The 72,089-nt window shown below is 41.2% G+C and overlaps 1 protein-coding gene across 7 annotated transcripts; it reads left to right on the top strand.

The window, feature by feature from the left end:
• The first annotated feature begins 12,621 nt into the window (after positions 1–12,621).
• On the top strand, positions 12,622–64,689 carry SEMA6D (semaphorin 6D). 7 transcript variants are annotated; one of them, XM_069460390.1, is made up of 18 exons: positions 12,622–13,007; positions 50,167–50,329; positions 50,731–50,842; positions 51,399–51,459; positions 51,573–51,635; positions 51,744–51,845; positions 52,074–52,164; positions 52,618–52,737; positions 53,430–53,518; positions 54,244–54,461; positions 54,570–54,701; positions 55,042–55,197; positions 55,290–55,463; positions 56,306–56,446; positions 56,542–56,619; positions 57,053–57,114; positions 59,052–59,086; positions 60,955–64,689. In XM_069460390.1, exons 2-18 carry the CDS (start codon positions 50,221–50,223, stop codon positions 61,003–61,005), a joined length of 1,794 nt encoding a protein of 597 aa, XP_069316491.1. In that variant the 5' UTR covers positions 12,622–13,007; positions 50,167–50,220; the 3' UTR covers positions 61,006–64,689. The 7 variants fall into 7 exon arrangements, with proteins under 7 accessions (XP_069316491.1, XP_069316454.1, XP_069316445.1 ...); XM_069460353.1 differs by lacking the exon at positions 12,622–13,007 and adding an exon at positions 57,483–57,539 and having other exon boundaries at positions 50,221–50,329; positions 59,052–59,219; positions 60,955–63,294; XM_069460344.1 differs by lacking the exon at positions 12,622–13,007 and adding an exon at positions 57,483–57,539 and having other exon boundaries at positions 50,221–50,329; positions 57,014–57,114; positions 59,052–59,219; positions 60,955–63,294.
• Positions 64,690–72,089: the final 7,400 nt, after the last annotated feature.

Here is a 72,089-nt window from a genome sequence, read left to right as displayed (position 1 = left end):
GAGTCAAAACCTTCCCTAAATAACTGCACTCCCGTGGTCTCTAACCAAGAACGAGCCACTTTCTCCAGAATGGGGAAGGCCTTGGTCCCAGAGTCCTTTTCCTAATCTACCTTAGTTACAGAGCACGCATAAGAGACTGTTTTGGGCAAAGGATGTTGTATTTTTTCTGCCACTTTACAACGTAAGGAATATGAAAGGAAGAAAAATGGTAGGGGGAACCCAGGAGGCCAGATTGGAAATTCAATCTCTGCTGAAAACTGCCCCAGATCTCACTGCTAAAGTGGAACATTGAGAGCTCTCTGACATATTAAATATTCATCAAAAGCCAAACACTACTTTTTCAACATTTGACTGAATAATAAAAGTGTAGATTTGTCCCATCTCTACTCTTGGATTGCTCAGCTATACATGGCACTAAATTAAAGTTCTAATGAAGTCAGTTTAAAAGATGAGGGAAGAATCCTTTGTAGTTTATCCTTCCCTTTCATTTCCTCTTAATTTAATCATAAACTAAACAGATTCATAAAATGTTTATAGAGGGTAATAAAGTGATGTTTTTAATACAAAGGTTGCTTATGTAATTATGCATACATTCTATGACATGCTGTGTAATTTGAAATGGTTTGCATGAAATTAACAAATACTTATGTCTATTTTATTTCTCCCTCCATTAATGACAAATCATAAAACAAAAAGAAAAAAAAGGAAGTTCCTGCCAATGTAACTACCTACAATTCGGAAATTGAAACTGCAGATGCTGCTAAAAGACTTTATCTTTTTCTTGGAAATGTTCCATTAAATCTAATTAGATTTCTCATTTGCTTTCCTTCTCTCTCTCTCTCTGACTCTCTCTCCCCCTCACCCTCTCTCTCCTCTAGATTTAGGGGAACACTATATAAGTTGTTTTAAAATGACCTGCATAATATAAATGAAGAAACTAATCACCATAAGAAAAAAAAGTGGATATTTTTGTAATCCTTTCAATATGACATCACAAATTGTCTTGAATGTACACTGCTACTTCAAAGTCCCCTGACTTTTAAATAATATCATTATGCACACAATACTCATACTCACTTTTCATAACCATTTTCTAAATAAAATGGAAAATTCTGCTTAAAGAATTAGAATCCTGTCCTATTTTTTTTTCAGAATTTTTTTTTTTTTTTTTTTTTGAGACAGAGTCTCACTCTGTTGCCCGGGCTAGAGTGAGTGCCGTGGCGTCAGTCTAGCTCACAGCAACCTCAGACTCCTGGGCTTAAGCGATCCTACTGCCTCAGCCTCCCAAGTAGCTGGGACTACAGACATGCGCCACCATGCCCGGCTAATTTTTTGTATATATATATTTTAGCTGTCCATACAATTTCTTTCTATTTTTAGTAGAGACGGGGTCTCACTCTTGCTCAGGCTGGTCTCGAACTCCTGACCTCGAGCGATCCACCCGCCTCGGCCTCCCAGAGTGCTAGGATTACAGGCGTGAGCCACCGCGCCCGGCCTAGAATTTTTTGTAAAGAGAAATGGAAGTGATCTAATCTTTATTGTTAGAGCATTTTATCATCCAACTGTCAAGATGTGATTTCTTACTCTGAAATGATCCACTCTGTATTATATTTCATGTTACCATTTCAAATCAAGTAAAACGGCATGTTCATATTGTCCAAATCCATTGAGAGAAGCCACTGATTTGTATTTCCCCAAGTTCATTTAGACTTTAGCAGCAAATATTGATGATCAGAGCCCAAGGATGCTAAATTTTTCATGGGGTGGTAATGGTTAAGTAAATTAATTTGAACACATTATTTTCTTATCTACACCACACTAAGAAAGACTAAAGTTTCCTTTGCATTCCTAAAATAATGATTTTGAGTAGTTTCATAAACAGTCTTAAAAGTATCCATCAGCATTTTCTGTAAAAGTGTCAGGCTGAAAAGATATCACCAACCAGTCAGCTCAAAAAGATACCTGTATTTGTAAGCCATGAGTAAGGAACGAGAATAACTCCATAATTCTCCCCTGTACGGTTTCTGTGTTGGAGGACAGAGTCCGGTGGCATGTGGGATGAAAGGTTTCCCGCCCAGGCATTCCTCAACACAGGACACTTCAGAAGGCAGAGAGGTCAACCTGGTTAATTAGATTTAAACTGGATTTCCTCTTACTTTCCCTTATGTATCTGGCTCATTTCGATTTTGGCCTTTCTCTGGAAGATGTAAGTTTCCTCTGTCTACTAACTGTAATTACAGCAATAATTTCCACTTTTCTGCTGGGCATCCCCTCATGGACACCGTGCCAGCACTTTAAGCTCCATTTACTCAAAACCAATTATCCCCCCTACAAACCCCTTCCACCTCCTGTGTCTCCATCTCTTACAATAATTCAACTTTTCTTAAATTCAACCAGACTAAGAAACTTGGAAAAATCTCCCACATCCTTCTCCTTGACACTCAACTCAAACCTCCGCCAACTCCGCTGTGTCTTCTGGTGCACAGTCCTACTTTTCTCTTGACTCCACCTCCACTCAAGTCATCTTCTGTCCTGACTTCTATGCTGGCATCCTTACTTCTAAAACCTCTTGCTTCTCCAAACTCTTCCTTCCCCTGGCTTGAGAGCTGTCTCTCTCTCTCTCTCTCTCTCTCTCAAAAGCATTATGATCACCTTTTCCTAAAAAATCGATGTTTTCTAAACACCCCAGAAAAACGTTCACACTCCAGTACATGCCAATTAAGGAACCCCAGACAGTGATCCCATCCTGTCTTTCCGGTCACATCTCCTGCCCCTTGCCTCCAAGAGTACCTGTCGTGCCCAAATACACCAGGCCCTGCCGCCCTCCCCTGCCTCTGCTGTGACCCTAGACCATAATACATCTGTTAGAGTCTCTCCCTGTGGACTCTTGTCTTTCATTGTGTTTGACTCAGCTCATGGGACCCATGTCATGAAGCCTATTATTCATTGCTCCTTGTCCTATGCAGCCAGAGCACTTTTCCTCTACCCCTGGATTTAGTATGCACAGCATTCTGCTGTGTGTGACATCAACTCCTTGCACATGTGCCTCTTCAGTTAGGTGGCTCACTCTCTCACTCATCACTCTGCCCATCAAGAGTCTCCTCCAGGGTTCCTGTCCCAGCCATTATTCTAGACAGTAATGATGCAAAGACCTAGTTCCCCCTCTCAAAGAGCTCAGTCCAGTAAGTGATAAAACATGTGAATAAAGTTACACGGTGAGATAAGTGTACTAAGAAAGTCCAAAGGACAGAGAAGAGGGAGACAGTGTGCTAAGTACCAAACTTGAATTCAGAAGGCCCAGGTTCAAGGTCTGGTTCTGCTACGTAACTGGGTTATAATTGGCACATTTTCTGGTTTCAGTTTTCTCATTTGCACGAGGAGGATCCCTTCTATATAGTGTTTTGTAAGGACGAAAATAAAATTAACTAGTGGATTTCCATTTGCTCCACCAGATCCACTCTTAACCCTTTTTCTCCCTGCTCCCCTAGAGGGTGACCTCTATGGGCCTCCTTGCCCTTTGGGTTTCAGTGATGTTGAACCCATGAGGAGCCAGCAGGGGATTAGAGAGAAGAAAGACAATGGCTTGTGATATTTATTTCCTCAGCCCCCTCTCTGCATGTCACCTCAGGACAGCAGAGTCCTTTGGCTGAAGGTCACAAGTCCTGCAAGGGAGTCCTCCGCACATAATCTCTGTGTCTCCAGGTTCTACTGGAGCAATTAGCTCTCCCCTCTGGCTCCTTAAGACCTGGGAGTAGTAAGGCCCCAGGGTAACTGGCCCTTATGGTCTCCCTGCACCCTACCCACACCTTAATAAACAGTTCCTTTAGTAAGGGCTCCTCAAATTACCCGAGATGAGTGTGCCATCTGTTCCCTGCCAGGACTCTGAATGATAAAACTGCTTTTGAAATTCTAAGTTGCTGTCTAGATGCAAGGTATTTCTCATTTATCTCTGCACAGTGCTCTACACAAAGCAGATTGCTGCTATTAATAACAAATGGTGAAATGAATGTATGCAAGAAGGGATGAGTGTGAACGATCCTGCCCCCTTCCACTTTAGTTACAGTCTTATCCTGGGGATATATCCTTGTCACCTTGATTGGTTTTGTAATGCCCTGATTTGATTTGGGAGGTCCCCTTTTCCCTTGGAACTCACTGTCTCTTAGACTATCTGCAGAAATCTCAGCCCTTGTTTGTTTCTACAGGTTCAACTAGCAAGGGCTAACTTTGTTTCTAATTTCTGGAAATATCCCCCTTTTTTGGCTACACACTTGCCTGATATCAAAAATGGATTTGGCTATTTATATTTTTTGCTCTTCAACATAAAAGCTGGCAAAAAAAAAAAAAAAAATGTCAAAAGCAAGCAAACTGATTGTTTCCGTACTACATGGGAACCAAGAACATATTTATGGAATCAGTAGCCCAGACTGGAGTATTTTTTTTCAAAGCACAGTAAATAAATGTTGGGCAAATGAGTTTCTCTGCTGCTCCCTTTTATAGGCAAAAGCCTAGCCAAGAATGGACAATTGGATAGCCTAGCAAATGATCTGAACAAAAATAAACCGGAGAATTCAGCAGCTTAATATTTATGATAAGCTGAAATCATGGCTGATTAGCCTTTAATACTAAGTTTATTTATTTTCATCAATTATAAACTATCCTTATCTCCTGAATCCCCCTCTATCTCAAAGATACAGGAGGTAAGCATTTTCCTCTTATTTTAATATGACAATTACTGAGGTTGATGGCTTACAAATGAGAAACTGACCCATGGAAACTATCTTTGGAAAACATATTTTTGAGTAAACATATTTAGTAGTATGCCTTGGTACTGAGTAGATATTATTCATTAGCAAATAATTGCATAACTGGAATTCTTAATTAAAATTTGTGATGAAAAATGAATCTGTTCATTTTGTAATTATGACCCAGAAATTTAGAACATATTGGGGTAGTTTATGAGCACAATTCCAAAGATTTTAATGTCACAAAAGAACTCATAAAGCCTTTAAACAAGAACTTTTGGAGGAAAAATACACACACAATATGTGCATGGATACTGACGCAATAAGATTTGAAAAGTCACCCACTGAATACAACTATAACATGGAAACATTCCAATTTAATGGATGTGTGATCGTGTTAAAAACCTCTAACCAGTCCTTCTGAATCTTTCTGGATTTTCCAGAAAGACTCTCATCCAAACAGTTTTTTATTTTAGCTTTGTAACTGAAACACAAATTCAGACAATGGCAAATTCTGTTAGCCTCCTGTTTTAGGTTTTCCTTAAAAATGTAAGTTTGAAGTGATCTTGTCAGCATACATCAAAATTCAAGTTTCTAGAAGACAGCCACCAAGGAGCTCATCTTGGCTGACAGTAAAATCAATCGGATAATGTGTAAATCTAACTTGGTTGCCGGGGCCAACCTAGTAAGAAAGTTTGTTACGAAAATTTATAGCCCAAATTGTTTTTCCTTGCTGACTGGCAACTGACGATAGGTTCAAAGGCCAGAGGGATTTAGGGATGAGAAGAACTTGGGAAGAGCACTTTGTGGAACCAAACAAAGGCTCCTTCTACAACATAAATGAAACCTCTGTAACTGGGACTGGCAGAGAGATCATACCTGCTGTCACCTCATTTGTGTCCTTCCTGACTTGGTGACATCATATCAGAGACCCAGATTTAAACACTTGTTAGCCAAATGTACCTCCCTGTGTATACCTGGGTTTTGCTGCTTCATCACAGTTTAACAGGGCATTTGGGATTTTAGAAAACTCTTACTGTTACAGCTGAACCTTAATAGTGTTTGCTCTTGATTTTTATGCCAGGACATCAGCTGCTTCTTGTCCCCACCAAAAAAATATTCCCTTCACTCTCTTGCATATTAGCAATGTAATTTTTAATAACTCAATATAGTCAATGTCAATAAAATGTCCATAATAGTAAACATGCTATCTGAGAAGGCAAACCAGAAATAAAAGATTATATCTATTGAGTGACTTTATTGGGCAAGATGGGAATTACCCAGTATCCTATTCTGTTTTTATTAACTAGTAGGTGGCACTAGTGGTTTCTGGTGATGAGTCCACTCTCTGTACTTGTAATGCACAAAAGTGTAGAGCATTCAATGATTAAAATTTTGGGGAGGGTGAGGAAGAGTATGGGCCCTAACCATTAACTTGAAACATTTGCAGCTTAACCAATCAGGTTTATTTTAATACAAATTTGCATGGTGTTAAATAGGTCTTTTTTTTCTTAACTATTTGCAAGTGATTCAGAGCAGTTATATCGATAATAGAATGCATATAATGCACAGAGATTTAAACTATGCTATAAATCCCATCACAGAGATCCTGATGCTAGTTTTTATGTGAAAAGTAAAAACTACCAAAAAAATTAGAAATTGAAGCACACATTTGTAGTCTACCTTTGAATATCTAATTGTGAGTTTTTAAATGCTTTTATATCCTGTGTTATCCAAGACATATTGTTTAAACCTGTGCTCTTTTTGGTTTTCATAGAGTGATATACTAGAAAGAAAAATAGGCTTGCGAGCCAAACAGACCTAGATTAGAATCCAGGCTCCACTACCTAGTAGGACTGAACCCTGGCAAGGTAGTTAAACCTAACCAAGCCTGTGTTCTTTGTTCATAAATGATGTCTGTCTCAAGGAGCTATGGTGAGAATTAAGGGACACTCTTGTATCTGGCCAGTACCTGGGATGGAATAGGTATCCAGTTAGTTCTTTCTCCCTTTGTTGGTTTGAGTTTTAATGTTGGCTAAAGCAAAAAAATAAGATTGGGTAGAGAGGTTTGGTTTTAAAAAACAATTTTAAAGCATATTTTTTAAAACTAAACTGTTTTCATTCTCACTCTTGATTGTTTTCATTATCTTTCTCCACTAAGACATTCTAACATTTATTAGATACTATTCAGCCCCAAATCCTCAAGGTCAGAAGCTTGGTTACTATAAATTGGTAGAGAGAAGTCTGTCAGGAATTTAGACAGTCAGCTGCCTTTTTGCTGGATGTAAGATAGCATTCTGGTATCTCAAGAGTATTCCTTTCTAAGGTACATCTAAGTACAATTAAGTGACTGAGTTGCTAGCTTTTTTTATGACCCTCCCTTCAAAAAGTTTATTTTGCCTCTCTCTGTTTGTTCAGAAGATCTTTGATAAAATGGTGATAGCCTTCATATCTCTTGTCTGTTTGCAAAAGAGCTAGTATTATTAAAGGCTGTTTGCTGTTCATCTTTCTATATATGGAAATAACCATATATGTTTTTTAAAAGCCTGATTCTTTTTATTTGGCTTGAACCCTCAGTGTCCTTCCACACAGTGGCACCTGCGGAGTCATTAGCAAAATTAGATAAGTAACTGATTTATTAGTTCCATAAATGCACTGTGCATTCCCTTTACTCAGAGTGCACACCAAAAATTATTCATACTGAGGTAGAGTAATCACAATGACTTTAAAAAGCACATTTTTATCCTTCCAAACATAAGCATAGCTATGGTAATATACTATCATAGTACATAATAATAGAAATGAATTATGTCAGTAAAATCTTGAGGTTTAAGATTTACCATGATAAATATTTTTCATTAAAGTGAAATATCTTGGCAGAGTCACTTTCATATGCAGACTGTTGACACAAGGAGGCCAGCTGTGCCTATGCAGATGCTGAGATTTGGGTCTATATTATTAATGATTTATCATGTCGTGGAGAGCTTAGATTAGTTTTGAAAGCAATCCCTTGCCACAAAAGCACTTTCTATAATGCGCAAACGCAAGGAATACTATATGTGCTTTCCAAATTAAAGTAATCACAGAAGCTGCAACTACCTTCGAAATTTCAATGCCTCTATCTTTTTATTTTGAAACATAAAATTCTACATCCTAAAGTCTATTATTCATTAAAATTCTTAAAAATGTTATTTCATATCAACTGGATCGTGAGTAGTGTGTGTATCTGAAGTAACAGACATCTACACTGATAATGGAATGAAAAAGATGGAACAGAACAAAAATTTATTACAAACCTATTGTGTACCACATACTTTTGCCCTATATCTCACGTGTGAGGTTAGATTAAGTCTCTAATCCAATTCTGCATGATTCCAAGATTGCACCGCCTTCAGGGCATCTATAAAAACGTTGTCTAATATTTATTCAATGCTTGCTTTGTTCCAGGTAAGATGCTAAACACTTTACATGCATTAGCTCATTCAGTCTTCAAAAACCCATTTGAAGTATTATCATCATCCTTGTTTAACAGATGAGAAGATTGAAGCACAGTGTGGTTAAGTAAATTATCCCAAGTCCCAAGTTTAGTCAGAGGGAGAGCCTGGATGTGAATCCATACTAATATTTCAGAGACTTCACTGTTAACTACTGCTTTTAACTGTGACCTCACTATGAACTACTATTTCAACTAAGTAAGAGGCAGGATTCAGATCCTACTTAGTTACTATTTCTGTGACACTAGGCAACTCACTTAAATTCTCTAAGCCTCAATTTCCTCATCTATAAGATGATGATAGTAACAAAACTTGCCTTATAGCATTGTTGCAAATTAATTTTGTAAAATGCTTAGAACAGAGTTTGGGTACCTATTAAGCACTAATGTTTTGTTTAATAACTGTAATAGTTAAGGGGTTGTACTTCCTGATGATTAAAGAACTTTTACTGATAATCACACACACAGATTTTCTATAATTTTCAGATTGCTTTTATGCTTAAAATAGATTATAAATGAAGTTACTGGTTATCACCAATGGGAAATATATGCAGGTAACATTAAAGCATAATCACTAACCATGTAAAGAGCTGAGCCTTTTGAATTCTCTTTCTGGGTGTGAAAACAGCCAAATATCTCCATTCGTTCATTCATTCATTCATTTAACAAACAAACATTCCTATGCCAGTCCTATGCTGAGCCCTGGAGATACAGGGTAAATAACTGAAAGAACATTTATTCTAGAGTAACTGTACTCTCTGGTTTAGCACAGAAGAGAGTGTGAGAAAGTTGTAGCTTCCATTATCAGATCTGTTTAACACGTATTCAGTGAGTGTCCATTAAGTGCCAGGCACTGTGCTAGGCACTGGGGCTGGCCAGGTAAATGAGATAAGATCCTTGCCGTTAAGAAGTGATCAATGGGGAAGACATCCTAAATAGATCTTTTTCCTTCAGTTTGGTAAATTACATAAATGAGCACAGAAGAGAAGCACTTAAACCCATTGTAGGGGCTAGTGGGATGAGGGGAGTTTTGACACTTTAACAAATTTTTTGTTAAAAGTCAAGAAAAGCAGAAATTAAGCTGTGGGCCAACAGGAGGAAGGAGTGCCCAGAAAGCAGAGACACCATGGAACGGTGTGGCACGCTGGAGAACTGCAGGTATCCGGGCTATGCTGGTGCCTAAAACATAAGGTAGGGAGAAGGGGGAGTTGGAGAAGTAAACAAGGGTAAAAGGTTAAAAGCATGTAAAATCAACTAATAAAACCAAATGTTAATAAACCACAACTGTGGTAACTGCATGGAAAGTGAGCAATTTCCCTGGACTTTTTTCCACTAAAATCCAAATAGGGTGTTATTTTCTTGACTATCAAGATTCTTGGAACCAGGGAAATGATAAATCATTAAGAGTGGTATTTTGATCTTGACCAAAGGTAAAGGATATCATTCTTTCCATGCCAAGGAATTGTCTACCTCTCTCTCTCTTCCCCCAGCAGACCAAATATAGGGATTGACTCTGAGGTCTTAACAGGTAATTTATACTGAAAACATGTCTAATCCATGGCTTGAAATGACCTATCAGCATAGCCTTCAGCAACCTAAAAGTTTTTTATTCCTGGCCTTAAGAACTCAGTATAGGTTAAAACCGTACTCTCCCAGAGGCACTCTGAAAGTTGGCCATTGTGGAACTTTAGCAAAAAGTTTAAGAATCCAGAGAAATGAACTTTTTCCCCTTTTGCTGCTACTGCAGACACATGACAACTCATAAGCTGTGTCTCCAGGTGGGTGGCCATTTGGTTCTTAATCAAGCCAATGATCACCCCCTTGCAATCTTCATGCAGGGCACAGTGTCTTCTGTCTGCAGCAGGGCTTGCTCCCTTGATGGGGAAAATACGAATAGCTGGACGCCAGGAAACAGGCACAGCTTTCTGGGTCAGAAGTTGGCTGGAGAAGGGGCCTGCCTGCCAAGTAACTTGCAATGATGTCAGAGCCCAGCACAACCAGAAAACACCAGCTAGCTCCACAACAAAAGACTTAAAACAACAGAAAAAAATCACAGAGCTGTGTTGCTAAAGCTGTTCTTTCCGCCCCCTACTCTTTTCTTGTAATAGGAAGAACAGCAGGAAGGGAGTTTATATTTTAAAAGACTCACCCCTCCTCTTCTCCCCGTCTTCCTTTTGGTTACAAAGTGTTAACTAGTGAGGAAACAGTTCTCCGGATGAGTCCTGCAGCAGTTCCTTGGGGTGTCTTTCTTAGAGTTTCTTTTCAAGGCTGTCAGTGGAAGTTTCAGAAACAAGGAGAAACAGAGTATTTTTCGTAAATGTAAACATATAACTTTGTGTTTGGAAGAAAGCGGGGACCATTGAGGAAAGGAAATTCTTTCTGCGCCCTGCTCTTCTCTCTTTCACGGTAATTAACCATACTCAAATGAAAATTAAAAGTTTGGCGAAAAAGCTCTCTTCTTTCTTCTTCTTTAAACAGGGGGCATCATGGTTCATTCTAGCCATTTAGAGCCCTCAGTGATTCATAATTCAACTGGAAATTAATAAAACACAGCCCGTTCTTGGAAATGAAGTTTGGATTAAAATCCTCTTGTTTTGCAACAGATGACGTTTTTCCTTTTTCATTTGTGACAGTCAATTTTAAATGATGTCACTTCAAGGACATTTTCATTTCTCCCACAACATATTACACGAAACACTTGCCTGTAAAACTGGCTCATTAGCCTGCAAAATTATACTGTACAGAATGGCTTTCATTCAAAGTAGAAATGGGATTTTTAGTAGGCAATTTCTGTATTTTATAAAGATAAAGCAATGTTTGATTGCTTCTTCCCAGCTGTTTTGCTTAGTGGTTATAAAGAGAAATTGGGGGGGGGGAGGTAACGTGGGGGCGGGTTTGTAAGGATGTGCTTAAAAAATAAATCTCAGGCTAGAAAACTAAGGCAGAACTTCACGGCACAACCGCGCCCGCAGCTCTCCTGGGCTGCAATGATTTGTCTTCGGGATGTCTGGAGGAAAGCTCCGGACGAAGCGAGGGAATGAGAAAAAGAGGAAAAGAGGGAGGGAAGCGAAAAGGCTGCTTCTCCGACCTCAGCACCCACAGCGAGCTGGATGACTGAAGCGCCAGAAGTTGCTGGAAGGAGCAGCTTCTCGGAGGTGGGGAGGGAGAAGGGTGCAAAGCAGAGCGCCGGCGAGGAGGGACGCGGAGGCCACCGCGGGGTCAGCGGGGCTGCGGCGCCAGGGTGGGGGCCTCCAGGCGGCGCTGGCCACCGCGCACCGGCGAGGGTGAGCGCGCCCTGCCGTCCGCGCCCGGGGGTGGGACCCGCGCCGGGAGCTGCTGAGTGCGTGGAGGGAGCCAGGCTCCGGCTCGCCTGATGGATTGACTTGGAGATGGATCGAATTACACCATTTGCCGTGCAGCGGTTTGTTTTGCTTCTGCTCTGTCCCGCTGCCGCCGCCGCCGCCGCCGCTGCTGCAAGGGCTAGTGGTGGCCAGTTTCGGGATTATGTAGAGGAAACCAAGACCTAAGGAGACAGAGGAATACCTATTTTTTTAAATTTTGTCTTTATTTTCTTTTTTCCTTGTGCGTGACAAGCTTTTTTTTTTACCAACCACCCCTCATGAGGTAAGACCGTCTTTTAAAAATTTGCTAATGCTCTGTGCGCCCAGTGGGGGTCGGACCCAGATCCCGAGAGCCTGTATCGGGGTGTGTGTGTGCGTGTGTGTGTGTGTGTGTGTCTGTGTGTGTGTAGTGTCACTGTAGAGTTGATTTCTTTTCCAAGCAGCTCTTTCCGCCTGCCGTGCAAAGGACGCGCAAAGGGCTGGAGAGGTTTGGCGGACCCGTCAAAACTGCCAAGGCTGGCGGCTTAGGGGGAGGGGCACATGGACTTGGAGGCCCTCCTCCACCGTGTAACCGCCCCCCCCCCGAAAAAAATTGGAGGTGGGGAGCAAGTAAAAGTTTCTTACGAGGCAGGGCCAGCTCGGCGGTCCCCCGCACATTGTCTGGGGGAACCGGGGCTGCTTCGGTGCACGCACGGCGGCTCCAGCCAGCGGGAGAGAGCCGAGGCACGACCGAAGGAGCCGGCTGCGGGCTCGGCCGCCGCCTCCCGCCCGCCAGCCCCGGAGCGGACGCGAGGACAGCCGGGTCGGGCAGTGCTGGGCCCGGCTGGGAGCGGGCGGGTGAGCATTCGCCTGCGCTCGGGAGAAGAGGCGCAGCGCCGCCACCAAAGCCAGAGCAGCCCCCCGCGGGTGCTGGCTACCTTGTCAGTGCGCCCCCGGTTGCACGACCCAGGTGTAGCGCCTGCCGGTGAGGGGCGGGGGCTCGGGTGACTTAGCCGCCTCCCCCGCCCGCGCCCCCCGGGCTCCAGCACCAGCTCCTGACCCGAGGGCGGCCACTTCTCACCCTCCTTCTCCCTCTGCTGGCTGAGCGCGCCGCGGGCGGGCTGCGGAGCCCGGAGCTGCCCACCGCCCACCCCACCTCCCACCCCACCTCCCACCCGGCGCCCGGTTTCTCCTCCCGGCCACTCTCCCCGGCAACTTTCCGGGCTTTGTTCTCCGGCTGGAAATGCTTTACGGAAGCGTCTTGGACAGGGTCTCCGCCAGGCGGCAAGAGCTCGGCGCTGAGATGTGTTACGTTCTCATCTCCCCATCAATTATGGATGGAAACAAATAAGGAAGAGTCAGTTTTGCATGAGCCCCTTCTCCGGCGGCGAGAGGCATCCTGCAGCCGGGAGGGAGCTGGCAGCCGCTGGCAGGGGCATGGTGAGGAGGAAGGTAGGGAAACTTTCATTTCCCGTCTTGACAGCCGTGATGTTTGTCCCCGGTCTGCAGAAACTGATACAGAAGCCCGCCTTGGGTAATTTGCAAGGGCTTAAAGCTTCCTCTGTCGTGTGTAATTCTTGGATTGAAATGAAAGGTCATAAAGGACTTGGAGGTGTGGATGAGAACTGGGTTTGAAAAATTTCTGCTCAATCGACTCGTGGGACCATTGCTGTCAGGTGATTGTTTAAATCCTGAACTTGTAAAAAGCGAAATGTCATGGAGCTAGCGGGGAATTGAAGTGCCGGTATGAATTACAGCGTTGGAAGAACTCAGGGCAGTACTTTGTGTTCTGAGGTGACCAGTCAGTAACCCGTGTTTCAGCGTCCCAACCCCATCTGAGCATCCATCCCAACCCCTCGCTGCTCCCAGCTGTGTGATTTTCACACAGAAGGGACAGCACATCGTTATTATAGAGCTGTAGACTTCGTAAACAGTAATTGGACCTTACGTTCACTACAATGAGGGCTGCTTTCCCTTAAAAATAACCACAGTGTTTTCTATTATTTTAGGGGGGAGAGAGAAATGATTAGGGCAATTTCCCCCCAAAACTTCTGGCTGCTAAGAATTTTAAGTCTGCAGTAAAAAGTATGGGTGCTTTTTAAGGTTGCCCTTCCCCGCTACTTGATGTTTGGGGCAATAATGTGGATTCTTTTGTTTATTTCAAGGCTGAAGTCCTAGGGAAAGGTTTAACACTTTTCTAAACTGGTTTGATCCATATCCCTCGGAATAGGAGAAATACTTGTTTGAAGAAATTTTTCAAGGTTTCTGGGACTATTGAGAAATTTCATCTCAGATCGCTCGGGGGGAGGATTTTACTATCCTTTTAGTGCTTCAAAACAATAGGTTTTGATGCTGGTTTATTCATGCTGTTAAAAAATAAATCCCCTCACTCTCTTAGGTGTCTAACTCAGGAAATTAAGTTGTGTGTAGTTATGTTTAATGTAGTGAGTGACAGGCATTTTCTGTCAAGCTGGCAGATATTACACAAACATTTATTCTGGCTTAGATATGTAGAAATTGCCAGATAAGCTCTGAGATTTGGATCTATATTACCATGAACCTAAACATCTTAAAATAAACAAACCATAGCTCAGCCATAGCTGAGTTTTGTTTTTTATAGTTTAGTGTATGTGCTTTGGTTTAGGTCTCTAGAATGTGCTCCCAGAAAGACAGTTAAATAGATAACCCTAAGGTTTCCAAAACGTGTTGTTGAGCAGACCATTTTCTTCCATTGGCACATTTAGTCAGATTAACAATGAGCTGCGATTTCTTACTGGATCCTGCAGAGTATACTACCTGGTCTCATTTCTACTAAAGATGCTTATAGATAACCTTTCTCTGAAGCACATTTCTGTGATGCAGGAGAGTCTGCCAGAAATATTGTGACTTCTTCATCACCAGCAGCTGGTTAACTTGAGTTTGATTTAGATTGTGGGCATTCTGCCCTCCTCCTCCTCCTCCTCTTCTTCTTCTTCTCCTTCTCCTTCTTCTTCTTCTCCTTCTCTTCTTCCCCTCTAATAGCACCATCTGGCCATGTCTTCTCTGGTTTGATGGCTTGATGGATTTGAAAGATGGCTGTGATGTAAACCTATTAGTCCTTAGGGTGAAGGCAACTTAGAAATCCAGAGGACTTCAGTTCACTGGCTTGCTGCACAAGCAGGCTCTGCCCAGTACCTGTGATGGGGGTAAGTGGGCCCCTGCATCATAAGTGGTGGTTCTATCATTTCAAAGGCCACAGGCAAGTAAATAGGAATGACAGACTTGTTTCACAAAGATGACCATGATTGCTAAAGACTTATTGAAACTGCAGAAGTTCTTCACTTCTTACTGCTCCATCCTAATAAACCCTGGTAATTAGCTTAGTCATTGTTCTTGCATGTGAGTTTCACTAAGATACAAAGAGTGAAAAATGCATCTGAAATAGGGTAATTTTTCACCCTTCTGATGTGTTTTATGCAGAGTTAAGAGCCTGGATAAATGCCTAACCATTATTAGTGCAACCATAGGAGGTGAACTCCTTTGTTAGCATATGGCAGGATAAAATATTATCTTTTATTTCAGTTAATAGACTTTAAGCCTGCACATTCTAGATTCATTTCTAGAGGAAGCAAATGGCAGCTGTGGTATGTCAACCAATCAGTATTTATTGAGTACCTGTCATTTTCAAAGAGATATGCTAGCCAGTGTTCCAGTACCAGGTGGACCAGACATGCTTCTATATGTTCAACTTGAGTAAGAATAAAAAGAAATAAAGGATGTCAAAACGAATGGATCTTTGGACAAAACGTGCAAATATTTTCTTTTTAAGCATATTATTTTATCCAAGAGATTTTAAAGCAAGATTGTCCACACCAAATATTTACAGTGGTCCAGCCTACCTGCCTTTAACACTAATGAATGATTCAGTGTATTGTTAGTGTAATTCACACATTAAATCTGTCCTTAGAATAGGAGATCTCACTTTCTGTGGCTCATGTGAATGAAGACTTAGTGTTAAAATCTACCAAAGCCATTGTTGCCATTTACTTTGTGAACAGCTGCCAACTTCCATTGGGGAAAAAGGTGTGTTTTTATTTATTCTCACGACACATGGAGAGAATGAAAATCGCATACCTTTATTAAGCATACCACAACACTTTTCAGTTGAGGTGGCTATTGTTGGGCTGTGTCCTCCTCAGACAGTGATGACAGTGGCAGTTCAGCTAATAATTGAAGCCTCTTCCATTTCTCCCTACAGGAAAACTCCTAAACCTTCTTACTTTGAAAAACAACCATTTATGTAACCAAGGGCTATCAAATCAGTGGTCCACACTGATATCACATGAGGTATACTTATTTCTCAAACTTTTCTTTCCTATTAAGCTTTTGTTAACTCACTCAAATTAGCATTTTAACAACCCTGAAGTGAACTTCTGCCATTCTCTCTACTTGGACACAGTATGTAGATCATCCATCATCCTGTCCTTGGCTACAACAGGCTGCTGGCTCCATCACCATTTGGAGCTACACGGAATCCATCCGACTGTGAACAGCACAGCTGGCTACAGCAATTTTTTCTTCCACACCACTAGCAGCATTGTCTGGCTGTGGTAACTAAAGTTAACACCCAGAACGGGAAGTTTTCATTGTTTGGCAACTTGTCCCAGGCCCCTCATTCAGTTCTGGGGGCACGCCTGCCGAAAGGTCCTGCCAGCTTGCAGTGGTGTGCTCCACTGAAGAGGGGGCTTGTCCCAACCTTACACGACCACAGGTGTGACTCTTGAGCCTTGATAAGATTAAACCACCAGATTTACAGAATTGGAAGGAGCCATCAGACTCCACTCAGCCTGCACCTTCAGAATTTAGTCTGTTTGAGAAGAGGCAAAAAGGAATGCAGTAGCCTTGAGTCTGCGATCCCAAATGACTGAAGACAGAAAAAGACCTGTCTAGTTCCTTGGTGAACTGAGCATGTTATTGCTGCATCCCTTTTTGCAAAGAACATGTGAAGTGCCTAAACATGGGGCCCATGTCTAATAGTACCCAATGCTATAATATTTTTTGTTTGCTTTTGTTCTTACTCAAGAAGCTATCTGTTACAGGAGCCATTGCTTGTTAAAGCAAGAATAACAAATTAGGTGGATTCATTTGTTAGGTTATGTTGCCAGGCTTTTTTGTTGGCATGTTTAAACTTTTATAATTGGAAAAACTACTTTTGGAGTTTGAGGTGCAAAGGGAAAACTGCCTCATGTTTTGGTGTGAGTTAGCATGTATGCTCTCTCCTCTCCCTAACATTTACTAATGAAATCAGCCACGAAACAGTTGGGAGGAGGAGGAAGATGATAGTGATGATGATGGAGGAACAAGAGGAGCAAACAGCAGCAACCACAAGACCTACGACTTAATGTTAGTTGGCTTACTGAAGTCTAGACACCATATTAAGATCTTTATATTGAATGTATCATGTAACCCCCAAGCAACTGCCTGAGGTGTATTCTGTTATTATCACTGTTTTACCTAAGAAGAAGCTGAGGTACTGAGAAGTTAAGTCATTTTCCTAAGGTTACTGGATGGGAAGGAGGTAGGGTCAGCCTTTGAACTCAGGCCACTTTTTCATCACTGCACTGTATTGCTTCGAGAAACATCCATTATCCTGCAATTTTCTGACTCTCTGATATTTCTAACATTTGTTTTTAAATAAAAGAGTCATGTTTGGGGGGAGGAATTTTTATACTGATTGAAATGATATGTCCAGTATGGGTATGCTCTTAAATCACAAGTTTTTCTAAATTAAATCATATTGTCATACCTTACCTTCATTTTGTATTCCTATTGGCCAAATAATTTTTACACGCTCTTCTCTGTGAGTGTCCTAGAACAGTATCATCTTCCACCATTTTTATCCATGTTAGGCTTTTCTGTCCAAGACTAAAGTGGCATAGAACAAATGACAATATTCATCACTCTCCACCAAAAAGCGCTTCTGCGTCTGGGTGTGATTGACATTCATTTCCCTGATCTTGGCAGGTGAAGATCCATTACGTATCTTTGTCCCATTTCCCAGGAGTATTTATGGGCCCCATCAGCAAAGACAGCAAGAGCTGCAGCTGTTGAGGCATTAGTTGCACCAGGATGGAAAGTGTATTACTGGAGTTTGACTATGTATTTCACTGTACTATACATCTTTCTTAGTTATGATTGCGGGAGAATCTTTTAACCTATATGAGTAATCAGACACATTGTTGAGAAACTGTCACCCAGGAATCAGCATTTTCTATTGTTGTTGCTCTTTATTCAGGATTCCTATGAGAGAAAAAAAAAAGAAAGAAAGAAATACACATTACCACTACACATAATTCTGAAATTTACGGTTTTCAACATATATTTACAGAGAGGAAATATAGGTTTTAAAAGCCCGATATGTTGGTACATGTATAATAAGGCCTCAGGATGATGTGCAATTACTTAGCCTATTATTGGAGTCTATACTTAAAAATAACGTCAGGAGTTTCTACTTTGCTGAGGAACTGGCACATAAGAACCAGAGCAGACGAAGCTCTTTGAGAAAATAACACTTGCGTTCCCCAGGAGTAGGCTGTCAGCAAACCAGGGACTTAGATTCCCCACTACATTGGCCTGCGTCTGGCTTGTTATTATAAGGGTCTTTGGAAGCTTTTTTTGGTCTGCAAAATTGTCTCCATTTATCAGTAAGTGCTCAGACCTCCCCTGGGTAATTGGTGGATCAAATGAAGATATTTTTAAAAGCTACAGAAAGAGAAGGGGAGGCAGAAGAAGGAATAAAGAATGTTGCAGTTGTTCTTGCCATTGCTGGCCAGGACATTTGTTCATTCAGCCAACTTTTACCCTGTGTCTACTCTGTACGAATAGGTGCCGAGGCGGAGAGGGTTCAAAGAGGAACGTGACACGGTCTCAGAGCTCAAGGATCTTACTGAGTGATGTAGGAAAGACGAGGTGAACAAATAGCTGGAATTGTGTGTGTTTTAAGTGCCAGACTTATGGAAATTGAGAAGAGTGAGAGGTTATTTCTGGCTAGGGTGGTCAGGGAAGGCTTTATGGAGCCACTGATATTTGAGCTGGTCCTTGAACTAACTAGGTGGGATTTGGACAGGTGGACAGTGAGGGATGACGGGGGAGGTGTTGAGAGGGAGGCCATTCCAGGCATAGAGAACAGCTTAGGCAAAGGCCCTGGGGTGGGTTGGGTGGGGGTGGACTCTAGATCAGTTGTCCACGTTTGAGTCTTTACCTATGACAGACTTGCGTTTCAGGTGTGAAGAGGCAGTTTGCCATGCAATCCACACTATTTATTGAGCGTCTCTGGTCTACTGTACTTAGCCATTCAGCAGATGGCCCCGCAGCTTAAGCCATCAGAATGAATGGGATCAATCTTGCGGCAATTCAGTAGATTGCTCCGTGATCAGAACTAAAACCCACACATCAGCTGCCAACTGGTTCAGTGGTACACGTGAACATTGCAAGGGATAACGTGGTTTGCCTCCAATTCCTCAGCACAGGGCTGCCCTCCTGGGGTTGTTTAGCAAAACCAAACTAGAAAGTTGTTGCTTCATCAGCTTTGTCTTCTTTTCAAACTTTAAAAGCCTCTATGGTGAAGAATAAATTGTGTATGTGTATGGTGGGTTTTGGAGGGGAGAAAAGGGGATATGAAGACAGGAAGTGGAAGAGAGGATAGAAACATACTGAAACCTTGACAATATGAGTTCACTCCAGGTGCTGCTTAGACTGAAGGCCATTTGCGGCTTTAATTCCTGCTCACCAGCGTAGGTTAGCTGAGGGAGTGACACGTAGTAGATAAACAGCAAATGTTTTAATAAATGTGCTAATTGAGTTTAACTTTTTATTACATTGCAGATAGAGCCTGTCATGGCTGGTAAACTGTGCAAGGAATGGGGCTGGAGCGCTGACAGCCTTTTCCTAATAGAGAGAGGGAAGACGACTTGGAACATTTTTAATATTTCTTTTGGAAAACTCCATTTTTAAGGTCCCCCAGGGAAATTCGCACCCCTTTCTGGGTCTGAGCTTTCAGGATAAACTCACCTGCCAGCAGCAGTTCCCCATGTCTTCGGTCTTCCCCAACCGCCTCCCACCCTCCACTAGACTGTCTGGACACGGGGATTCCCAAGCCAACATCAACCCCTTGGTTGACATAAATTATAAGCAGCCCACAGTTAAGTTTAATAGTGATGCTAATAAGCTTCATGGGAGGAAAGACCGGAAGTTCTGTGTGGTATAATTATTCTTATTAGAACACATAGTAAAGGAAAAATAAAATGAAAACAGTTACATTAGGGAATGATCAAATCAATTGTTTTGCCAGGAATTGCTCCAGTGGTTCAATTTTCCATGGTGTATTTAAGTCTTTTACAAGTTAATAGTTACATGACAGACGGTCTTAGAGAAGAATCTTAAGTCTGAAGAATCACTGCCAACGAAAGATCAATCTGAAATTGTAAAATAGTTCAATAGGGAAGAAGGATTAAGTGTATACAGATTCAGTACTGGGAACTTTTCAGGAATATTCTGGTGACATAAAGCAGAGAACCTGTTCAGTCTAGTAATTGGCCTGGCTCCCACCCAGCCGCTTGTTGAAGTGAAGGGCAGGCTGCCTCCCCCTGCATGGAGCACAGTTGCCTCCAGACAGGATCTAAAATGAACTGGGCTGGCTCAACGAGACTAATAATAACAGCTAGCACTTACTGTGTGCTTACCGTGTGCCGTGGCACTGCGCCTAGCTCTTTAAATATGTTATCTAATTTAATCCTCACACTACCCCTGAGAGGATAGGGCTAATAATAGCTAACTAAGAGCTAACATGTATGTGCCTGATACTCTTTCAAGAACATGTATATTAAATCATTTGATCAACATTCTTTGAGATGAGTACTATTATTAAATCACATACTCATTTTACAGAGGAAGAAACTGAGGCATGGGAGATTGAGTCATTTTCCCAGGGTCAAAAACAACTGGTGAGTAGTGGAAGCAGGAACTTGGATCCAATGAGAGTTAGTGTGGTTAAGAAAACGAACTCCTGGAGCCAGCCTGTTGAGGGTGCGAATCCTGGCGGCATGACTGATAAGCTTTGTGATCTTGAGCAAAGTACTTAACCTCTCTGAGTCTCATTTTCACCTTATAAAAGGTGGATGATGATGGTAGTACCCACCTCTTGGGGTTGTTGTGAGACCCAGATGAATTAATATTTGAACAGCACTTATATTAGTGCTTGGCAAGTAGTGATTGCTATAAATATATCAGTGCCTGTTAAATAAAAATAAATGCAGTCTGGCTCCAGAGCCTGTGCTTTGAGCCCTTATGCTATCTTTTCACATGTGATTTTATGATATCTCTTTGACTGATATATATACACCTTGAAGCCAGTTCCACAATAGCTACTCTCCACTCCCACCCACTACACTTGTCACAGATTCAGTCCTACTGGAAAGGGGAATTGAGCAGGAGGCATCCAGTGTCCTGGAGATTTTCCCCAGACCTTGATGCCTAGTTGAAGATCCCTAACCCAGATGTCAGCCATTTCAGAATCTTGATATCAAAAATCTAGCTTCCACTGTTGGTTGTGTTGGTGGACGAAATGTAGATATAATTAGCATGTACTCTCTGCTGGTGGCCCCTGGACTGATAAAAGCCTGAATAGTGCCATGAAATTTAGGCACATTCCAAGACCATCCCTGCCATCACCCACATGATGATCTCTACTGGTGGTCTTCAAATTTTAAAATTCATCAGAATCACTTAGGGTTAAAATGCAGATTCCCAGAGCCCTGACAACATTAGGTCTGTTTTTCTGGGTCTGGAATGCAGGCCAGGTGTCTGCATTTTTAAGAAACACCCAGGTAACTTGAGCCCATTATCGCTTCCCCACACTTTGAGAGCTGGCGGTGCTCTAGTGTAATCAGAGTGGCTATGTCAGTGTGCCTGCAGATTGCCTGGCATCATGTTAAAATGCAGATTCCCATCCAAGCAAGGTGCTAGACTTCAAGGCTAATGCTGGCAGGCCACTAGGTGGTGGATCTAAGACCTCTTGCCTACAGCAGAGAGAGAATGATTATGAGCCAGCTAGCTCATGAAAGAGTGCAGAAAGTAATAAAATCTGCTCAAAGCTAAAGAGGCTTTTTTTTTCCAGTTTTCAAAAGATCTTCATAGTGCACAGAAATTATGAAAGAAAAAGGGCACTCACTTATTTCTGCTGACTGGCCTATATCATTTCATAAATGGAGTCCTGGGCCAGTATTCATAGCAACAGTTTTTGATTTAATGATAAACTGAGATAAGGGTAATCAAACTTCATGCTTCAGGGCATAAGGTGATTGCCTGCTGCGGTCAGGATGGAATTTTTTCCCTTGTGCTTTGCACAATTGACTAGATGCATTAGAGAGAGTGCTCGGGCTGTGCTTGGAAGAGCGGGGTGGGGGCCTGGCAGAAAGCTCCGCTGGCTGAGATCATATGGGAAATGATTCGGGTTGCCATGAACAACCCCATCATTGTTTGGCTCTATCATTTTTATTTCATATTAAGATTCTGCGTACTGTATGTATGTATTTCTATAAGCTGCACAATGAGGCTGGGAGCATACTGTATTAGCAAGCAGATACCCTGCACTCCAGCCAGTCTTTTGGCTGAGCCTCAGAGTGACCTAGGAAAAGCACTCTCTGCTTCACTCTGTGCTTAGAGGCTCAGTTTCCCCATCCGTGGGTGTCCTGCTGTCCCTGAACAATTATAATGGCATCAGATAAGACAATATGGATGAAAGTACTTGGTGAAAACCAAATAGGTGCTGCTCAAATGGAAGGTATTGTTATGATACGATGAAATATAATTTTGGGTATCACTGTTCATTATAATCAGCAATATATAAATTCATACTCTGTGTGATATCATATGCATAATGACAGCAAACATGTATTAAGTGCTTAATCTGTGCCAAGCACTGAAGTGTTTTATTTACATTCTTTCACAGGATGCTCATATGAGCCCTCATACCAGCATATACTTTTTTAATTCCCATTTTATAGATGAGGACACAGAAGCTCCAGGAGCATCAGTTTGTTGCCCACTGCTGTGATAACAATTTTCACAAGCTCAGTGTCCGAAAACAACATAGACTTATTACTTTAATCTTGGAGGTCAGAAGCCTAAACTGGGTTTCACTGGGCTACAATCAAGATGCTGGCCCTGGGGGAGACTCTGTGTTCTTGCCTTTCCCAGCTTCTCGAGGCTGTCTTCATTTCTTCCCTGCTGGCCCTTTCCTCCATCTACAAAGCCAGCGGTCCCATGACGCTGACTTCTGCTTCCATTATCACTTCTCCTTCTCTGACTCTTCTGCCTCCCTCTCCCATCTTTTAAGGACCCTTGTGATTACAGTGGGGATGCCCAGATAATTCAGGATAATCTCACTTATTTGAAGATCCTTTACTTAATCACATATGCAAAGCACCATGTACAGTAGCGTACTCACGAGTTCTGGGGAAGCGAGCATGGACGTCTTTGAGGGGTGTGGACGTTATTCTGCCCCCCACAGTGAAGTAACTTGCTAGGAGAACACAGTGGCCCAGTCAGAATTCACAGCCACGTCGATCTGACTTTAAAGCTCGTGATCTCAACCACTCAGTGTAAACCCCCTCAATTTAATCAGTGGAGGAAACAATAAAATTATAGAACATAAGTGATGAGGAGAGCCTGGTTGCTTTTAGAATAATCAATTGGAGGCTTTTAAATATCATCAGCAGAGTAGTAACAACACAAACATTAACCTTACTGATATTGCCCCACTTTGTACTGAGCATACTACACATAGTCATTCATTCATTTCTTCTGAGGGTGAATATTATTTATCCAATTAACTTAATTTGCAGGGCTCCCTAAATCCATTTGTCTTTCACTGGGCGACTGAATGAACAAGGAGCATTTTGGGGCCCAGGGAACCATTTTGGAGATCTGTAGGAAAGTGTTTCAATGGGGCTGTCCATTCAGCAAAGGACAATTGAAGAAAGATAACATGGGCAATTGTTTGCTAGCTCTGTCACTGTCCCTTGGCCAGTTAGATGGAGTTCCTCAGGTAGGACTGCCCCACCCCAACCACTGATGGTCATGACCATCTCCAAAGATCGTAAATGCCCAAGAACTGTAGAAAGTTGTCAGAAATCTCTCTTTCCCTTTCTCCTGCCCTTTACCACACACTCAGCTACTATCTCTAAGGTTTAATGTAATTTTAAAGTTAGAAATGTGTGCCCATCCCTGAAAAGGCTCTCAGGGCAATTTGGAAAAGGAGTAAGCACAGAGCTGGGAGTCTGGAAACCTAGCCTAGCTCAACTGTTAGCCAGACAGGTATCTATGGACAAGGCACTGGTCTCGCCAGCCTTAATTTTCTCATTAGAACAAAATGAGGTGGGGACATGACCTCCAGGGTTCTTTCCAGTAGTACGATTTCTTGATGCTATGTTTATCTTCCTATTTTAATTATCTAGGTAGTAGGATCAAATAAAATGATGATTTTAGAAATTATGAATCCACTTCATGAGTGTGTCTATAGCTCTCCGAAAAAAGAGACAGACATATGGATAGTCCAACTTCTCAAATTTATTATTGCCATTTCCATTTTACAACACTTTGCCCTTTTCTTTGGGGATCGCTTAAACTTCATTGCTGCTAATATCGTTTTTAGACTCAATTTTCAGAAATACATAGATAATATTTTCAGTAGCAATAATTGCTCTTCATTCAGCTCTCAGGGGTTGATAACGTTACCGTTGCACAATTTCCCTGTAATTTTCAGTTATATCCCTGAAGAGCCATCCCCCACCGAACACGTAGAACTGAGAGGGCAAATGAGTTTCCAAGTAGCCAGCCAAACCTGACCTGTTGGTAGTGGTCACTGCAGCTGGTGTTACAGAAGTTTGTAGGACTGCATCCAAGGTCAGGGAGAAAAAGAACGCCTTTATAGATTGGCAAAGTCTTCTGTGAAAAACAGAATGTGTGTGGTAGTCCCTATGCAGCCAGTTTGCCATCTTTGATTCAGGATTTTCTTTAGAGACACGTATCTCCCTTAAAACACTCACTCTCATTAAGCGTGGTCTTTGTACAGGTTGGTCAGTATTTAATGTGGATGTCATTTGAAGTGTTATTCAGCTAGCTGCAAGAACAGAACTTGAATCATCTGACCCATGAGAAGGAAGATAAGCAACTCCCAATGCATAAGGAAACTTGGTAATGATTACCCAGTTCTTGCCATTTGATTTATTTTGTTGCATATTCCCTCCATTATTCCCACTATGTTTAATATTTTATCAAAGACCCCAAAAATGTGATAAATGATTATGCTACTATGGATACCACCTGCACTATACATACAGGTATGTGTATAAGTATGTATACACAACTGCACTACATATAGGTGTATTTAAATGTACACATATTAAAAAACATAACACTACCACACATACACACACCTATATACAGATTTTCAATGACAGCCTTCAAAGTCAGACAGATTTAAGTTGGAAAGCTGTCCTATCTGCTTAACAGATGTGAGAAGGTGGGCATATCACTAGTTTCTCTGAGTCTTACTTTCCTTTTCTGTAAAATGAAGAAAATAATTTTTAAAGAGAGGGGAAATCAATTAGAGATAATGCATGGAAATTGGCCATCACAGTTCTCGTAACACAATTAGGTGCTTAGTCATGTTGGATTTTTCGTCATCTGTATACTTGGAGCTGCAAAACAGAAAACCCAATTCAAGATTGCTTAAACAATCAGGACCTTATTAAGTCACATATTAAGTCCTGAGATGGGGTGGCTCCAGTGTTGATTAATTCTTTGGCAAAACAAAGTCATCAAAGACTCAGGTGCTTTCCATGTTTCTTCTCTGCCATTCTCAGCCTGTTGGCCTTCTCCTTAGCTAGCTCTTTCCATGTTCCTGGGAAGACTGGTGCATTCCAGTGAGAGTCCAACAGATAAGAAACCAACTCTTCCCAGAAAACTTTTTCTAGTAACAGACTTCGCCTCGGTCTCCTTGTATAGAATCATTTCACTTGCTCATGTCTGAAGCCTAAAGCAGTCTTGGGCAGGGGAATGGGACCACCACAATTGACTCAAGTGGGCAAGATTGGCTTACCAGTGAATACATGAACAAAATCAGCATTTTGTTACAAAGTTTTTGTAACAAAATGTTGTTGTGTGTGCATGTTACCTAAACCCAGTGTACATTACATAAACACATTTGTGAGTTCATGTAAACTATAAAAGTTTGGCATTTGGCCAGAAATATTTTTCTGCCATTATTTGAAAATTTTGCTTACCTAGAATAGAATTTATATCTAATTAGGCAATTAAAAACATAAAAGCTATGACATTGGAGGAAAATGCTACAAAAAAGTGGACAGAATTATAAAATGAGTTTGCTTTCAAAACTATGCTTCCATATTTCTTTTTTCTGTAGCTTGTTTTAAATTAGAAATAAGATACCCCTGCCAGATTAACACTTTGAAACATCGCAGTAAACACAAGCCATAATTATGAAGGCACTTGTATCTCTTGAGAGGTGGAGACAGAAACGCTAGCTTGATTCTCTTCAACTCTGTAAGACATTTCATGATTATGAATTCACATTTTCTTATAGTTCCTACTTCAAAAAAAAACCATTAACCCTTGAAGCTCTAAAGTTAAAGTTTCATGTGTTTCTGTTACATATGATAAATCCCGGATCTACTAAGGAAAAGTTACCCACACTTTTATCTTCCTTGTCAGTTAATGAAATATATTACAGGCTACTGGAGTGGAAATCTTGGCCTGGCTTTGAGCCTTCCTTCACCCTGTGCTACTTCTTTTCCTGGCACAGTAATAACAATAAATCAGTTCTAAGGCATCATAAAATGTGAATGAGGAGGCTCCTCCTTTACCTCTCTTTGTACAGCTGATGTGCCTTTGCATGAAGCTATAAAAATTAACCATCTAGATTTTCAATATCTGAAATTTCTACTTTTAGTGTTTTATAGTTGCATTTTTGTTCACCAAGGTAAAACTTCACTTGGGCTCTATCAAATAAAAGTCTCTTTCCTTAAAGGAAGGTGAGAGCCCTTGCTTTGCTGTTCTCTGTACATTGAGCCTACACTGTTTTCCTTCCCAACTGTTGGTCCCCATGAATCCTAATGGTCCTGAGTTCAAAGAGCCTTGTTAGCCTCACTGGAAAGTTAGGATAATATTTTTACTTCATAGGAATGTTATAAAGTCTTCAGGAGGAAATATATGCAAGACACTTAGCATGGTATCTGACATTAATAAACTCAATAAATTATAGTAGTTTTATTGTTATTATCATTGTTTTCAACTCAAGGATGTTTGGCAATATGTGAAACATTCCAATATGAAAGGCTTGTGGATTTTGTACATAGATTGCTTCCCCAAAATGTATTTAAATGGCTACCTCTAAATGCATAAAGAGATAAAAAAAAATTTACAAGAATAATTCTAATAAGAGCTTGGCATTTTTTAGCACAGTAGCACTACCACATGTACACATTGCCACTCACTCATTGCACATGATTCTAGAACTTGTTTGTGGTAGCACTGGGAAGGTTTATCATGTTGCTGTGGTATTTTCAGATTATGAGTTTTAATGCTTAAGTAATGGACTGAGTATTCATGGAGACTTACTGGATTAGCTCACCCTGACCCTAAGTCTTAGTAGGAATTTTCTAGATGCTTCTAGGTTCTTCACTCATTCACTTACCATGCAAGGGTTAAGCTTAGAGCATTTTCAGTGTTCAAAGTGCCTTCCTTCCCCTGTGCCTTCAAAGTGTCAAAGTTGAGTAAATAGTGGAATAACTGCATGTAGGGTCAGTTTCATGGGTGTGTGACCTGCGCATCAGCACTTGTCCCCAGTGCTTGGACTGCTCTGTGGTCGCCATCTTGGAATTCTTAATACTTTTTGAACAAGGAGCCCCAGATTTTCATTTTGCATTGGGTCCTGCAAATCATGTGGCTGGTCCTAACTGCTCCTTTTCACTGGTGGGGTTGGTTTCCATTGAGCAGGCTGGGTCCGAGTTCCCTGTGCCACGTACTCAGGCAGCAGCCTGTCCCTGGGCCTTGGTGTTCTCAGTTGTAAACTAAGGCAGAATAGACAAGGTCTCCAGGGACACAGCTGGTATTCTTCACACCTCAACAGAATAAGACTTAAATAAAATGATGTCATGCCTGTGTTTGGATTCTAACTGTGGTGACTATACTTTCAAAACTAGAAATTAGGTCATAGGGATTATGTGACCAAAAGAAAAAAATTGAAATTAGGACTCTTGCTGAGAAAGTTGAGCTGTGTAGCTGAAACCTTTGACTTCTACCCTCGGCCTACATGCTGTTTGGCAGTTTACAGCATAAAATCAAACTGATTGAGCACTGGCATTATTTTGCTCATTTCATTTGGATTTGTCCTTTCCTTTCTGTAGATTTTATGCTAATTTCCCAGAGGAGACTTACTCCTGTACTTTTGCCACACTTTAAAAAAATCTATATCCAAGATCTTAAAACTCTAGTATACAAATATTAGCATCCCTGAGAGCTTTCTAATTTTCAGCCCAAGAAGTTTTGTGTCTTGGGAGGTGATAAAAATATTTAGCCAGCCCTCTGGCGTGGGCACTGACCAATCAAAATAGACCCCGTGACGTGGTGCCAAGTGAGTGGTAGCTCTGGGTATATTCCCCGTAGTCTTACACTTCAACGTCAACTTTTAGAAAAGGTACTACAGGGTAATCATGGTGGCCCAAATATCTATTCTACAGAGACCCAGATCCTCCAAGCTGCAAGAAAGAAGCACCACCAGCACTGAGTCTGTATTTATTTATTGTGAGAACCGAGATAGATCGCTCCTGGCTCAGTCGTTCCGGCACCTCTGCAAGCACTGGTACAAATTCCATATTAAAACTCACGGCTGTTCAGTGACAGACACAGACTTCAGATACACTTGTTTTTCATCAACTTAAGGTCACTGGCAAATTGCAATGGTAAAAGACATTTCAAAGCAAACAAACAACTCTAAATTAACTGAGATTCAGTAATCATCGTTTTTAGATACATCTTCAGTTCTGCCCAAAGCCACCTTTCACTTGAGCAAATTTGAGATCACAAGAGAATCGGATGCTCAAAGTGTCTCTAATTACCCTCCTGAACACGTGTACGGACGGTTAAGTCGGCCTCTCTGCCTCACAAGCGTGCTGTCCACCTGTAGAGATGAGCAGTTTTCCTGTGTTAAAAACCCACAGACAACTCCAGTGTAAGTCACAGGATCAGAAGCCAATTAAGATCAAAGCTATGATGCTTAATTCTATGAATTTCATCACTTAACTATTAAGCAATTTTTACTTTGATATTGATGGAGAAGTGCTAATGCAGACTCTCTTAAAAAACTCAAATAATTTAGGGTGTGGGGGGTGATAATCTTTGTTTTTATTTTCTAGGGTTATAAGAATCATGTCTTTGGGCTTCCTAAAAGTTAGTCAATTTGTGGGATTTATTTACTTATTTTATTTTTATTTTATTTTATTTTATTTTGGTAAATACCTAGAATTCTGCCTGTTTTATTGTGTAGGAGTTGGATGCTTAGATTAGAAGTCTTGGAACCAAATGAGAGTTTACATTTTAACTCCCAAGATATTTCTTGAGCTCCTAATGGTTGGCTAACTGTTGTGTTTACATTTGTGTTAGCATTGAGTGGGCTAATGTGAAAAGGGCCACAGAGAAAGTTGAAGTCTGATTCCTCCTTGCTCTAACAACTAGAGGTAAAATTACAGAATCGCTCTTATCTGCTATAGTATTTATTTTATGACTGAGAAAAATGGCTCCATGTGACTAAATTCTGAAATAGATTCAGTGTTCCCAACAGCCGTTTATCTTCAAAGTAAAATATAAACAATTCAGCTGTAGAAATTAGTTTATGAAAACATAATTTGCTGTTTTGCTACACATTCAAATAGAAATTTACTTAATGCTTAGATTGTCACTTACTTGTATCATGGAGATGTAGGGTGATGACTCCAGCACTCAGCAAGAAGGCTGGCAGAGGAAGAGTCCTTATTTCCTGCCACCATACTCACAGGACTGTAAGAGGGAGTTTGGAATTTGAATGAGCCAGGTCTTCATTCTACATTTCCCTGTGCATGTTTTTAGAATAGAGAAAGGAGATCTTAATGCCAATATTTGAACAACTGGGGTACAAATGTTTTCTGCTTTAAATATCCAAGCACACAATTGCAATCAGTTTTTCATTTGCTTTTGCTGGTGTAGCTTTGACCACTGAGAAGGCTAAGCCAGGTTTTCTTTCTCATATGTGACTGTAATTCTTGATTTTTAATGCAAAAGGCAATCCCTGTATTAGTAGCATCAAGAGCACAGCAGTGATTTTGAATTGGCATGGATCTTTGTGAAAATCAGATTAAAGTTCACTCTAAAAATAGAAACTGTTGTCGCTAGTTTTATTTCAGCACTTTATATTTTGGAAGCTTAGGAAGGAAAAAGTAGGAGGTAGAAAGGGGAGAGGAGCAAAGCCAAAATCATAATATGTTAATTTAGCTGAAATCTTTGAATTACCTCCATTTTCTCATAGGGCATACGCACGGTATAAACATGACATATTAAATGGTAGAAAACGTGTTCTCTAGGAAGTTATCACTTGAACTAAGTTTTACATTTCAAGAAACATGTCCCATAAGACCCAAGTATCAGTTCTTGGTTTTATTTAACAGACAAACAATAACTGACTTAACCAGGGAAATGCTCAGCTTATTTGGGTGCAAGATGACTTTATTTATTTATTTATTTTAGTGGAGCATCTCTCTATCTTCACGTTTATAAATATTAAAAGGAAAATTACAAGGTATCACTTTTAAAGAGGGGAAAAAAACTAAAATAACTGTTTTTCATTTTATCTGTTCCCTTCTATTATAGTATTTGTCTACATGCACTTCCAGATTTATAAAGTTGTGATCAGTGAACATACAATTTTATATTCTGATTTTTTTCCCCTTAATATTACATCATAATCTGAGAATTAATCATCTTCACTATTATTATCTTAATAGTTGCACAATATTCTATGAGGCTAGTAGAATATACTTTTGTTTTAACTACTTCTCCATGTTTTGAAGTTTAAGCTATTACTGGTTTTTTCACGATTATAAAAAGCATTTCCCTCTAATAAATTTCTTTTTTATTCTACTTTTGATTATTTGCTAAGGATAAATTATCAGAAGTAGAGTTACTGAGTCAAAGGTTGGCAATGTTAGTGTGCATGTGTGTGGAGAGAGGCATGTCTGTTAGACATTGCCAAATTATTTTCTAAAATAACCTGGTTATACTAATTTACCTGCCATGTGCAATATATTGAGTTCATCCCAACTTCACCAGTATTAAGCATTATTCTTTAAATAAAGAAGCTCATTTCACTTTAAAATTGTACCTCCTTTATATATTTTGCATTTCTATGATTGATAACGAGTAGCCTGATTTTTTAAGAGAGTGGGACAAGACATTTTAGGGACAAATTGCTTAATACATAGAAAAACAATCTGAAGACTATTACTAGGGAATTGTAATAACATCTGTGTTCTGACCAAAGGCTCCCTATTTCTTTGCAATGTATCCAGCTCTGATGGCTAATTTTAATCATTAGCTGGACCAAGAGAAGAGAGGAAAGGAAGCAGTATTTCAGGACTATCTCTAAATAGTCCTGAATAGCCTGAATAGTCCCAAAATGGTACAGAGATAGTACTGAGAGGATCTGGGAAAGGATTCTTTCCCAGAATAAGTATGTCACTTATCATAAGAAACCATCCCAAAACCAAAACTACCACAATCATTTATTTAGCTCATGATTCTGCAATTTGGGCAGAGCTCAGCAGAGAAACTCAGCTCTGCTCCACATAGTATCACCTGGGCTGACTCAACTATGGGCTGGAGGATCCAGTTCTGAGATAGCTCACTCACATGGAAGGCCAGTGGATGCCATGGCCTTGGTTCCTCTCCATGGGGGTCCTCTTCATGAAGGCTTCTCCATAAACAGCTTGGGCTTCCTTACACTATGGTGGATAGGTTCCAACAAGTATCCAAAGAAATAGGAAGTGGAAGCTGCCCATTTATTAAGTCCTGGGCCCAGAAACTGGCACAGCGTCACTTCCACCACATTCTATTATTCAATGTCATAGCCCAGATGCACAGAAAGGATATATATACCCACTTCGAATTGCAAACAGTGTAAAAACACTTGGTAATCATGCTTTTAAACTGCCCCACAGTATTTCCAGCCCTTTGAGAAGCTGAGAATCTTGATACTTGGAACAGCATGGACTGGGAGATATAGCTCTAACCTCCATTCTTGCTTTCTAGAGTATTCCAGGGGTCAGTTCTCCATTTATCTAATCCACCTTTTCCACAACAAGGAATTCAGCCTGGTGTCTCTTGGACTAATTTTTGCACTACAGGGAATCTAGCAGTATTTTGCCCACCCCCCTGCCCACCTGGGAAACCAGGTCTCAGTGCTCTTAATCATCTTTGTCACTGCTCTTTCCTACGAAGATAGATTTAAGAGGTGGGCCTGAGCATATGATGCATCTCAAGAAGAATAATGACGTTAAGTATATATGGAGCATTTATGCTGGCAAAATGCTTGACTTCTAATGTGCTGACAGCCTATTTATGACAATCCCGCCTGATTACTGAGTGGCTGATTTAGGTGTTTCTATTACTGGTTCCAGGAAAAGAGAAATTATTGGAAGTTCAGTTTCTTGCTCCTGTCTTCCAAAGAATATTCCAAGAGAGAATTTGGAACATAGGAGAAGATTCTGAAATCATCAGGGTGGTCTTCAGAAAAGGTTGAGATACCATAGGGCAGAGGACACAGCAGACAGGAAGCATGAGGCTAATAATAATATCAGCAGCAATAACCATAATAATAGCTAATACTTATCCATACTCATTTGCATAATTTTAAAAGTTCTGTATATTAAGTCTGTAGCCCTCAAAGCAACCATTTAAGAGAGGTCCAGTTATTTGCTACTTTTAACAGATGCAAGGTGAAGTAGTTTTTCCAAGGTCACACTGCTAGTGAGTGGTAGAGCCAAAATATTCTTAAAGGAAAGCTGCTTTTCTCCTCGGGTTCTGTGAGGGCATTAATTCTCGGGTGTGGTGAGAAGATGTCCAGTGACACCTTCTGAGGGATTCCTGCATTGCCACTCCTTTTTCAGCCATTTCATGGGGTTGCGGGCATGGGGATGAGCATGTCACCTTTCACTGTGCTTTTATTGGTTGTTGAACATAGAAAGTAAAACAAGTAGACCAGCCTTCCTGAGGTGGAGACTTCCCTTATGATGCACTTGCCCCTCATGTCTGCTCTGCCTGGACAACCAAATATTTGAAGGAGGAGCCTCCCTTTAACTTTGGAGGGCCTGGGAGCATGGGGTGCATCAAGCCTTGGGTCCTCAGTGTGTTTCTAAATGAAAGCACCTGAACAAGCAGGCTCCAGGTGTACTGTCTTCCCTGCCCCTGGGCAGTGGGTCCCTGGGGCAACGCTGCCCCACCATCCCTGGAAACAGCTCAAGGGCTTAGCTGTTGGGGCTAGGATGGCAGGGAAGAGGCCTCTGACCACTGCTGACCCTTAACCTCCAAGGTGGAGATGGGAGGAGGATGTGGAACCCCATTCCCAAGACAGGGAGACAGCTCCTGGCTCATTCTGTCTGAATCTTTTCTCATATTGTTTTATTTTTTTGTAGAAACTTTTATTTATTTATTTTTCCTGTAGAGTTACCTGCTAGATCATGAGGCTGGAAGAAATGATGTGGGGGAAATTGTGCTGTTTATGTCTTAAAATACCAATAATAAAATCAATTACTAATGCCTCGTTCTCTTCTCCTTCCCTTTTCTTCTGTTGTGACCTTCTTCTGGTGCAGTGATTAAGACCACAGACTTTTAGAGTCAAACTGACTTAAGCCCAGCTGTTCAGTTTTGTGACCAAAAGCACAAAACATCACCGACCTCCTGGGGGTGCTGAGCACAATGTTCAGTGCTTTGTTAGCACACAGCGCTGGCTTGTGGTCATCTCTGCTTTTCCAGTCTCCAGTGTCTGTATGGTTCACCTCACTCCAGGCGTATCACCTGAAAAAAAAATGAGCATGTTACCCTATGTGGAAAATATTTCATGTATTGGCCCATGAACTTATTTCCACTAATACGCCAGAGCTCCTGCCTTTAGGAGCCTACAGTCTAATGACAAGGACAGGAGATAGATGGAGAGCTCTACTGTGGTGCATCCACTCGAGAGGTGGGTGGAGTATAGCGTGAGGAGACTCAGAGCAGGGTGGAGAAGCTTCCGAACTGGCGCTGGGTCCTAAAGATGTCTGGGAATTGGCCGGTTAGACAAGTTGCAGGTTGAGAGGAACAGGAGCAAAGGGCAGGAGGCCCCAGCTGGGCTGGCCACTTGCAGAGGAGCTGCATCTGTGGAAATAGGAATGTGAATATTTGTTTGAGCAAAAGCATAAAAGCAATGTCAGTACACTGGGCTGATGCAAACTGCGACTAAATAAAGCACTGATAATAATACTACTTCTTCACACTTGTATAGCACCTTTACAATTTACAAAGTATTTTTACTCACATTTTCTCACTTGTCCCTTTAAAAAACCATGGTGAAGGAAGGAGTCAGCAGAGATGCTCCCTTATCTCAGAAGAGAGGTGCTGAGGAGAGAGCTGGGAGCCGCAGAGACCCACATGCAGGTGGTGCCTTGCTGAGCAGGGGCCCTCCTACCCTCACATGGGCCTCCTTTCCTCCTCCTCCCTTGGACAGCCTGCATGCTGCGGAGAGACGCAGGAAGCAGAGAAGGTGTAACAGACTCACTTGAGGTAGAGTCTCGGGCCTAGGAATTTGTGATTAGAGCTCTCCTAACCAGGCTGCCCCTTTTGGGTTAGGGTTGCGTTTGCATTTGCGTTAATGGTTACGTCTATTAGTGGAGTGTCCAGTGATCTGAACCTGTCTGGGACTTTCAGCACGTACAATATGGAAAAGGCAGCTCTGCCTCTGTACCCAGCTTGGAATAGACACAACTTCTGGGAAGAAACCCACGAGTCCCTTCTGTCTTTTCTTCCAGTTCAGCTAGAGCTTCTTGCTTACTCTAGTTGTAATCCCACCTTGTCCCTGTATCCTTTTAACAAAAGACCCCACATCCTCTGCCTTCCCTGTTTTTATAATCCTTTCTTTTTATCAAAGAGCTGCAAGTCAAGTCTATAATAAGAGTAGGTGGGGAAAAGGAAAGCCGGTCATGCTTTTCCCCTCCAAAGGTAATTGGGCTAATTTTTCCCAGTGTTTTCACCAATGTTTAGCCTGTTTGCATGTCTAAAGCAACACTGTTTTTTCTCTGTACTTCCCTGTGATTATAATAGAATTTGGGACCCCAGGTCCAAGGTGGGAAATGGACCAGAGAATATCACTGGAGCATTTTGAAGTCTTACAGTTCCTTCCCAGTGATTGCAAAATCAATGCAAGCCCAAATCTCACTATGGTCAGATCTGTGGCTGTAAAAACGAATGCCTACCGTGCATATTGCAGCATAATTTAATGCTTAATTTAATAATTTAATGCATAACTTACTGTGTTGGTGTGTGTCTGTGTTCATTACTGGTGATCGTGGGTGACCTGTCATTAGCAGTTCACCATCACTGGGAAAAATGCTCTTTGGAGATTTCCCAACTTTTTTTTTCTTCATGGGGTACAAGGGTGTGCACAGGAATTCATTCAACAAACAACTATTAAAAACCTATATGCTAACCACTTTTTTATAAATTTATTTGTGGGCATAAACACAGTTCCTGCACTCATGGAACTCACAGTGGGGTTGGGGGAGCAAGTTGAGCAAATAAAGAAATAGAATGTCATGTGGTACGTACTATGATAAAGGCAAGCCCAAATTTTGGGGGCAGACTAAGGAAAAGAGGGAGAACCTTGGCAGAAAGTGATTTCTCATGAAAAGGAAGAAAGGACAGGAAGAGCATTCCAGGTGGTGGACACAGCACACACAGAGACAGAAAGGTAGGAGAAGCTGGGTTTAATTTTGGAATGAGGCGAGTCCTTATGTGCCCAAAGTATAGGGTGTTAAGAGAAGTGTCATCCAAATGCTGCCCTCTGGTCCCTCTCGGACCCCACAGTTGTAAGACCACTGCTGAATGTCACTGTGGAACTTCGCTTTTACTTCTGTCTATGCAAATCCACTTTGAGCCTCTCTGAGATTATTCCTGGCACTGACAGAAAGAGCACTAGACCTGGAGACAGATGATCCAGAAGCCTCTTATCAGCACCCTGACCTCGAGCAATTCTTTAACTCCTTGTCGGTGAAGTGGAGATTCATTCACTAATTCAGCAAACATTTACTAAATAGATACGGGGTACCAGACACTATGGTGGGTTATAAAGATAAAGTAGAAAACAGACAGACATGACTTCTGTCCTCATGAAGCTGACATGAAGTTCAGTGGAGATAATAACTCCTGCCCTAAATCTTTAAGGACAGCTTTAAGGACCAGAGTAGATAAGACGTATTTGCGTTGAAAAGCATAAAACGCTATAAAAGTGAAAAGCTCATTCCCCATCCCCTGGTCTAGGCCGAAGATCGCTGACGGCTGGGGCCCCTGACTCCCACAGAAGTGTGTGAAATACTAATAGCTCCATCAGCTCTGAGGTACGTTTGGGGGTGTGGAGTGGGGGTGAGAGACCTAGACAGGGGTCCTGAGTGTGTGTGTGCTTAGCTTCCCTCAGTACATCACACAAGTTAAAGAAGTTGGACATATCTGTTGGCCTGTGGGAGGGCCTGTAGCACCTCACCCCTGTGTCCAAGAAAGCTAGAGGTGGCACTTAAAGGCTGTATTTCCCAAGGACACATGGTAGTGGGGGAAAAAATGCACCCTCTGCCACTCCATCTGGGACAACGTCAGAATGCCAAGCCCACATTGGTAAGTGCCAGCGGAGGCTCGCTCCCTGTTCAAGGCAACAGTCGGTCTGTAGTACAAAGCCCATTTGTGGTTCAGCGTCACAGATCACAGGCAGCGACCGACCGCAGCGCTCTCCTCTCTGGGGGTTCGGAGGGAACACATGCGCTTTGCATCCTAGGCAACGCCAGTGCTTGAGGGAAAATTTGGAAGTGTGAATTGGGAATCATCTCACTTTGAATAAAGAGCCTTTTTCAGTCCATGCACCAAACTCAGAAGCATCAAATCTCACAACTTGGAAGTGGCCTTAGAGATTTACCTACATTCTAGCCCAATGTCTAATTCTATAGATGAGGAAACTAAAGCTGGAGGAGGTGAACTGGCTTTCTCATGGTCTCTCAGCTTCTTAGAGGCCAAGAATAAAATCATTAATAGATTTCTTAAATCTCTGTTATCCCCAGGTGTGTTTGATGTCTGGGGTGAGATTACCATGCCCTGAGGTGATTCATAAGGAGAAGTGAGAATAAATGTAGATAAGGGTAATATAATGTTTGAAGCATAATTATCTCCAGCATTCGAACCACACACCCTTCTTTCAAGGTGGTGCCTTTAACCTTGAACAGGCTTCCTGGTACTCACCTCGCCCAAGAGAAATTATTACGGTGCTTATCATGGGCCAGGATATCTCAGGTAAGCTCTTTAAAGAACTTGTTCAATCCTCACAGCAACTCTGACGTAGCTGCTAGTATTGTCCCAAATTTACAGGGTAAGGGAAGTACAAAGCCGCTCCCTAGCTTGCCCAAGGTCAGGCAGCTGGTTGCAGGCTGGCTCCAGGGCCATGTTCTTCACCCCCATACCCTGCCGCCCACACTTCAGTCAGCCTCCATCCCTGGCAGTAGAAGGGGCCAAGCTTTGTTCACAACCTCTTGGTCTTGATTCAATTTAGTAAAAATTAGCAACTGAGATTCTAAGTACTTGTGTGAATTTATAGAAACTCCCATTTTGCCTTGGTGGGCCCAGAGGTTTCAGAAGGCCGCGGTCTATCAGATAGGGCGTCCAGACGAAGGGCTGCAGCAGGGTCATGGGGGCACGGCCTCAAGCCCAGCCTGGACTTTGCTGGCCGTAAAATCTACTTGGGCCATTTATTCTCACTGTTGGTTACAGTTTCATTTTTAGTCCAGAGCTATCAATCTGAACTTAACTTACCAGGGACCTCATTTCCATCAGTAGGACAGAATACATTTTTAAAAAATAATTATTTTGAAATAGTTACAAACTCCCAGAAAGTTGCAATAATAGTGCAAGGAGTTCCATGTGCCCTTCACCCAGAAAGTACATTTGAAAAGAGAAGTCAGAACTGATTTATGAAATGCTGATAATGTTAATGCTTTAGGTCCTTCTGGACAATCCGGAATCCTGCTCTAAAATGCCACGGACAAGCAACTGTCACTGTGTTTTCAAATACAGAGGGCAAATACAAAGGCCATATTTTTGGCGACTGAAAACCAGAGGACTTGGACCAGAAATTCTCAGCTTGCAAAATTTTTAAATAGACTAGTATTCTTTCTCTGGGTTGTTAGAGTTTTAACCCTTCTGTAAAGCCTTCAAGAACTGTTTTAAAGCGTGACATCACCTGGGAGCCCCTGGGGAAGCAGTTCGCAGAATATCGAGCATGAAGACATGAGCTCCTGAAAATAGAGCGAATCCCCATTGTTGTTGGCAGTGACGATAAACATAGATCACTGGACTCTGTTGTGACATCTCGGTTCTGGGCTGGCTTCACCATTCTTGGATCATAAGTCCCTTAATTTATCTGCGTATTCTCTCCCTTTGTCAGACGGGAATAGTAGCAGCAGCCCATCCACAGTCCTTCCCTGCCTAGGTATTGTTCGTGTTCTTTGAAATCCTGAAAAAGGCACCGAGGAGGAAATTGAAAGCTACAGCTACATCATGGTTGCGTCAGAAAAATCAGGAGAATCAGGCAGACACGCTCTACTTCTGTCAGCCCAGCCCAGAGGGCAGAGCCAGGCATAGACCCAGACCCTATTACCCTGGACAGAATGTCCCATGCAGGTCATACGGCGGCCCCAGCAGGTCATCTGGGAGAAGAAGCCAGTGTTCCAAAGACAGGCTGAGTCCTTTGGCATCTCAGGCACCTCTTGGAACTTTGAGCCTTTCCTTTGTCTGAAGGGCTCCTTTTCCTGGAAGGGGAGCAGCCTTGCCTGGCTGGGACTATGTGTGTGGAGCAGATGCCCAACGAAAAGGCTTTTGATTTCTCTTGTCCCTAGTTAGCCTGCAAAACTCCCTTAAAGGAGACACCCTTGTTCATTTCTGCCACAACAATCCTTGCCATGTATTTTTTTTCTTTTTCAGTTGAAAAAGGTTGCTTATGCTTTATATTTTCACAAAGCAAGTTCTTATCTTGATCTCTTAAGAAGTCGATATATTTTGTCATCTTCCTGGACAGCGTATTCTCTCTCTACTTAGATATGGGGCTCATCCTCGTTAGTTTCTTGTGTTACTTTCACTTTAAATAAGGATTGTTTCTAGTATAATTTCACTTGAAAAATGTTATTGGATTTGAGTTAAGGCAGACAGGCAAAAACTTGTAGGAGAGTTGTCACTAGAATTATGGAATTATGCTCCTCAGAGCAATGGTTCTGATCAGAGGTCAAATCCTGGGATCCCTGTTCAGGTTTGCTTAGAATTGGCAAAGACAGGTTGGATCCTATCTCCTGTCCCTTCCTGCCCAACTGTTTTAAAGTTCAGTTCCTTTTTGAATTATTAATATGTGACCAGAAGCATTACTGTGTTAGATGTTGGTATGCTTCACTTTAAGAAAATCCAGACTTAAAGTGAAAATCTTGCATACAAGGTGCTTTCACTTTGAGAAAACTTCTTTAAGTTGCCAGCTGTATCATGCACATAAAATATAGTTAATATTAAAATAAACAAAATTGACCCAACTTTTAGAAAGACATTGATTTTAAAAGCAAGGCACTGCTTACTTTATAACTGGAAAGAAAGGTCAACAGCCAAAGAAAAGAATTTGCCACTGCAGAATTTCAGGCATAAGCCAGCTATTAGGCAGGCCGATTTTTATTTTATATTTATTTGTTGAGTAGTGGGGAGTCAAGTAATCATCTTCTCTGCCAGTCCTATATGCCCGGCTCCCTATACTCTCAGGTACAGCTCTGATTTCCCTCCCTTTGTTCTGAGAAAGCTGCAAAATGAGCAAAAATTTCAGGGGGTGCAGAGGGGTGACAGAAATCACTTAGTTCTTTGGCCTGTGTTGCCCGTTTCTCCGGGGTCAAAGAGCAGTTTGTTAACGATGGTTAGTTGTGAAAAGAGGCATCTGTTGCCTTTTATAGAGAACCTCTTGATTTCACAGCACCTGAATGAAACTCACGGGCTGGGGCTAAGGAGGAAGGAGTGTGAGCCAAGGCCGTAGGAGAACGATGGTGGACTCAGTGTCGGGGTGGCCGTGGAGAGCTGTCCACTCTGATGTGGCAGATGTGCCATAGCTGAGTCCTGCCAGTGTGCTACCTCCTGCATTTATTTATTTCTCCCTCTATTCATTATTTACTGAGGGCCTCCTGGGTGCCAGGCCCTGTGCCCGATGCTGGCAGGAAAGAGGATGACACTCCCTCTCACAGCCCAGCTGAATAGAGAAAATGTGCAGATAAGAGCATTGCTGTGCGTGATAAGTTGTGTAATAGAAGTACCTACCCGGTCTCATAGTAGCGTCCTGAGCAGAGCAGTGTGTCGGGGGGAGAGCGGTTCGAGGGGGAGGAACGCGGAAGGGGAGAGGGCCAGGGCGTTTTGGGCTGGTGAGTAGACAGTTGCCAGGAAGGACATTTTAGAGGGAATCGTGTGTGCAAACGACACTGCTTTGGGATCAAAGTGGGGAAATATCAGTAGGTGAAACGGAGAAGCTGGCAAGAATCAGATTGTGAAGGACCTTGTAAATCTTGGAAATGAATTTGGACTTCACATATAGGCCTTTGGGAACCATTAAAGTGCTTTTAGACAGGGAAGTAACATGATACCATTTGTGTTTTGGAAAGATCATTCTGATGGCTTTGTGGAGAATGCACCAGAAATCTAGAAGAGCAAAAACCAGCTAAGAGTAGATTCTAGATCAATGAAGAGATAGAATCAATAGGATGTACTGACACATTCAAAAGAGAGGATGATGGAGAGAGAGCGATCTAGGATGACTCTCAGGCTTCAGACTCAAGTGACTGAGTAGGATATGAAAAATATCAATAACAATAATGACAGTAATTATAATTATTGGATTCTTTCCAGGTTCAAGGGATTTGGCTACATGCTTTACATAGGAAGTTATCCCACTGAATCATTGTGATAATATTAGTGCTATTATATCCTCATTTTAGGCAGGAAAACTTGAGAGTCTGGGAAGTTAGGTAACACATCCAAGTTCACATGGCTTAGTAAGCAGCGGTGCTTGGCTTTGAATCTAGGCACGCTGAGCTCTGAGCATGTGCTCTGCAGGGAATTTAGCAGGAGGAGAAGTCAAGGCAAATTGTCTTAAGTTCAGTTTAGACTACTGAGTCTACATTGCCTATATTTTACTGAGATGAAAATATCTAGCAGAGAGTTAGACGGCTGGATGTGGAGCTGAGGAATGTGGTCTGTGCTGGACATGTGGATTTGGTCTGTAGTGAATTGGTGGCAGTGAAGAAGGCAGGCGTGATGTGAGTGACTCCCCAGAGACCCAGTGGAAGCATGAAGAACTGCATCCAAGGGATGGGCGTGTTAGGACAAATTTGGCAAGTTCCTGAGAAGGATTAACTAGAGAGCTGGGGGGAACTCTGAAAGTCAGAGGTGGCATTTCAAGATCTGGTGAAGTGGCCAAGATGATTAAATGCCTCAAGGAGATGAAGGAAGATTTAAAATGAGAATGGCCTTGGATTTGGCAATTAGGTGGTTAATAGGAAGGAGTTAAAGTTAGGCTAAAGTGGACTAAAAATGTAATGAAAAGTGAGAAAGCGGAGACAATGGATCCAGACTTCTCTTCAATGAAGCCTGGCTGGAAAAGGAAGTGGGAGAGGGAGATAGAGAGGCAGCCTCTGGGTCGGGGGACTGCTGTTTGTTTATGACAGGGGCTTGAGGTGCTTGTGTGGTGAGGGGAAGGAACCAGCAAGACAGTGAGGAGTACACCAGGGTATTCATCCGAGCAGGTAGGGGGAGTAGGAGTCCCTCCAGCCCTTGGGAGGAGATCATGGACTGTTAGAGAAAAAAGGGTTTCTACAATTTTAATTTATCCCCCCAACATACCTTTTTTACACGAAGAAACTCAGCCCAGAGAGGCAAATTGACTTGTCTATGGTCACAGAGCAAGTCTGTGGCCCCAGATCTGCTGGTGCCTGGTCTCTTTCCTCTCTTGCTGCCAATGTCAGCGGGGGAAGGAGAATCCCTGATTTGTGCCTCGTGGTATCGAGTGTCCAGTCCTCCAGAGTAGCTCCTTGCTCCTTCAGCATGTACATCCTCCCAGATTCTGATGTGTCAGCAGGGCTTCAGCTGTGTGGAAGGTGAGTCAGAGAGCTGCTTTGTCATTTCCTCAGCATGCCGTGGGGCAGAGTTTTAGGTAGTTAATTATAAAGTGTCATTAACCTAACAGTGCTGGAAGCCTCTTCCTCTAACCTGGGAAACCACATTCCCAGGGGGAGGAAGGGTCTCAGAGTCAAGGGCCTTTCAGCAACTTCTTTCTGGCCCAGAAGAAGAGAATGTAACTATTTGTTCCTACGTAGCACCTGATCCCCAAGCCTGTGTGCAGGAGAGGTTGGGTGGGAATGGTGTGGGGTAGCCATAGAGATTCCTTAAATGGAAAAGCTTATGCTCCTCTGAGACAGCCCATCAACCAAGAGTTACTTGGTGAGCCTGGATGCCCACAGTGTTCAGAGGAGCCCAGAGTACCTGCCCCAACTCTACTTACGGGGCTTCTGGAATTTGTGTGTCTCTACTGATGGTTCCTAGTCCCGTCTTCTCACCACACATGGGAGGTGAAAGAACGTCTTGCAGTTCAGTGTATATTACCTTACTATACAGCAGAGGTTATGCTGTCAGCCTAGTTATACCATTCCCATTAAATACTGATGATGATCACTGATTAAAATCCAAATCCCTACACATAACACACTGCTTAGGATGTAGGCATATGGATGCTATGTAAACCTAAACCTCGCTTTTGTAATTGCCCTTCAATTACAACCTTTCTGTCTTGGTAGGCTCCAAGGGGCATCAATTAATTTGCTTCTCTTTGTTCTCTTTCAGTCTACTTAAATCCATTGCTCCTTTTTCATTTAGTCATGTGGGCTGCCATGACCCATAGACGGAAGATCTGTAATTCCTGTGACTCCAGGTGCATCATCCTCATCCACTACAATGGACCAGTGCCACCTGGAATGTCATACAGTCCAGAGACAGTGGTGCCCCTTGTGCCACAGGTCTAGTTCCACCTGCTTTTCTTCCTATAGTTTACATCATTCTCAACTAAAAATGTCAGTGCTGTTTGGGACTAGAACCCTGGGTGCCCATCCTTCCTGGATACGCTGCCCTCTGTTGTTTATTTAACAGTATTATATAAATCTAAATCAGGCAGGATTCAGCAGGGCTATGGTGATTGAGGACACATGGTTAGTTCTTTTGTTTATTCCTTCATTCACAGTCCGTTCACATTTGTCACAGACATTGACAAATGTGAGACATACTCCACCCAAGGGACTGAGAAAAATCTTCCCTAGGCTCTGAGAAATGAGGAGGACTTAACTAGGGCAAGAAGGGCCATCCAGAGGGAAAGTAGGAGCAAGATTTGCTAGGTGGCATGACACATTGCAGAGCCAAAAACAAAGCCAGGTGGAAGCCGCACAAGAAAAGAGGGTTAGAGGCTCAGGGTAAGACTGGGAAGGGAGGCGGGACTCAGAACATGAAGAGCTCTCAAGGCCACATGAAAAAGATTTGGGCTTTATCCTAAGAGGAATAGAAAGTTGCCTGAGGATTATGAGAATCCATGATCATGTTTATATTCTGAAAAGATGATTCTTATTGCATCCAGAAAGTGAATGGGATATAAACGAGGGGCAGACAGTGAGGTGGGCAAAGTGTCAGAACAATGTGGTATAAGAGAAAGGTAGGAAAGGCAGTGTTTGGAAAAGCTGTAAATGGTCAACTGTCTAAAGCTACTGAGCACTCAGATGAAACAAGACTGGAAAATTTCCACTGCATCTAGGTACCTGGAGGTCATCAGTGTCTACCAAGAGAGGAACTGGAACACAGGAAGGAGAAGAATGAGCAGGAGATGAGGAAATGAGGACACTGAAAATGCAAAACTTCTTTCCATGCCTGTGAAGAGAAGGGAAGAGACAGGTGATGTCTAGAGGATTTGGGGCCACAGGAGATTGTTTTCTTTGTGTCAGGTGAGAGAGACGTGAACAAATTTCAATGCTGATGGGCAATATTTAATCAGTTAAAAATTATAGAATATACTGGAAAGAAATATAATCAATATTTTTCTTTTCAAGAAAAGAGTGAAGGGATTGGGTTGAAAACACAAGGGGAGGAGTTGATGTATTTGGTAAAGAGAAAAGGGAAGATTGAAGAAGCTCCTTTCATTTGGCTTTTATTTTCTATGTGAAGTAGCTGGGAGGCTGGAAGGCAGTAGAGTGTGAAGAGAAAGCAGATTAGGGCCTTGAGGAAAGTGGGAAAAGTTTAAACTTATTGATTTGGGGAGTGGTCAATATTACTGGAGAAACACAGACTCTCCATGGAGTTTTATAGTGCTATTTGTAGATGATGGCTAGAATTCTGTTATATCACTACTAAATTGCCCCATGTAGTGGTTGTCATCACTAGTGCTCAAGCTTCTATGGGGCAGGTGCAGAAGACAAATGGCTGAATTTATCCAAAATAAGGACGTTTTAAGGAAGTCTGACAAGGACATGGAGGATGGGGGATTCGGGAGCATAGGCAGAAGTATTATGGAGGTGACTGACCATTGACTATTATATCTAAGATGGAGAAAGAGTTATATTGACATTGTAGAAGGCTAATGATTAGAAGAAATGAGAACAGTTAGTGAACTGAAGGCCCTGATGAGAAGAAAGAGCAGTCATGGTGAAAGTGATCAAGTATATACACTGGAAGGACAGGAGATGAGAATCAGAGTACATGGTGATTGACTTTATGATTTTTAAGATGAAGTCCCAGTATGGAACCCTGGGTTGGGGCTACTGAAGTCTTTGAAGGGCTAGAGAAAAAGACTGGGAAGTATTGGGCAAAAGAGAGGAGGTGGAGCAGAACCTCAAGCAAAGACTTTTCATGGAGGCTCAAGGTCTGGAAGAGTAATTGGGAAACTAGAAGGAAGCAACTCTGCTTTCAGGTCGTGAGGTAGGTGGTGTCTGAAAGTCTGCACAGATCCTCTTTGAGAAGTGGAATCTCCAAAGAGAGGCAGGGGAAGAACTTTCAAATTAACATGGTATCTGTCTGAGTTCTTTGAGCTAGGGATAAAGTAGGTCTTCCCCATTTCTGCATTCTCACATTCTTTGAATTAATATAGCTTTCAGAAAGATAAAAATTATATACCAAAATTTTTTATCTAGGATTCATTAATTTCAAATTTGGCCATTATTTTGTAACCATAAAAAGCTTGCATTAGCTTTCTCTGTAAATCCTCCTGCCTAAAGAACTCCCTTTTAGTATTTCTTTTAGTTTGGGTCTGCTAACAGAAAATCTCTTGAGTATTTGTTGAACACATCTTTAGTTTGCCTTTATTTTTAATGGATATTTTTACTGGTTATAGAACTCTTGGCTGGAAATTTATTTTCTTTCAGCACTTTAAAAATGCTGTTCTGTGGTCTACTGACTTCCATTGTTTCTATTGATAAGTCAGCTGTCACTATTAGCCTTGCTCCTTTAAAGGTAATGTATCTTAGCTTTAAACGTTTTAAAAATTTGTCTTTACTTGAAGCATTTTGACACTATAATGTGTCTGAGTGTGATTTTCTTTGTAATTAGAAGTTCTTACATCTCTTGAATATGTGGCTTATGATTTTTTTTGTCAATTTTGAAAAAGAAGTCAGCCATTATCTTGTCAAATATTGCTTCTGTACATTTCTCTTTCTTCACTCTCAGGGACATCCAATATGTTAGATCTTTTCACAAGATCCCATATGTCTCTTATTCTCTTGTTGGTTTTTTCCCAATCTTTTTGCTCTCCATATTTCTGTCTGATAACTTCCATTAGCCTATCTTTCTGTTCAGTAATCTTTTCTTCATTCTGACAAATATGTTGTTAAACACATCTGTTAAGAAAATTTAGTTATTGTGCTTTTCAGTTGTAGAATTTTCATTTCTTTTTTAGAGATTCTAGTTCTTTGGTGAAATTCTCCACCTTGTTTTCTTTTTTCTTGGACTAAATAAGCACAGTTACTTTTAAAACATATATCTGGGTTACTTATGGACCTAGTTCTATTGTGTTCTCTCTCTCTCTCTCTCTCTCTCAGTTGTAGTTGTTGGAATGTCTGGTAATTGCTGCTTGCATGTTGGGTATTATGTGTAAAAAACTACAGTCTCTGAATGATATCTTTTTCTAGAGAGGTTTCACCTTATCTTTTCTGGCAAGTAGCTAGAGTGAGAGATTACATCCATCCAGTCCAGTACTAATTGGAGATCAGGTTGGAATTTTTTAATGTTTGGTTTGCCTCATGTTTTTCTCTTCTTCTAGGGCATAGCTTTTCAGAGGTTCAAGTGAGAGCCTTTCGTTACTTACTAGAACTTCTCCTTCTTGGTGGTCCTAAACTTGAGACTGCCAACAAGTTGACTCTCCCTCATGACTACACTCTTATTTTTATAAAGCTTAAGAACTAGCAAGTCCCATACGGTAAAATCAAGTGCTGAGCATGGAGCATGGTTCTTCGTACCTTCTTGCTTCTCTCCAGGATTCTTCTGCCCAAACCCTGGTTGTCTTTGGCAGCTCTGAACTCCTTTTAAGAGCTTTCCTCATTACATATAAAATTTAATGTCAGGAATGTATGGGAGAACCCCATCTAAAATACCAAAACACGATAGAATATATTTACTCAGGTATCTCTGCTCTGACTCTCTGACTGTAGGGAATAGCCTCATGTAGTTATGTTCTTTACTATAAGCTAACGTATGAAGAAGGTTCCTTCCTTCTCTTTGGAGGCATCTTCATCTATGAATCTATATCTTTTCCTCTAGGAATACTCCTATCATTGTTGTGATGGCATACATAAATAGTATGCAACTATTTTGCAAATAGTTGTACAAGATGAAGGAGTGAATGTTGTTTTGGGGTTTTTTTGTTTGTATTTTTGGTTTTTTTTCCCAATAAGAGGTCATTATAATAGTTATAATGATATTCACTAAAATTTACTAAAGATTTACCATAGAGCAGGTTCTGTGTTAGATGCTTTATATAAACTATATCATTTAATCCTAAGAATCTAAGAGGTAGTAAAGATAATTATTCCCATTTTACACTTGATTAAACCAAGGCTTAAAGAGATTAAGTCAACTTGAACAGGGTCCCAGAGCCAGAAACTAATGGCATAAGCAAATTTGGAATCAGATTTTTCTAACCACACGATCCATGTTCTTTCCCAGCATTTTGTCCTGTGTCTTGGCTTGCCCTCATTCAACATAACTAGTTTCACTTTGCTGAGCCCTGGAATCCTGAAATGCATCCTTAAATAAAGTGAGAGCTAAGTAGTCCAAGAGGTTTACATGCAAATACATCTCCTTTCTGATATATTTCTCTCAGGTATTTCCAGATTCCTCCCTCCTCCATCCAGCCTTGCTTTGATATATGTATAGCATTAAATACTTCCATTTATAACTTCTATGGCAAGTCTGAAAGTAATTTAAAAAAAAAAAAAAAATAAAGCTTTATGCAGAGACAGGAAGCAGTTAGTGGTAGGGCTTTATTTTTGGAGGATTAGATTGGCGGGAGGCGGAGTGTGGGGAGAAATTGCTTTCTGCAGTGTCAGATGAATGAGTTATAGGAAATGATAGCTCAGCCGGCAGCTTGGTGCTTGCTAGTGAGTCAGCAGTGATTCCATCCTCAGTCTCAAGGCTGGGATCACACTATTCCTGGTGAGGGCTCCTCCCTGCCCTGCTCTCTGGGCCATGCAGGCTCTGCCTACCTGATGTGAGCCAGTTACCTGTCATGGAGGAAAACTATACTTTTGTTTTTATGTGGATATTTCTACAATTTTTTTGGATTGATTGGTGTTTCTGATTCTTTTTCCTGATACCCAGCAAAAAGATACAGTGACTTTCAATGTAGAGGATGCTGTTTGGGATTGGTGTTATAGCAGAAGCTAATTCTTAGGGCAACATTTTGTACTTTTATATTACTTCAATTTTCTAGGATCTTTATACATGGTAAAATACTATGGAAAAGCAAAACAGGAGGACATTGCTTCAGAAGAAGTGGTAGACAGAAAGAGGCCCTCTTGTCATGACAATTGAAAACATATGCAGGTGGCATAATCAACATGGTTGTTAGGTTAGGATGGTAGAATTGTTGGTGATTTCTCTTTATTTTTCAGGTTTGATAAATAGGCACAAGTTGCAAAATTCATTCTAAAAGTAGTCTTTTAGTATTTTAAAATAATTATCCATTTGTGGAAGAAAAATTGTCCAAATAGCCTTAATATTTTAGGACATCTTTTCCCTAGGCCCTGTTCAGACTCTTAAAGTCAGTGTGGCCATACCCAGGATTCTCCAGTAGGAAATGGGTAAGGGGGACTAACTGCTCAGAATCTGCTACATGCCAGGTATTTGGTTCCTTTTCACCCTGAGGAGACAATACTATTCTATTTTACAGATAAAGAAACTAATGAGATTGAAGAACCTTTCCCGGGTCAATTAGCTAGTAATTGGTAGAGTTCCATCCACACCCAATTCAGACTGACTCCAGAGTTCACACTCTTTCAACTTGAGTACAAAATGATGCTGCCACAGTTTCCACTCCACCGTGCTTTTTGTAAGGCATTTTAAATGTGTTTCCTTACTGCTGAATTATCATTCCTAAGGAAAAATTTTATTGCAATGCTCTCTTCTTGCAAAACTAGGGTGCAAAAACTCACATATACTTGGCTTCTTCTTTAGTTAGAGACATTGAGAGCATTGCGTAGCATGCATGTGTGCACATCTGTATGTTTGACATTAAGTCTATGAAGAGGCACAGTAAATACCTGGTTTAGTGGTTGGACTCCTCTGGAATTTGAAGTAATTCTGATGATCTCCCATAAAGTTCTTAGGTCTGTGAGACTGAGGATAAAGCTAAATGTTTTGCTGTTCAGTTCAGAAGCTGGAAGTGACAGTTTTGGTTGAGTAAAGGGTGGTACTGTTGCAAAGTGGAGCACTTACTGCTTCACAAAAATATCCATTCTGTTAGCCTAATAAGTCTCTAATTTATCTTTTTAATAAGTTAATAACATTTAAAGATCTTTCTAAATTTTTACTAGTATTATGGTACAATTAATGCTGTATTTTGACAGTTTTATTGAGGTATTGATGTACAATAAACTGCACATATTTAATGTTCAATTTAATGAAATTTAACACCTGTGAAACACTTCAGTAAAGATGATGACTGTATTTTCCCTCCCCAATTTTTTTTTGTAATGCTGTATTTTTGAAAGGAAAAACCCAATCATTTATTTTCTCCATTTAAGCTGGTGAAAAGAACCTGAACGACTCAGATCATGTGAGTCCAAACTCCAATCTTGCCTTAACTAGCTCCATGAAATTCAGTGAGTCCCTTCATTTTTCCAGCCCTTGGTTTTCTCATCTGAAAAATGAGGGGGTTGGACTCAGTGGTCCCGAAGGCCCTCTACAGCTCTGAAGTTTAACAAAGCTAAGAGGACAGGCGTACTTAGGGTACTGGTTTGTGTCCAGATGGTTTTATGTAAAAATGGAGACTTCCCTAGTGGCCAGTATCAGCTGTGCTGCTTCACCTCTGCCCTGCTTTGCTTGATTGGTTATCATGAAATCATTTCATTTATTTCAATGCCCTTTCACCCTGATTCAAGGTCATTCATGTAACTGTTTCCATGTTCCCTACTAAGCTTAGCGAACTACTCGACTTAAGAATTTATGGCTAAAGCCTGGGTCACGCAGTGACAGGATCATCAGCTCTCGAGCTATTTTCGAGGCAGCCTGGGCATTTTGTGGGGGGCAGAGACAAGCTGTACTGGGTGTTTCAGGACTGGGGGAAGGGATACAGATTGGAGTTTAATTAAAATTCTAATCCCAACTTTACCCATCTTCTTGCCAAGTCAGCAGCCAGCATTCCTGCTCATGGTTCTGGTGATTCTGCTGTGATGCCATACAGTTACCTCAGAAATTCTTGCAAATTTGCCTAAAACTTCAATATGCTCACCAGATACTTGAATCAGGCCTGGCGCGCCGCCATCTTTTTGCCCATGTTTTCAGAGATACCTGATCCACCCCTGCCAGCATTCCTGGTGGGAGGGGGGCTTGGGAGGGAGCTGGTGGTGAAAAGTGAGCTGATGACAAATGAGAAAACAGTGTCATCACAGCATAGAGATCGTTGCAAACTGCTTCTGTTTTCTAGGTAGCTCACTGGGATTTCTGAGGAGGGGCTGCGCTGACTTCCTCGTGGCCCACCATGAGGGTCTCCCTGCTCTGCGCCCACATGCTGCTCCTGACGGTCTCCCGGTTGAGGGCAGTCAGCTTTCCTGAAGATGACGAGCCCCTTAACACTGTGGACTATCACTGTGAGTCATCTCAAGAACACTGGCCTTTGCTGAGAAGGAAGCTTCTTTGTTTTCATTTTCTAAGCACATTCATTTTCAGAAAGAGGGAGAGAAGGATTTTTATGTCTTAAAGATGTTTTGCATATTAATTTATCTGTAATTATTTCCTGGTGTTTGGAGGTAATGGGACAATTTTATGGGGTGTTTTCTACAGCAACCCATAGATAGGTTATATATTTTCAGTTAAAAGAAAAAGACCATTTGCTGACATTCACTGTCTTTTATTCATTTATATTCAAGACCTTAAGAGAGGAATTTAGTTAAAACCCTTCTACAACTAGTATATACAGCTAATCAATGCTGTATATTGATTCTTCAGCTCCATAATCTTGACTGATGGTTTAGGCCATTTTTACTTGCAGATTCAAGGCAATATCCGGTTTTTAGAGGACGCCCTTCAGGCAATGAATCGCAGCACAGGCTGGACTTTCAGCTGATGTTGAAAATTCGAGACACACTTTATATTGCTGGCAGGTAATTTTCCTCTCGTTGGTTTATTAGATTAAAATTCTTTTCTCTTGTGGCGCTTGCATTAATGTGTGTAGTTCATGAAAAACTAATATGTGATTGTGATCAAAAATTGCAAGTAGCCAGAAATATCCACTGAGAAGAGTCAGTGTTGTACACCAGGAACAAAATACAGAGTCAAAGCTTTCGGCAGTGCTATTTTATCGCTGCCATCAAGAAATCATACACCATTCTTTTTCCCTAAAGCAGTGGGGGGGGGGGAAACTTTATTCTTTTTCAACTTAGAATTATTCAAGCAAATATTAGAAATATGTCTGTGCTAATACCATGAAGCAGTTTGACCCATGCCTGGAAAGAATAGCTTTTCTTTGCTCTCTGATGACAGTGATATATAAAAGTATCTCACTAATGAAAAAGTACTCTTTGTTGACTTTGCTTGAGACAGAGAAAATCCAGATGATCTCCAAAACACAATAAAGGCATATCTGTAAAAATAAAATAAGAAGCAGCTTAACATTTTTATGTATTCACATGATATGACTTACTGCCTTATCTCCAACAGGGATCAAGTTTATACAGTAAACTTAAATGAAATTCCCAAAACAGAAGTAATTCCAAGCAAGGTGAGCAACTGTAGTTGACAAATGTATTTGCATTCCCTCAGTACCTGAATGATGTTCCCTTCCCCTCCAAAAATATTCCCAGTAAAAAATTTAATTTTGCTTGATTAATACAGAAACTGACGTGGCGATCAAGACAACAGGATCGAGAAAACTGTGCTATGAAAGGCAAACATAAAGTGAGTTCAACAGACAAGTGGCTGCCAGACTTAGTCTTTTGTGGCCTTGATAACCACAGTGTCAGCAAGCAGAATGTCTGATTTTAATGTAATTATTATTTTCTATAGGATGAATGCCACAACTTTATCAAAGTATTTGTTCCAAGAAACGATGAGATGGTTTTTGTTTGCGGTACCAATGCATTCAATCCCATGTGTAGATACTATAGGGTAAGTTTTATATGATGTACTTTTTTTTTGATCGACTGTTCTTCCCTCAGTGGTATATTGTTAAAGTTGAATCCTTTCTGTTTTCTAGTAATTTATTTTATCTCTAATGCTATGAAAGAATAAAGATAGACTTTTTCAAATAGAATTTCAATATAAATAAAGCAATATTCCCTTCCAACAGGTACATTGAACAGTTCTAACACCAGCTATTTATTTTTTCTTTTGTAGTTGAATACTTTAGAGTATGATGGGGAAGAAATTAGTGGCCTGGCCAGATGCCCATTTGATGCCAGACAAACCAATGTTGCCCTCTTTGCTGGTAAGATCCTTCAGTGTAAGGAATATAAATGATTAATGGCATTGAAGGTGCAAAAGGAATTTAAAGGAAGAAGAAAGCTCATAACTTGAATAGCTACCTTGAAATAAGTGTTTCAAAGGCTAAAAAATCTATGAACAAATTTCCAAAAAAGAGGAAATTAAAAGCAAAGCTATTTCAGTGCATATTGTAAGTATTCTGTCACTTGGCACTGTTGTGAACTAGGCCAGTGACCCTGAATAAGTTGCTTAACATTTTGATGCTTAGATTTCTCATCTGTAAAATTAGGTAATGCCATGGGCCACCCTGTCACAGGTTGATTGTGAGTACCAGGTGTAGGTTTATTTGTATAAATAACAATAACAGGTGAAAGCACACCAAGGGGTTCAACACACTACATTAACACACTGCAGGATAATTCTGGTTGTTTTACCAAAATTATAACTGTGGTTTCAGATGGGAAGCTGTATTCTGCCACAGTGGCTGACTTCTTGGCCAGCGATGCTGTTATTTATCGAAGCATGGGTGATGGATCTGCACTTCGCACAATAAAATATGATTCCAAATGGATAAAAGGTACTTTTGAAGAACAGTGACATGGCGGGGGTCACCAGGACAGTGGACGGCCTGAGTGGAAATAACAGCCACGGCCATGGGGAGGTTCAGCGCATGACTTTATGCTGTTTATTTAGAGCAAGCACACACTGCTTGGGTTTCGAACAGGGCCATGGATGGGGAGTGAAGAGACTAGTAGTCATATCAGGAGAGTAAGTTCATCCAGGTGTATATCCTGAATGACCTCAACAAAAAAAAAACAGAGGGAGCGATCTCTGGTCTCTGTGTGCGCCGATTTGTCTCCCTCTAAATGCAAGGAATACTACAAAAGTTAACGGTGAGAATTGATTAGGCCATATCTGCAGAGTCATTTTGTTCCTCAGAGTCTAGAAATCAAGATGTTTTATTCTCAGTATAAGAGATTTTCTTCCCTAGTTAAATAGGTTAATGAATAAATCTGTTTAAACAAAGACCTTTGCTGTAGCTCAGCTCCGTGTAGGCCTTTTTACAGCCCATTAGCTGACTTTAAAGACAACGGGTTCCCTGAAGTTTGAACACACCCATATTGGGACTCCTCAAAATTGTTGGCATATCGGAGTCCTTGTTGGCGTGAATGTAATGACGCGACATCTGTCAGTCATGCCTGGCAGTCGGGGTATTATGCTAATTGAATTACTCTTTAGGAACCAGTTTGTTTTCAATTTTTCTTTCAGAGCCACATTTTCTTCATGCCATAGAATACGGAAACTATGTCTATTTCTTCTTTCGAGAAATTGCTGTAGAACATAATAATTTAGGCAAGGCAAGTATGCTCTTGACTTGTATTGCGGACTTGTACTGCATGGCATTGAGACCGCTTTGGTAGAGCCGTGGATGCTCACTGGGCACGTTTCCGGCACTCGATTCAGTGCACACAGGGCCGAGTGCAGAGAGGTGGGTTGCTTATCCTGAGAATAATTGCCGGAAAACAATGGCCAGAGTGAGAACAGCAGCCTTGGGCCTTGAGAAGTTTTCTTTTTCTTTTTCCTGCCACCACAGAAAGTGTTCTACAGGTACCCTTGAGCTATGGATGCTTTTACTCTTTAGAAATCCACTGATAGTCTATTCTTTCTCAGTGTTAAAAGGCAGAATAGAAAGTAGGGGCCCCATTCAATTTTGAGTGTTTCAGTGAAAGCCCATGTGATTTTAAAGTATTGCAACCCTTTCTACACACATTTCATTAACAATACGAGACGCAGAATTGGAGGCAAAGTGCAGGAATGATTTCCATTCAGCAAGGCAGATAGATGGCTCACTTCTTGGGAAGCATGTTTGGCAAAATGGGAAAATGACCCTTTTTTCTCACAGGTAAATCTAGTTTACATTCTTACTGTCCAGACCGCTAGAGAGAAGGCTGCTACTAGATTCTTTTGCACCAGATATATCTTTAGCATTTTTCTGTCCATCCCTTAAATAGCGGCATTTTGTTTCCGTTCCTCATCCTTGCTCATAGCCCTGTTGCCTTCTCTGCTTTTGTCCCCCGGGCAGGCGGTATATTCCCGTGTGGCCCGCATCTGTAAAAACGACATGGGTGGCTCCCAGCGGGTCCTGGAGAAACACTGGACTTCGTTTCTGAAGGCTCGGCTTAACTGTTCTGTCCCTGGAGATTCATTTTTCTACTTTGATGTCCTGCAGTCTATCACAGACATAATACAAATCAATGGCATCCCCACTGTGGTCGGGGTGTTCACCACCCAGCTCAACAGGTGAGAGCAGCTCCCCGGCACGTCAAAGGATGTTCCGTGCCTGCGCGTCAGAACCAAGAGTGGGCCCATCGTCACCGGCCTCTTATAGATGGTTTTCTCCTCTTTCAGCATCCCTGGTTCTGCAGTCTGTGCATTTAGCATGGATGACATTGAAAAAGTATTCAAAGGAAGGTTTAAGGAACAGAAAACTCCAGATTCTGTTTGGACAGCGGTCCCCGAAGACAAAGTACCAAAGCCAAGGTAAAGAAAAAAGTCAAAAAGGGTTTTGTCTTGAACAAAACTCCCTGGTCGCTGGAAGCATCCATCCCCCGAAAGCAGCTGGGCCAACCTCCCACACCAGCATGGGTCCCTCTGCAGCGTCTCAGATAGTTAGTAAACATCACCTTGCGACCTGCAAGCCTGTGGCATGAACGTGGAGAGCCCATTGAATTCAGAGCGACAGCATTGCTCCCCTGGTTTCGCTCACTCACCTGTCCCTCTTGACCTCTTCTTTCAGAACGTGCGCTTATTCCTGAGATGCAGTGTGTGTTTGTGTGTGTGAGAAGCAGGGGGGAATAAAAGAACACTGTTTTCCTTTCAGGCCTGGCTGTTGTGCAAAACATGACCTTGCTGAAGGTTATAAAACCTCCATCGATTTCCCGGATGAAACCCTGTCGTTCATCAAGTCCCACCCGCTGATGGACTCTGCCGTTCCACCCATCGCCGACGAGCCCTGGTTCACAAAGACTCGGGTCAGGTGAGATTGTGTGGGAAACAGTGGCCCGTTTCTGTCCAGCCTGTTCTCGTGTGGTCAGCCTCCCCTCTGACTTCCGCCACCTCCTCTGGCAGGTACAGATTGACAGCCATCGCGGTGGACCGCTCTGCCGGGCCCTACCAGAACTACACAGTCATCTTTGTTGGCTCTGAGGCTGGCGTGGTACTTAAAGTTTTGGCAAAGACCAGTCCTTTCTCTTTGAATGACAGTGTATTACTGGAAGAGATTGAAGCTTACAACCATGCAAAGTAGGTATATTTTACGAGAACACCCTTCAGCACTGCTCAAAACTTTCTGGTGTATATTTCATCTAGCCATTTCCTTTTAGCCCTCTAAATTAGCAGTGGTTTGGCATATTAGTGTTTTGTTTTGTTTTGGTTTTTTCTCACCAAAATAAATCCTGGATTTGTTTTGTTTTTTTTGTTTTTTTTTTTTTTCTTTCCATGAGCCCACTAGAGCAAGGAGGTGAACAGTTGATGAGTTTAAAAATAATTCAGCCCTTTTCTTTAACCTGTGGAAAATGAGAACATTTTAGTAGCACTCCTTATACCTTGCAGATATATTTCAGGTTGCCACATACAGCAGACAGTTGGTTGTAAGCAGGTATACACACACACACACACACACACACAAGCACACATATACATACATACACAGAATATAATTCTAGGTAAGCATTTTCTTCCAACCATTGCTATGTAAGAGATTATTTGGACCATCAAAACAAACAAGAAATAGGTGAGAAGTGAAACTAAGGAGAGATCCAGAAATATCTAACACGGAAAATTTAAATGCATTAAAACATTATCCATTTCACTCCCTAATCTAACATAGCCTTCACAAATGCACTTCCCTTTGAGCATCGTAACAGGAAAGCAATCTTACAAAACCCTTTGTCCACCCTGAAATTTAACCAAACCACGCAGAGAAGTAGAAGATGAATCACATAATTATTATTTCCCAAGCTATGTGCTTGCCTAGTTCGTTACCAAGACCATTCCCTAACATTTCCCCGGCTCTCAGTAATTGCTAAACCAAACCATGCTTGACTGACTAAACATATGGCTCCAAAATGTATCCCACAAAATAGGTGCAATGCTGAGAACGAGGAAGACAAAAAGGTCATCTCATTACAGTTGGATAAAGATCACCACGCTTTATATGTGGCATTCTCTAGCTGCGTTGTCCGCATTCCTCTCAGTCGCTGCGAGCGTTATGGATCATGTAAAAAGTAAGCTCGTGTTTCTGTACTTACCCTGGGTGTTGCAGCGTCAAAACCTTTGATGATGAAAAACTGCAAATTGCATTCTGTTTGGTTTCATACAGGTCTTGTATTGCATCTCGTGACCCATACTGTGGCTGGTTAAGCCAGGGGGCCTGTGGCAGAGTGACCCCAGGGATGCTGTAAGTACGCTTTGTCACATGAGCCAGGATGAGCTGTCTTCTCAAGGATCTCTAAAGCTAGAAAGTTTAGAAAACTTCCAATTATACGACTGTTCTTTCTTTCTTCTCTCTCTCTCTCTCTCTCTTTTTTTTTAATATGAGAGAAGAGAAAAGAAAACCTGGAGATGTGAGAAGGGAGATGGTAGACATCATAACACTTAAGAGAAATGGATGGAGAGAAAAAAATAATTCTATTCTCTTAAACATTTTAGTTGAAAATTTTTTAAAAGACATGGTCATTTTATTAATAGCCCAGTCATGTTGAAATATTGATTTTTTTTTTCTCTCTGCCTATTCTGACTAATCAGTCTGTGTTCTTGGTTCTGCTCTGATTGTCACTTGTGTTCCTATGAAGGCTGTTAACCGAAGACTTCTTTGCTTTCCATAACCACAGTGCTGGCGGATATGAACAAGACACAGAATACGGCAACACAGCCCACCTAGGGGACTGCCATGGTAAGACAGAATCTTCCATTCCCTCCTGGAGTCTCTTTTGGACCACATTTGCACGTGGACGTTATTTTACAATCAGTCTTTTTAATGACTTGGGACACATACCACCTAGCATTTAACTTAAACTTCGCAAAAGCTGAGCTGTTTGGTCATGGGGATGCATTAGAAAAGGGTCTTACTTTTTCTTTTCCTTCACCATTTATAATTCTGTAGGAAATCTAGAGAGTGGTAGTCTAACCAATAGGTTAACCTTTACTTTATAGTCTTTTTGGTTTTTTATTTTTTTACTTTTTTTAGTTAATTGGAATTCATAAATTTTTGCTTTCTTTTGGTTACTTTTCACTGATTACTTGTTCCTTTAATTCTTTTAGAAATTTTGCCTACTTCAACTACACCAGATTACAAAATATTTGGCGGTCCAACATCTGGTTAGTTTTTTTTAATTTTTTTGAATTAACAAACCTTTTCTTTCCTTCAGTTCAGCATTTTCAGCCCCTTCTCCCCACCTTTTGCGCAGTTTGGCAGCCCTTCATTTTTCTGCTTTGACTCATAATCCCACTGACGGTACCAAAAGACTTTTCTCACTTAGCTCCTCACCCCTGTGTAGCATGTTAACAGTTCGTCATTGACCAAGGCACATCCTTTGAGAAAAACCAAATGGGTTAACATAGTCTGCATTCCAGCTGCACGCACGCCCACCCAAGCTTTCTTCTTCCTCACCCCTCCGCATCGTGAATGCTCCCTCTGGCCATCTGTATTTAACGGATGGCAGAACTTCATTATTTCCTCATCTCTCCTTACCTTTCCTAAGACCTAGTAAACAAATACACATTTCCCTAAAATGTGTATTTTAAGTTTTAGAGATCTTTTTTTTTTTTCTGAATGATTTGTGGTAATCCTGGGAATCTTTGAATGTTGTGGTCTCAGTGGTGCGAAAGAGGCTTCCGGGGCGTGAAGCCGGGTTTGGATGTATTAAGATGTGCAGGGGGCCCCCCCAGCCTCTCTGTCTGTATCTGTCTCGGAGCCTTCATCTGGGACTGTTGCGCCAGTCTGAACTGGGGTCTCTGAGATTTAAGCCTAAAAGCGTATGCTTACATTTTAAGAGAAAATCTACTTGTGGGAATTCATAATAAACATGGTAAAGTGTTAAGCTACTCCTGGTCCTATTGCTGCTTCTAAAACTCGCCAGCAGTTTCATTCCTCAGGGGGAGAAAAAGATGGCAGATCTTGCATACCAGAACATCTTCATTCAGTTTGTAAATGCCATTGCTTTTGCATTAGTTACCACTAACTCTTTGGAAGAAACTCCCTAGGCATTTTGGAAGGTGCAGGCAAAGTTTGTTCCTGCTTTCGTGTTTTACCGTGAATGGTAGGACCTCAGTGAAGAGAATAATCTGCAAGTGGACGGGAGGTCCACAGTAAAGCTGAATAACTTCTTGGCAGGGCTGATTTATCAGGTCCAAAATCCAGTGTTTATACAGACTTAACCAGGTATTTTGTGATGAAGTTACATTGTAGCTTCTCCAGTGAAGGCTATGCAGTTTCCAGCCATCCCTGAAAGTTCGTTTTAAAGCATACACAAAAATAAATGAAATGATGTTGTCTCAGAAGAGAATGAGAAAATAGCAATTATTCTGCATTGGGATTTGTATTAACATTTTCATGACTATCATTAATAACCACAGGGGCTTTAATAGGAACATTTTGAGGGTTTTAATTTTGAAATCTGCTTAATATGTCTCTACTGTTAATTTTTTAGTTTTTATTCTTCCCTTGCAAGAAAGGAACTTGATGTAGTCTTCTCAGGTGTGTTTTTACAAAATCCTAGAACAAGCTTTCTCATAAAATTTACTTAAACTTGACTTAAAAATGCGACAGACCAATCAGAAAAAAATCTTCCCACACTACCCATGTTAATAAAAATCTGTTTGCCACCACAGACATGGAGGTATCTTCATCTTCTGTTACCACAATGGCAAGTATCCCAGAAATTACACCTAAAGTGATTGATACCTGGAGACCTAAACTGACGAGCTCCCGGAAATTTGTAGTTCAAGATGACCCAAACACTTCTGATTTTACTGATCCTTTATCAGGTATCCCAAAGGGTAAGGCCTCACCAGGGAACCCATCTCTAACTGTGTGGAAACCTGATCCCTAGCATGGCTGAGGCGCATGTGGTTTCTCCGGAGGTGAACCTCCGTGGAGCTGCTACGGTTGTGCCTCCACCTGCCCTGGCCACAGTCTCTTCGCTTCTCTGTGCTTTTATCTGAGCGCATTCCTTAAAAGATGAGAGAGGTAGAAAGCTGTTGAAGAAAGGTTTGGTGAAGCAGCCACTCAGACAATCTAATCTGTGTTGATTTCTGTCTGAAGAAGAGGAGAGCCGAAGAGATTATCAGAGAATTTCCAGGGTTACCTCAGCAACTTTAAAAAACAAAACTCATTAATTGCAAATATCTTCATATCATATGTTTTGTCTCAGAGTTTTTCCCAGCTTCTTGTTTAGCTTCAATTCAAAATGTGTATGAAAGCATACGTGAGATGTAAGTTGCTTGAGTGCCACAAGCAATAAAACGTAACAGAGTGCTGGTCTAGAACTATCCTTTCTAGCCCGGAAGAGAGGCAGTTATAAAATAGCTGCCTGTTGAATTAGCTTATTAGAAAAATAAGAAAAAAAAAATCTATTATTTAGTGCTTACCAAACTATGGTATCAGGTTTCCAATCAGTTTTTGTAGCAGTGCATTGTCATTTATGATTTACATTTGTTTATTTTGGTTTTATGTGTTTTCGTTGTAAACGATTTTATAATCATTCTTCTTTCTGCTTTGCTTATTTTAATCATACCATTTTTTTTTTCTACTTTTCTTTCTTGGTCTTTCACAATGCCACTGAATTCCATAACCCTGAACATTGATTAAAAACAACTAATGTTCAAAAGGCCTTAGTACTAACCTAAAGCAACAGAATCTTCAAAATCACTCTAACTTACCTTACTCTGGGATAGCTGTGTTGATAGCTTGTAACAGACTTGGATACCTCTTAAACTAACATTTCTTTGATTGACTGTTAGATGTCTGTGGTTGCACTGAAAATTCCAATAATTATAAACTAATCAACTCTTCTTTTTCTAGGTTTAATATAAATATTTTCAAATATCTCCAAATAATTTAATGATGTTACTAATAAATACACAGTATGTTTCCTTAGCCTGTCTAGATTTCTTATGTAGCAGGAAATTCAAGAGTGCTTCACCCCAAAATGAAACTAAAAAAAAATTTAAAAAGCGAACATGAAAGTCTATATTTGTAGCTTATAATGACCAAGCAGATACTTTCAGTTTATGAAGAAATTGTGTGTTTTTATTTAAGTTAGCATAATTGTATTAGAATAATTATTTTAGCATAGTGTATATTTATATTAATTCATACCTTTCCCTAATCTCAGCACCTGCCTTTTAAACCTGATTGATGCATTAAGAGAATATCATGAAACAAAACATTTAATGAGCTTAAAATTGGCTGTTCAGGAAATCTACACTTTCTAACTATTCTTTAGGTAGAAGTTTAAAATCTCTAATGTTGTATAACAACTGTTTAAGAGGAGCTGGGGGGAAAGAACAGAAAAATACAGATGAGTGGGAGATTAGAGTTATGCTGGCATTTGTGGCAATCAGGTATGTCTCTGGGGATTAGAAACAAAAATACACGGAATCTCGGAGTCTACCTGACTCTCCAGGCTAAGCATACGGACCATGTGAAGGTAGTGTTGGCTTAAGCCGTTTACTGTTGAATATTATTTTTAAAAAGCATCTCATTCGCACTTTTCCCATGTGTTTGTTGCAGGTGTACGATGGGAAGTCCAGTCTGGAGAGTCTAACCAGATGGTCCACATGAATGTCCTCATCACCTGTGTCTTTGCTGCTTTTGTTTTGGGGGCATTCATTGCGGGCGTGGCAGTATACTGCTATCGAGACATGTTTGTTCGGAAAAATAGAAAGATCCATAAAGATGCGGAATCTGCCCAGTCGTGCACAGACTCCAGTGGAAGTTTTGCCAAACTGAATGGTCTCTTTGACAGCCCAGTCAAGGAATACCAACAGAATATTGATTCTCCTAAACTGTATAGTAACCTGCTGACCAGTCGGAAAGAGCTGCCACCCAATGGAGACACTAAATCCATGGTAATGGACCATCGAAGCCAGCCCCCAGAGCTGGCTGCCCTTCCCACCCCTGAGTCTACACCTGTGCTTCACCAGAAGCCCCTGCAGGCCATGAAGAGCCACTCCGACAAGGCCCATGGCCATGGCGCTGCAAGGAAAGAAACCCCTCAGTTTTTTCCCTCTAGTCCTCCACCTCATTCCCCGCTAAGTCATGGGCATATCCCTAGTGCCATCGTCCTTCCCAATGCCACCCATGACTATAACACGTCCTTCTCAAACTCCAATGCTCACAAAGCTGAGAAGAAGCTTCAAAACATCGATCACCCTTTTACAAAGTCATCCAGTAAGAGAGATCACCGGCGTTCCGTGGATTCCAGAAATACCCTCAATGATCTGCTGAAGCATCTAAATGATCCAAATAGCAACCCCAAAGCCATCATGGGAGACATCCAAATGGCCCACCAGACCCTAATGCTGGATCCTGTGGGACCTATGTCTGAGGTCCCCCCTAAGGTCCCTAACAGGGAGGCATCTCTGTACTCCCCTCCTTCAACTCTCCCCAGAAATAGCCCAACCAAGCGAGTGGATGTCCCCACCACTCCTGGAGTCCCAATGACTTCTCTGGAAAGACAAAGGGGTTATCACAAAAATTCCTCCCAGAGGCACTCTATATCGGCTATGCCTAAAAACTTAAACTCACCAAATGGTGTTTTGTTATCCAGACAGCCTAGTGTGAACCGTGGAGGCTATATGCCCACCCCCACAGGGGCGAAGGTGGACTATATTCAGGGAACACCAGTGAGTGTTCATCTGCAACCTTCCCTCTCCAGACAGAGCAGCTACACCAGTAATGGCACCCTTCCTAGGACGGGACTAAAGAGGACGCCGTCCTTAAAACCTGATGTGCCACCAAAGCCTTCCTTTGTTCCTCAAACCCCGTCTGTCAGACCACTGAACAAATACACATACTAGGCCTCAAGTGTGCTATTCTTGTGTGGCTTTATCCCGTCCATGTTGTTGAGAGGATGATGATGTAAGGGTACCTTAAGACAAGAGACTCGCTTGTATTTTGGGAGAACCAAGTGGCCAAAGAAACTCCTAACTTTGGCAACATCAGAACTTGCCACATGTAGCTACTGCAGCGAGGCTTCTGTGTACTTACCTGAAAACAAAGGAAGGTGCTGGTCATTCCATTTATTGTGTTTGAAGCTAAAGAGATGTGTAGCTCCCAGGGGCTACCTTACCAGTGTAAGGAGCCGATACAGTACTCAGAAGAATCTGTGAACAAATACTTGAAAATGGGTTCAATTAAGACTGCCATTATGTGTGGTCTTCCCATTAAATGTGAACATTTTAATATGTATGCATTCACCTTGCCTCTTGCACAAATGTCAAAAAAAAATGGTAATGTCTCAAAGAAATGAACTTGTAGATTACCAAGCAGTTTGCTAAAAATTCAATCTTTGACCCAAACTGTAGCATTTTTTTCATGTGTGGCATTTTTTTCATGCCACCAACAAACTGTGTTATGAGCGTGTGTGTGTGTGTGTGTGTGTGTGTGCGTGTGTGTGGATGTGTGTGTGCGTTCTGTACCCACTAAGGTTTGTTTAGGTGCCCATTGCATTTTTTTGTGCTATGGAGTTGTTTACATTGAGCATGACTGAACAAGAGACAATAACTTTTTCCCACAGCAGTCCATTGGGTTCAGCTTTGAAAAAGGAATAAAATCAAGGCTCTTTGACCATCAGAATGATGAACTTGACTTATTGGTACCCAATGCCAGAATGTAAGAGTTGCGAGTAATTTTGTGCTGCTATTCATTAAAACTTTTATTCCAGTCTTGCCAGCTTAAAGAGATCGAGATATTAAGAGGTATCTTTGATTTATCTACCAGTATTCAGTAGTAAAATTTACCTGTCCACTGTGAATCAAAGTCTGAGTCATTCTATTTAACCTTGGACACACTAATACGGTTTTATTTTGATTGTGTTTGTTTTTTTCCCCCCATGTAGTAAAATTTCTCCTCTTTTACTCTTCCTACCCCCAAGGTAAAAAAACAAAACAAACAACAACAACAAAAAAAAAAAAACACAGAAGATGAAAGACATATGAAAGGAATTGTAATTGGCTTAATAGAAACAGTCTGTGAAAACCTAACAGTGGTGCAATCATGTTGTCTATGTTGTGTTACGTGAGAGTTTTCTCCTAAGTCATGCAGGTAATGACAGTATACTGTAAATACCACACGTGAGTTTACCTGAATCTGTGCATTTTGTGCCTTATTCATGAGAATGATAGAAGTACTAAAATATGTCAAGTGTTTTCAATATAGCACATTATTTACCGAGTGCCAGTTGTAAATGTTTTTCAACCAGCACCTGAAAAGACTTTCAAAAAAAAAAAATCATAAAAACAACCTAGAACAATTAATTTGTTAAACAGTCCACCCTAATAGCAGCATTACATCCTTTGCCATGATAAACATTCCACTCCTGCTTTCCTGAGGATGAAACAGCGATAATGTGAACTCAGATGAGGTTTCCCGGATACTGTGACACCTGCGGAAACCGTGCAGAGTCCTTTATACGTAGTTTGGCAGAAACCACTTACAGCTGATGATGTGCAACCCTGATGACTGTTTCAGTTAATGTGCTGCACACCACACAGTGGTTCATTGAACCTAACCTAGAAAATACCAAGACAGGAATGCTCCTGACTTAGTCAGGCAAATAAGGTCAGCTGATTTCTTGTGATAACATTGATGGTATCTATTATCTGGGGGAGGACAGGTTGCAGAAGACCAGATCATTTTTATACAGAATGTGGAATACTGATACAGTTATGCTTTTCCTTTGAGAACATTGTTTTACAAAGAACGTGATTTCCTGTGATCTCTGGAAGCTCAAAAGCTAAAACTTCTGTTCTTGAAACACTTCAGCTCTTCAACTAAAATATTACAGATTAATAATAAATTAAACCAACCCATGGTAAACTACTCAGTCCACCGACAACAAACATGTGTTTGAATTCACCTTACCAATATTAATCCCAGCGTGTGTAAAACGGAACAGTAACTCTATGTGAGCCCGATAACATTTTGTAACATTGTGCTGCCTTGTAGTTTGTAATGTGAGTTCTATCAGTATTTATGTTGAAATTTCTAACATTAAATCTAGTCTCTATCCTGTTAATTTAATTTTTAAATGCTTTATCCATTTGTGCAAAGGTAAACACAGATTGTATCTTTTTTAATGGTACGGCATAAAAAGTAACCCTAAAGTGAAGTGGCTCTATACTGTTTTATAGAGTACTTTAACATGTATAGATATCTTGTAAACTTGTATTGTGGATGTGTAAATAATATGTACTTTGGGTTTTTAACACCGCATGTAAAGTCAAAATAAAATATACAAATCATACCCTATCTCTTGTTATTGAAGAGGTTTATAACATATCATATTTTAAAAATATTTTTAAATCGATCAACACCAGTAAGAGTTTTCTTGTAAAATTTCTGCCAAAATATTCTTATCTGGAACATTTCCTACTCAGTGATGGTTTCACTACCATTCTCTCCTTGCAAAGCTGATTCTAAAGGCCAGACCCCTGAAAAAAATGAGAAACTCTTCAGAAAACCGGATGAACTGTACTGCATCAACAGTCAAATGCTTCAGGCAAACATAGTCGTGGTTTACACTGCCCCCCCATCTAGTTCAACAGACATTTTTCAAATCCATGATATGTATTCCCAAATGAAATATTTAATGTGATTTTAGTTCAAAATTGTAACTGGCTAGCAGAGTTGCCGTGAACATTTCTTAGTATTTGGTATATGGAATTTCTCAATTCCATTGTTTTAGCTGAATGGGATATTTTAGGTGATATCTTCCCTAAATATTGAAGTGGAAGGTAAAAACACGATTCCATGGTTCTTCCTTAGCATGTAATGAGTTAGTGACTGCTGTCCCTGCCCCTCGTGAATGTTGAAGCTGTCAAGCCACTTCTGAGAGAGACAGCAGGGCTGATTGTAGCAATCCCTGCCCTCTTGGCTCTAGCTGCAACTCTTAGCCAAAGCCCACCTGCACTTCCTGCGTGGCCACATTTGTCAAGAAGCCTCAGCAACTTCTTTGCCAAACAACACTAATGGCCATATTCCTGTTTGGAGCCTTATTCTCTGTCACAGTGTCATCTCTTAGGGGTGCTGCATTTCAATGTCAGTTCAGTGGTAGCAGAAGTCCTTTCTTATTCCTATGTGCTATGCTCTAGTCTACAGCCATGCGGAAGAGTTTGCAGGAAGTCTTTTGTGAGAGAAGGAGGTTGGTGGGAGGCCTCTTTGCCCCTTTTCACAGCTCCTGGCTCTACAGCTGTGCACGCAGCAAAGCAGGGCCACTGGTCAGGGCCTGACTTGGCATTCCAAACCCCCCCCCACCATCGGAAGGAGGTCTGCATAAGCATGCATCCCAGTGGGGTGCTGGGGAAGAGGGTAGAAGGTGTCTCCCAGCTCACTGACTTGCAGAAGTCAACGTGTAACTCTGAGAGTTTGAACAAATGGATGAAGGAAGAGACAATTAAAGGAAATGTATCATCAACTTTGTTTCTTCCTGGGCTGCTTTGACATTGTATTGTCTTTCACTTACATTGCCTATTTCCATTAAATTGGTATTTATTATGCCTATGGTCAGTATACCAGTGATCCTAGGTTCAGTTTTTGTTTATTGCTCTTAAAAAGTGCATCTTTCTTTCTTCTCTTAGAGAAGTTCTTAGCCTTTTTCCATCATGAACATCTTTGATAATTTAATGAATGCCATGGACTGAAAGGTGAATTTCCATTTCCTTTTCACGGGATAAAGAGTTCCCTAAAATCACAGCTATAAATCCTTCAGATGAATGATCAGATCTGATTTGGGAGATGTGGGATAAAGGAATGGGGGACTTCCCTTAGGGAACTCATTTTAAAACCAGAGAGTAAAGGTATAAAATGAACTAACCAGGACGGGACATTTATGCTCTAGTTCCCAAAATCCCATTGACAGGGCATTTAGGTTACTCCAGGAAGTGGTAACTTTGAAGCCAGATGGAACCATAGAAATGCTGATACAGTCTACGAAGAAAGGGCATCTCCCCTGCCAGGTAGTGACATGACAGGCCAGGTGCTGGCCCTGCACCAGGACTTGCCTTCCTGCCATGGGAGAGAGGCCGACTTTCTCCTCCCCTCCCAGCTGGTCTCCATCATCCTCCTTGTCAGAGAAGGGGAAAGAACAAAGTGTGCAGAGAAGCCCTGGGTCCAGGTCTGGAAAGCTGAGTCCTAATCCTGACTCCATCACTCATCAAGTGATCTGGGTGCTCTCCACATCTCCCAACTTCGTTGTGCTCACTTTTGAAAAGAGATGGTTTGACATCCATTTCTCTGATAGTTCTTTGATCTCTGTCAACTCTGTAATTCTATCACTTATTTATGAATGCTATGCTTAAATATTACTCATTCAATAGCTTGGCTTGTAGTCTGTTTATGGATGTGTGAGACCTGTTCCCTGCTAGATGTGAGATGTATCTGAGATTAGCCATAAAATAAGGCATGATAAACAATGCACTTTAAGTTGTTTAGCTTGGATCTATATTTGATGTTTACCCTTTTTCCATATATAACATGTAGAACACTTAAATCTCTGCCAGTGTTGCATTCTTTATCAAATAGATGCGATACCATAGACAGAGAGGAATGGACCTGTAGTAAAATCAATCTTTAATTCTTGGGCGGATGGGGGAGGTCGATGGTAGAGAGGGAAGTAGTGTCCTGGACATTCAGACCATGAATCAACTGGAATTCATAGATAAAGGAAAATGGCATATTTCTAGCCCCTGTCTCATGATATAATTCTTTTTAAAATTAGGTATTAATTATTGATTGATAAATCTCTGTGACATGTACTTGAGTACCTCTTAGGCTCTTATGCTGGGTTTGGTAAGTATGAAAATGTGGTATATGTTACATATGTCCTGTTATTTGTGAGTGTTCTTCATCATTGTGAGATGGGCCCACCCAATAGTACTGTAAAGATTGACTTCAGACCAGTTAGAGTAGTGGTGAGAGGGAAGATATGTCTGTGTTAAGCAGCCCTATCCAATGGGATGTTCTGTGCTGATGGAGGTTCTTTATTTGTGCTGTCCAATATGGTAGCCCTGCATTATGGATACTGAGCAACTGAAATGTGGCCAGTGCCCCTGACGTACTTACTACATTGGACAGCGCCAGTCTACAAGGCCACCACTGCTGCTGGCACAACTGTAAATGGTCAGGCTGTGGCTCTGAATACAGCAATTCCATGGTGTGTTTAACTCTAATTAAAAGCTGAGACATGCCTTGTACATTTTGAATATCTACCCTTGTGCCTCACAGAGACTTGGACTCAGAATTGATCTGTCGATCAATCACAGATCTAGTTTGAAGTTTATTTTCTTATTTAGAAATTATAATAAGCACATCTTTTGGCCCTAAAAGAGCACCAGCGTTTGGCTTGTGTGAACAGGCTTCTCTCAGGTTTTCCTGGGGCTTTTGAACCCTATTCAGTTAATCCCCAACACACTATTTTTTTTTTTTTTGGAAAGGGAAAAGATTTGTCATTCCCATTTTCAAGGCACAGAAATTAAGGTCAGCAAGGCTGTGACAACTATGGAAATGTAAATGACAGACAATTCATAAATCAAGGCTAATTCACATATTCTTGCACTCAAGCCTGGTGCACAAGCTAACACCCTTCATGAGAGGGTTGAAAGGGAATATCAGTGTTCAATCAGTAAGGATGGCCTGTCTCTGGCACTTCATGTAGAATGAGGAGAAACAAAAAAGGTAGAATAATTACAGTATCCAAGGGTACGAGCCAAACCGCCAGTGAAAAATGAAACATTCAGTGAAATCAGTCACATGCTGGGCCATCATAATGAATATGCCAAATCAATTATTTGGAAAAAAAAAATCCATGAACTGAGTTGACACAGTGTAGGCTGAAAGCAACCAAAGAGGATGAATTCAGAGATGTTATGAAGAACTAGCCTGATGTGTCCAAACTGTACCCATCTAAGTTTCTGGGCATCCTGCCAGGTCTACATCTGTGGACTGTCAGAGAACCTCTGGGGAGAATTTGTTTATTTCTTATTTTGAAATTTCTTCATATTGAGCCAGGGTTGTATATTGAGAGTTAAATACGGTTGTAATTTTTCCACTGCTTCCTATGACTGGGGATCTATAGGAGTCAGACCTTTTCATAAAAAGCGTTTTCTGATCCTTTGAGCTGCCTAGACTTCTGTGAGTAATTACAGTAAGTACATGAAAATGTCTGTGGAAAAAACAAATTTGATGACTCTCCCAGTCTTATCCTAAGTCAGGTGGCAGGGCCTGGCCAGCCATTTGCAATTGTTAATGCTAATAAGCATAGTAGAAGCAGATACCCCTTCTTAGCATTTGCAAATCAGATTCCCAAATAAGAGGATTATAGCATTCTTTAACCACTCTCAAAGGAACATTCCTTGATTTGGAGGACAGCTTTGGTAAGGATAAAAAGAAATGGAACCTTTGGAGCACTTTTACAAATCTGAAAATCTTGGGTGTTAGTGAGCATTTAGAAGATGAATTAAGCTCCAGGGTTCAGTGACATTTCAGATTGAGAGACAGGGCCAGGCAATTTGGATTTTTTTGCTGGTCAATGTGGAGCTGGAGTGACTTGTAAAACTGAGATGAAAACTTAAGATTCCATCTGACTTGTTGCCAGCCTCTTCAGACTGCCCAAGTTAAGGCTGCCTCCTGAACAATTCCATCAGATTTTCATGACATATTAAGCCATTATTTCTAATTACCTATGGAACCCCCCTCGAGAGAGATAAAAAGGATTGAACTCATGATGTTTGCTTAATTTAGAGAAATATTTATCATAAATGAATAAAAATAGCAAAATACTAAAACCGAAGAATGCAATAGAATTCCAATTATTTTAAAGCTATATATACATATAGTAGTCTAGAAAGAAACACACAGAACTATTAAAAACTGGTTATCATCATTAAAACTGACATATCATTTTGAAATGTGCTTCATTCAAACATATTTTTGAAAATTCTCTGTAAGTTTTTTTTTCCTAAATTTGTTTTTAAAAAGAAAAAAAAAAAATCCTGGAAATAACCCCTGACTTTGTTTAGTGATCTGGTCTCAAGAAAAGATGAAGTCTCTGTCCACTGCTGAAAACAAACTCCCGAAAGGTTTGATTTAGCTGCAAGGGAGATGCCAGTGATTGTAATCAACTCTGATGTCCTTTGGTTTCTAAAGTTTGTAAACAAAGTATTTCTTTTTTAGCTGGAGATACTAGGACTAAACTGACAAAATAAGTAAATCGTGAAAAAAAGGCAGAAAAGAGGCACGTCGGGACAGAACTAGGATCCAGGCGGAGTAGCCTGGGCAGCAGCAGAGCGGGGTGTGAGTAAGTGGCCGCCATGCCAGAGCAGGAGCTCAGCACACAGAAGCTGTGTCAGCCTGGTCTTCGTGTCTCAAAGGGCAAGACACCGAAAGCTGGAAAGCCCCGTTTTCTCTTTTGTCTTCTCTTCCCTGGATTCGAGACTAACAGAAAGCACGGAAGCAGGTGAATAGAGAGCACCTAGCTTTGAGGACAATGAGATCATTATGGTAATGACAATTTGTGAAAATACGAAATAATTAGTAGAGCAAAATCCTCTCTCCTCTGTGACAGCATGCTTGTTAAAGATGTCAGGAAAACCACACCCCTTTGCAAAATTTCCTGTGCTCCCTCCCCTCCCCCAACTTTTTAAAAACTAAATTTTCTTAATTTAATACATCCTGTCTTTGAAGAAGTGACTGTGCTCCTCCTTTCTATTGTGGCTATGGACTACCATAAAGAGATGAAAGACGTTTGGGGATAACTTTAACCATCGTAGCCAGCCAAAATGCAGTTGGCAGTTGAGGGTCTAGCTGTGTGTCTTATGTTTTCATTGGTGTTTCCACTGCTCTAACTTGTGTCAAGAGTGTCAATACCAAGACAATTCAATAGGATGATCTTGTTCCCTGAAAATGAGCCTAGGGGTAGGGATAAAGCCACTACAGTGAAAGTTACCCCCGGTGTTGAAAAATATTAAATTATCCCATAACTGGACATGTGTCTCTTGGTTTCAGATTAGTCACCTACTGTCAGGGAATAAAGAGATATCTCTGAAGGGAGGGAGATTTTCTCAATTGTGCATGTGAAATAGCCCCAGTTGAATAATTTTAATTTCTAAATCTCCAGTACATAAAATGGGTACCCTGGGCACATATTGGTTACAACTTTCTGAAACTCCTGCTTCTCTGGGCCTTATACACATGGGCTCTGGTCTAACAAAGTTATTGTCCCATTCCTGAATTGATGGTGGCCAGGAGTCACAATATTTTACAGTCCTTTTTCAATGGTTTTGTGCCTTTTTTAGTGGTCTTATCTTCTGCTTCTTCTCTTTTCACCTCTATTTGGACACCATTATATTTCAGCATTTATTTATTTATTTATTTATTTTTGAGACATAGTCTCACTCTATTGCCTGGGCTAGAGTACCATGGCATCAACTTAGCTCACAGAAACCTCAAACTCCTGGGCTCAAGCAATCCTCCTGCCTCAGCCTCCCAGGTAGCTGGGACTACAGGCATGTGCCACCATGCCCGGCTAATTTTTTCTATATATTTTTAGTTGTCCAGCTAATTTCTTTCTATTTTTAGTAGAGACAGGGTCTCGTTCTTGCTCAGGCTGGTCTCGAACTCCTGAGCTCAAACGATCCACCCGGCTTGGCCTCCCAGAGTGCTAGGATTATAGGCGTGAGCCACCACACCCGGCCTCAGCAGTTATTTAGAATACAAAAAGGATTCAGGTTAACTATATTTGACAAACATCTATCAGGTAATCCCTGTATAATATTTCTAACAGCTATTTTGTTTTGTTCACCCCTGATTAAAACATAACAGAAAAAAGTCACAGTTCCTAAAAACAAACAACACAACACAACACAACACAACAAAAATTCTTGGCAGAATGGTTGAATTTTAGAGCTTTGTGAAAAAACTCCCTTTGGTGTTGGAATAAACATTGGAAAAAAAAGAAAGGGAGCCTAGGAAGAATGAATTCTTCTCCAGCCTATAATTTGGAAATTTCCACCATTTGGGTAGTAAAGGTCCTGGGGAGTGTGGCATGTTTGGAGATACAAAACACCATCCCAAGTCTTGTGTTTCCCCCAGCAGAGAATTTAACTTCCAGAAAGTTAGGAGGGATGAAGTTATTTATTTATTTATTTCATTTTTTTTTCTAATTTCAGCATATTACAGGGGTACAAATGTTTAGATTACATATATTGCCTTTGCCCCACCCGAGTCACAGCTTCAAGTGTGTCCATCCCCCAGACGGTGGGCACCGCACCCATTAGGTGTAAATATACTCATCCTCTCCTCTCCCATCCCACCTGCCAGACATCAATGAATGTTACTGCTACATGTGCACGTAAATGTTGATCAGTTAACACCTATTTGATGGTGAGTACATGTGGTGCTTGTTTTTCCATTCTTGTGATATTTCACTTCGTAGAATGGGCTCCAGCTCTATCCAGGATAATATAAGAGGTGCTAGATCACCATTGTTTTTTGTGGCTGCGTAGAACTCCATGGTATACATATACCACATTTCATTAATCCATTCATGTACTGATGGGCATTTGGATTGTTTCTACATCTTTGCAATTGTGAATTGTGCTGCTATAAACATTCAAGTGTACATGTCTTTTTTATAGAATGCCTTTTGT

This window comes from Eulemur rufifrons, chromosome 2 (genome assembly GCF_041146395.1).
Source record: "Eulemur rufifrons isolate Redbay chromosome 2, OSU_ERuf_1, whole genome shotgun sequence".
NCBI classification, from domain to species: Eukaryota; Metazoa; Chordata; class Mammalia; order Primates; family Lemuridae; genus Eulemur; species Eulemur rufifrons.
Note: the sequence above shows the minus strand (reverse complement) of the source record. Positions and strands in the feature narration are given on the sequence as shown.

Bases quoted from the DNA above. Each gene is read 5' to 3' on its own strand.
- SEMA6D (XM_069460344.1), top strand. From the start codon at position 50,221: ATGAGGGTCTCCCTGCTCTGCGCCCACATGCTGCTCCTGACGGTCTCC. The intron at 56,447-56,541 runs GTAAGCTCGTGT...GGTTTCATACAG, and splicing joins CGTTATGGATCATGTAAAAA to GTCTTGTATTGCATCTCGTG. The intron at 57,540-59,051 runs GTTAGTTTTTTT...TTGCCACCACAG, and splicing joins ATTTGGCGGTCCAACATCTG to ACATGGAGGTATCTTCATCT.